The following is a 72,089-nucleotide window of genomic DNA, read 5'->3' as shown; positions in this document are numbered from 1 at the left end:
GAGAAGGCTTACGACAGGGTCAACTGGAACTTTCTGCAGGAGATTCTCCTGAGAAAGGGGTTCTCCGCAATGATGGTCCATCGTTTGATGCAGTTGGTCAGGGGTGGCCAAACTGCGATCAATGTCAACGGGGAAATAGGGCATTTCTTCCGGAACAAGCGCGGGGTGAGATAGGGAGACCCACTCTCGCCGATTCTCTTTGACTTCCTGGTGGATGGCCTGGCGGCAATCATCACCAAGGCCAACTCCGCTGGTCATGTCAGGGGACTGGTGCCACACCTCATCCCAGGGGGGGTGACTCAACTGCAGTACGCGGACGACACCATGATCTTGGTGGAACCCACAGGGGTGGGTATTGCGAATCTGAAGACCCTGCTCCTATGTTTTGAGAACATGTCGGGTCTGAAGATCAATTTCGACAAGAGTGAGGTTGTGGTCATGGGGGTCTCCGGGACTGCCCAACAAAGGGTGGCCAACCTTCTCAATTGTCGCTTGGGCAAGTTCCCGATTAAGTATCTGGGACTACCTATTAGCGATAAACCGCTTAGGGTATCGGACTGGGGCTTCCTCCCGGAGGTCGTGGCTCGTAGGGTCGAACCATGGCAGGGGTTGTACCTTGGGGCGGCGGGGCGCCTGGAGCTTACCAACTCCTGCTTGTCTAGTCTGCCTTTGTTCGCAATGAGCATGTACCTGCTCCATGACGGCACGCATAAGGCTATGGATAGACCGCGCTCACGCTTCTTTTGGGAGGGCGTGGGCGACAAACGCAAGTACCACATGGTGGACTGGGCCACGGTATGTAAACCCAAGGTGCTGGGGGGCCTAGGGGTGATGAACACCAAGTCCATGAATATCGCCCTAATGGTGAAATGGATTTGGAAGCTCTATCAAGGGGCGGAAGGTCTTTGGGTAGACTTGATCAGGGCGAAGTACCTGCGGGGTAGGGATCTCTATGCGGGGGAGGTACCAACTCATGGCTCACAGTTTTGGAATGCGATACAAAACGTCAAATGGCACTTCAAACTGGGGGAAAAACATAGGGTTCGAAACGGGAGAAGAACCTATTTCTGGACAGACTGGTGGACGGGCAACGGACCACTTAGGGCAAGATTTCCCAGACTCTTCAGCTGCTGTGAGTCGCCTTTCATCACCGTCCATGGAGCAAGGGTGCTCGATGGGGTGCCAGGGGAATGGCGCCTCCGCTTCAGGCGACAATTTGGTCTTGCCGAAACAGTGGAGTGGGACAACTTGTGCAGGGAGGTACAGGGACTTCCTACTAGCACGGAAGACGACGAGGTCTCATGGGCCTTGGAGCCTTCCGGATTATACTCCACTTCCTCTGTTTATGCTAGGCTGGCGCAAGGGGCGGCGACCACATCGTTCAAGGATGTGTGGAGAACCAGAGTACCACCAAAGATTAAGGTGTTCCTCTGGCAATTGATCCGTGGGCGGCTGCCCTCGGGAGAGCAGCTGCTTAAGCGACATGGTCCTTCCAATGGAACGTGTGCGCTTTGCGGGGCCTGGGAGGACTGCAACCACATCTTCTTCACCTGCCCATCCGCAAGACCTATGTGGGCTAGGGTGAGGGAGCTCCTTTCGTGTGACTGGAACCCGGCAGGGGCAGGGGACTTCATCGCACTCTCTCAGGGATTGTCTAACCCCCTCCGTAGGCTAGCTTGGTTCACGTTTGCGGCTCAATGCTGGACGCTTTGGAACATACGTAATAAGCTAGCCATTGAGGGAAGGCTGATCGGCAACCCGGCTGACATCTTCTACCAATTATCTTTACATATGCAGTGTTGGAGGGTTCTGGTCAGACCGAGGGACGGGGACTTGCTGGACTTGGCGGTGGGCGGCGTCAGGAGGCTCTACGCTCGGACGCGGTCTGAGTCGACATGAGGACGACATCTCGACCTTGATCATCTACGACGACCTTTGGGGCATGCGAGGGGTCCGGGATGTGGGTGCTTTGTCATGATATGTATCGCTGGGAGCTGAATGTGTGGGCTTGTCTCAGAACATCTTCTATCATTTGTGTGTGCGGTGTGGTGTTGTACCGAACCTTACTTGTGTGTGGTTTTATATATAAAGCTGGGCCGGAGGGCCTTCTATTTAAAAAATCTGGGAAAAAATTACTCCATATATTGAGCCGGAACGGGCGAGTACAAATCAAGAATCCACCTAATTTGAAATCAGATTAGGTGCAGTTTGTGTTCAAGTAGAGGTTGGATCATAGTCTGATTCCCTAGGCCACTGCGTGCTGAGTGCTGACCCACGGGACCAGATAAATCTGGCCCATAAAAGACTATTGGCCCACTTAGCGCCCTATTTGTGTGGGTTCTGTCGTTACAGCAGCCGTCCGGGAGGGAAATCCCTATTCTCCGCTCAACAAAAAAGAATTTGAACATTTCTAGATATGAACATTTTTCGCTTTTCAACAATTTTCAGATTTGATCTTTTTTTGAAATTTGCATACATTTTAATTTGAATTTTTTTCAATTTGGAACTTTTTCATATTTGTACATTTTTTAATTTGAACATTTTTTAATTTTGAACATTTTTAGATTCGAATATTCTTAAATCTGAACATTTTTTAATCCAATCTTTTTTCAAATTTAAACTTTTTTAGGATCAAACATTTTATAAATCTAAACTGAAAGGAGAAAAAGGAGAGAAAAGCAGTACCTTTTGTTGGGCCGAGCGGCCCAGGCGGAGCGAACCGTCGCTCCCGCTTAAGGCGGAGAGTAGGCGCTCCCGTCGGGTGTTGCTTTACACCGACCTGGTCGGTGGCAAAGCGAGGAGCCGCACACCCCCCGGTCGTTGTTGGGCCGGCCCACGATCCCGACTGGCTGTTTTCATTTCCGGTGGTCCGACGTGGCTTGCTGGGCCGGCCCAACAGCATCAGGTAAACGTTTTCTTTTTTTCGTTTCTTTTCTTTCTGTTAATTTTTTATAATTTGAATATTTTAAAAAATGAAAATTTTAAAATCTGAACTTTAAAATTTTAAAATCGTGAATTTCTAATTTGACAATTTTATTAAATATTCTTTTTTTAAAAATTTGAACAATTTTTAAATTTGAACAATTTTAAGTTTGTACAATTTTAGGTTTGAACAAATTTTACAATCTGAACAATTTTTATTTTTTAACAATTTTTAATTCGAACAATTTTCAAATTTGAACAAATTATAAATTTGAACATTTCTAAAAAAGTAAAAAAAATTGTTTTTTCGGAATTTTTAAAAAGAAAGAAAATAAAAAGAAACAGAAAAGAAAAGAAAACAGAAAAACAAACAAAAAAGAAAGAAAACGAATAAACAGAAAACGAAAATAAAATGAAAAAACTCAAATGGGCCGGGCCCTATACCCGACCAGGGTGTGCGGTGCTTGGTAAGCACCGACCTGGTCGGTGTATAGGATTCGCCGCTCCCGTCCGGGAGTACAAATTTGCTGGGCCACTTCACTTGGTACATTCCGCTCCCATAGAATTTTGGCAAAAAAAGTGTCTCCTGCCGTCTTGCACACAAACACACGTGAGGTGTGGAGCAGTCTTACATATCCTGAGTCTTCTAGGCGCATATCTCTCTGCATTTTCGTTGATCTGAAGACACACATATGCAGGCCGGATCATGTCGGAAACAGAATCCGACATAACAAGCGACGGCACGGAGCACCATGGCTTTCAGATCTGGTCCCATTCCTGCTCCTGGAAATCCAAACATGCAGTGCCTAACCGGCAGGAACACGCCCGCCGCTGCTCCACGAGCATGTTGCTTCCTGTTGCTGGGTCGACCTACAGAGAGCAAGTGATTGTCAGCGAGTATATTACATACTTACATGTGTGGTTTCAATTCATGCATCGATCTGCTAAATAACAACCTATTACGTGTTACCTGTGGCAATTTGTTGCCGTACTCCATAGAGGATTGTGCTGGCAGCACCAGTTCGATCGTGCTCTTGCTAGGATGATATGCATGTTAGGATTTAGCTAGAAGGAGGTTAATTAGGCGGAACTACCGAAGTGAAATCACACGGAGTTATCAGAGAACCGCCGTCCGCCATCACGCAAGCTACCCCTTCGCCGATCCTCTGATTGCTAACAAGAACCGGATTGCGTAAGTATGCACACGACTCAGTATGCATGCATGCATGCCTATCCCATCCTCGAACAATCAACCCCGCATGAATGCTAAGCTCGACACATCCGGAACGATCCAAGAATCCGCGACTGCTCTTCGCCTTTTGGCACAGTTGTATCGCTGATCCGTCACCTCATCGGGTCAATCCGCATGCGTTCAACCGATTAATCGTGTTTCTTGCGTCTTGGACTGGATTAACCGGTAGCCACAGCCTCCATCCACCCAGCTCCAGTCCAGGCTTCTCGAATGAGGGAGTCCACATCAGAGTTCAGACTGCAGGGTCAGAGATGATGTCGCAAACGGGCCGGCGAGAGGACCTTTGGGAGCACCTGGCGCATGCGGATTCATCATCGGGAGGGAAGTGACTTCTAGTTTGCATGCCAGATTCCATGCATGTACTGAACCTGGTTTATCCCAACAGTACATGCACAGGCCACGGGCAAAAGTGTTCAGACCAATGATGAGGAGCTAACTAACATCACATGGCGTGTGCGTAACTTGTCTTAACATGACGATTTCGGTAGCTCGTCATGATCAAGCGTTAAGACATAGGGGAGTAATCAAGACCAGGTTCCATTTCGGGGCTCCAGATTAGGGCATCTCTAGATAATCTGTTAGAGGTAAAGATGACAACTTTACCCATGGGTACAGGTACCTGCAGGTAACATATCCATATGAGCAGGGTATGAGCACAATTTTATGATATGGGTAGTAACCATATCATACCCTTTAAATAACGGGTAGAGTATAGGTATAGTCTTGTACCTATGGGTATACTCATACCCTGCCCATTTATATAGATACGGGAACCTATGCAACTAAATGGATAAGTTATTGACTTTGTGAACCTATGCTAAATTGTCATTAATTATCAATCTATTGCCTGACTCATCTAATCTTGTTGACTTATGAGTCATGAGTATGTGATTATGATTTCTGAATTTTTATAATTTTCATATACTTAACTACCTGTTATTGAGCATAGATAATTGATTTTGTCAAATGTGTTATTGCTGAATGTAAAATTATGAATAACGTGTGTACTATTTGATGTACCCGTTGGGTAGCCAATGGGTACGGGGAATCCATCGGGTAGGGCTATGGGTAGAGTTTAACACCCATGGGTATGAGTATGGGTATGGGCAGAACTTTCTACCAATTGACTATACGAGTATGAGTATCTATTGCTCTTACCATGCCCATATATACCCTACCCAATGCCATTCTTAGTTAGAGGAGTGAAAATCCGGTTTGCTTCTCTAAACTTGCACCTAGCTAAACTCCAAAACGGTATAGAGAGTAAATATTTTAACTCCTTGGCCGCCCCGACCCCTACATATATAGCCGACTTCAGCCTCCACAAAGAAACACCTTGGCCCCACTCTGCCGCCCTCCCAACACATCCCAAATTCGCCATCCTCCCGTCAACCCACCTCACTCGCCGGCGATCCGCGGTTCCCTCCGCCTCCGGCGGCCGCTCCGGCGGCGGGAGGTTGGGGAAACCGTGGATCCAGGCTTGTATATAGTGTAGGGCTTGGTAGGTTCCCGGCCGGCGGCGCCATGGAGGAGGAGGTGGCGTCGGTGCGGGTTGTGCTGTCGGCTTGCTTCCCCTTTCGCGGCGGCGCTCCCCGGAGCTCCTTCGTGCGGCGGCTGACTTCCCCGAGCTTGCTGATCTACGGATTTGGCGCGCTCATCGTGCCCCGGCCGGATCCGGCGTGGTGGAGGATCCGGAGGTTGAAGACGACGGTGAAGATGGTGTTGGGCTCCATCGCGACGAAGACGGCGTTCCAGCGAGTAGGATCTACGGATCCGGCGATCGGCGACTTCCCGGCTGCCACGGGGCTGGCTCTAATCCAAGGCTTGAGGCGGAGCAGCGGCAACGGCGCGCCACCGACGGCTCCAGTTCGTCGCCGAAGTTGGGATCTAGAAGGGCTTCCTTGTAATTTACTTTTTGTTCTGGGTCTTTCGGTAAGAACGATGGTCTAATAATATCTTCACCTTCCGCAAAAAAAAAACACATCCCAAATTCGCGTTGGCGCCACACACCGCAACTCTAGCATCACCCATGCGACACAGATGGTCGGATCCTCCCACAGTCAATCCCTTCCACCGATTCAGAGCGTGACTCGAGGCCGCATAAAATCATCTTGCGCGCGGCTAGTCCTCCTCGCGGTACACACCCTACCGATGCCACCGGCACCACAACAGAAGTAGCATAGCAGGCATCCAGCATGCGTGGGTGGCGGAGATCACCGACCTCAACATGCACAAAAGAATATGGATCGCGCCTTACATTCGGCAGCGCAAGAGTCAAAGGCGTACAACATCGAGTTTGTCTGCCTCCACGACATCGATGCGAAGGTGAACTTCTAGATCGGCAACCTGATTGGCCGGACGATGCTCCGATTGAACGCCCCACTGTTGGCTCACATGAGCAGCCCACAAGGAGTACATGGCGATGCTTTGCTCCAAGTAGCCATAGCATGTTCAGGAGGAGCATCGCGCCTTCAAGCGCTACAAGACGGGGAAGACCGACGAAGCCGGGCCGTATGATCATCGACTTCGGCTCCGACACCGATGACTCAGAGAAGAGAATGATAGACGAGTTCTTCAGTAGCATCGATGAAGGATTATAATTTATATTTTGGGTTAATTCTAGTAGTTTAAGCAAGTTCAATGTACTAGTTTGAGCCAAATTCATTTTAGATTGCTATGAATTTGAGTTTAAAGAGTTAAGTATAAGAGATTCGACTAGAAATGGCCATTATTTTTAGAGGAGCAAATATATTGAACATGGAGAACATGATGGCACTACGGGAGTAGTCCTCTAGGGTCATACAGGGAAACTCATATGAGCTCAGCCTTTATGGTATAATCATGCCACAAGCTCCCTTCTGATGGAAGCTGAAGCATTACGTGATGATGTCCGTTTAGGGTTTAGCTATTGAGTTGGGACTTCAACACATACAATTGGAGACGGATTTATTGGAGGTGGTCAATCTATGGAAGATCTTAGCTACTAGAAGAGTGATTATTGCCACTATAGTTAATGAATTGAAAGTGCTTACTGGATTTTCTTAACAGCTTTGAAATTAATCATGTAAATTGATCTGCCAATATAGCAGCTCATGCAGAACATGAATCCTCTGTTTTGTGTGTTTTTACCTTTTAGGGACCTAAACAAAGTCAAACAGATGTGAGAATTTTTTAGGATTGTTTTTACGCTGAGACAATAACCTGAAACACTTGAAACTTGGGAGGGAATCCCGGAGGACCAAAAGAGCACAGGAGGTGTGGGCCCCACCATGGGCCGCGCCACACTACCTCTTCCTCCTCAAGTGTCCGCGATCGTCCGTCTTCATATAAGACTCGAAGTCTTGACCTAAAACTGCCTATAAAAAGGTTCCCAACGCGTCTTCATAGGAGGCGGAACAGATTCACAGAAGCACCAAAATAGAGCCAGAACCAGCGAATATTAGAGGGGAAACGTCGCTGGAGCCACCTCTGGTTAGATCTCCACGTTCTCCAATATCATCTCCATCAACAACATGATGATTAGGAAGTAATCCACCTCTAGACTATGAGTTTGTGGGAGTAGCTTGATCTCTCTCTCATGATATCATTATTTTAATACCATATGAGCTGCCCAACATGATTATGATTATCTATAAAACTTGTGTGTAAAATGTATTGGTAGATGCATATTATGTACCTCGTTTTTAAGTACTTGTTATGATCAAACTTGTATGAAGAAACATGTGTGGGGTTTGAGTAACATGGTGGTGGTGATTGGATATTAACAACAAATTCGAGATCCACTATGATTTTTACCTTTATTTTGTTACCTAACTAGGGATAAAGTGAATGTATGTGCTATAATCACCTGATGACATCCAATGTGGTCTTGTTTGCTCGAGGTACCATATTTGATATTCAAACATCATGTTAAAATAAATAAGGCGATACTCTATTTATTATTCTTAATTCTAGATTGAGTGAAACCCTTTCTAGTGGAGTATAAGTAAGATGTGTTGCGTCATCTTTTATATTAGGGCATGATGCCTATATAATTGCTAATCAAACACATAACTAAGATTCATCAATATTATATCTCCTTTGAATTAAATTTATGTCCATTCCACCTTATGAGATAGTAGACAAGTGAACCCATGAATTCCGGTCCACTTTTTATTATAAGAAACCAATTTCCAACACTTTTGTTCCCTTTTATATTTTCTGCAATAATTAAATCAATAATTCAAAAATATCTTACTATTACCAAACACATAATGAAACCAAAAAATAACTTTACTTTATCGTTTTTACTTTCTTGCCTACTTATAGATTATTATTTATTGTTTTATTTCAGTTTTACTAATACGAAAACTTGTACTTGATAATCACACGGTAGAGTTAGCGACACAAGGAAATCACTTTGTTTTCCATGTTGCTAGAAGAGGACAAAGGAGTAGTGAACGTTAAATTCCCGAGAGTTCCATATAAACTTTCGAGTCATCTTTTTGGGGAAAATATCTTGCTACAACAATCACCACTTGGAGTCCCACTGGTAACAGAGTTGTTGCCATCAGTAGACGACATTGTCGGGGAGATAATAAATACGCTCCATCAAGAGGATCCCTCCGCAAGCACCATCACCCGGCCTGTGTCCTGTAAAATGCCTAGGCATACTCTTCTATTCACCCCTTTTTCATGAATTTCGAGTAAAATATTTGGATAATAAATTTTACGATACGAAATCTCTATTTTAAGAACATGAAAAACTGTTCACAACGCACGCCGATCTGAATCACAACGCACGCCAACGGAGGCGGATGAAGCCGATCATATAGTACCTGGCTGCTGCACACATCAGGCCGTTGCTCCCAAAGCCATCCACGGTTGGAGCACATGCAGGCCAACCTGAGGTTTCAGCTCTGATCACACAGGCATCTGGCCCATTCCATCTTCGGTTGAAGCTGGTCAAGTACATCCAGTCCAATGTGTGGATCTCAGATCGGACCACCCACAGACTACCATGATGTGCGCATTTGGCTGCTGCTTCCATGCCATCTCCTGGTGAAGTATGTGCAGCCATGCATGACAACGTGAGGAGTTCAGATCGCCCGCGGACTACCAGACCAAGTGCAGGGAGACGCTGCTTGTTGGGGCTGCATCTCGCAGCCCCTTTCTTCTTCTTGTACCTCTCACTCTTATCACTCTTGTATTTCTCACACAAGAGAACGCACACACACACTAGCCAAGGAAGAAGAAGAATACAGAGGCTTTGCCTGGGCACTTCCTTGGTTTTCACCGTAGCTACATCTTCTCTCTTTCTCATTGCCTGATCAAATATGCTTACAACTTAAATAGGCTACCACACATTCAGCCGGACGCACACACGCCCACTAACTCCACTAACCAACATGCACTCACGCACTACACTTGACTTGATCTCCTTCTCCTATATTCCCTCTAGGTACCATACGACTTGGCCAAACGTGCACATCTAGATAACAAACTCCATCGCATGCGCTAACTAAGCAAACTAATCAACTAGTCAAAACCACTGAATCTAACGGTAGCTCGTTGCAGACTGCTGGCTTCACTCTTGTATGCTGTCCGCTTCACACGGCTGCGACGCCGGCTTCACGCCGCACGTTGTCTCTCTCCAGGCATACACTTCTAGCTGAAACAATCATCTCACATGCACCACGAGTATACTGACTACATGCAACCTCCTAAGTCCTAACTAGATACAAATGTCAAGATTAAAGCTAACACTGCTCAAGCCGGCAGTCTACACGCCGCAGCCGACGCGTCTGTGGCCATGGCGCGGCGTCATGGCTTATTTGTTCGGTTGTGGGAGACCAATGCGTCTATGGCTATAGTGATGGTGTCATAGTCGATCTGTTCGGCTCCGGCATCCAGCATGGTGCCACCGATTGATGCAGGTCTAGGCGGCGCAAGGTCCCAGTTTTCTTCAGCACCATTGGGCATGTCGAACAAGATTACCATGGTGACTGAGGCCGGTACGTCATGGGAGATGTGCAAGAAGGCTAGAGTATCTCAATTGCTCATATCGACTTTGAGAACACTAAGTGACGGCAGAGGCGAAGATCTTGGATTCGAAGAAGTCGACGCTTCACAATTCACTATGCACACAGGGTTTTGGCGTGGCATTGTCCGCTTCCAAACTGTGTGAATGGTGATCTTGAGCCTGACGATTGGTGCTCTGCAGCAGATTTACCGATGCAGGTCGCTGATCACTTTGTTAGGGATTTGTTTTCTTGTTGTTTTTAGTTTTTTTAGTTGTCTACATCCCTGATGGCTCGACTTGCACTTGATATTTTGTTGTTGCAGAGGCTGAGTGTAATTGGTATCTTACTTATATTAATATATTTCCATTATCGAAAAAATATAACAAAAAATGTTTCTTCCAGTACTAAATAAATGTTCAACACTATTAAAGAAGGTTCATCACACGAACAAAACTGAAAGTGACCCTTGTCGTCTTATGAAAAAAAAAGGGTCCGTACTTTGAGAGAAAATATGTTGACAAATTCTAAAAAAAATGTTTATGGGTTTAAGAACAAAATTTGCGAGGTCATAAAAAATGTATGTTTGTGGTTTTTATAAAAAAATCACGGGTTTAGGAAAAATATTCGCATGTTTGGAAAAATGTTCATAGTTTTGAAAAACTAGAGTGGTGTCGTCGTGGTGAACGAGCAGATGCCATAGGATGGCTTAAGTTGGGGCCGAATGGACGTATGAGGATTCGGGGGAGGGTTTGCGATTAGATGGGAAGAACTTCCGGATGCTTTCCTCAAGAACACAACCAAAGGCCGGTATGCAAGAAGAGAGACAAGAGGAAGAACTCTTTATAGCGCGACTAAAGGCCCCTCTTTAGTCGCGGTTCCTTACGAACCGCGACTAAAGGCCCATACACGTGGGCCGCGAGGGCGAGCGCCGGGCGGAGGACCTTTAGTCGCGGTTCTTCGGCCAACCGCGACTAAAGGCCTCCGCGAGGTTTAGGGTTTAGCCCCCCTCCCCCTAAATCTGGTTTCTTTTTAATTTGTATTATTTTATTTCTTTTGGGTTTTAATTTTGAAGGAGTTTCACATATTCTACGGTGCTTGTATACATACATGCATATGAATGTACAATTTCAAAAAAATTTGAAATTAGAACCAAAAAGAATTCAAGAGGAATATACAATATATATTCAATATCGGATGACCATATACAATATATATTCAATATCGGATGACCATATACAATTTTGAACAAGTTAGTTACAAATTCCGGTGCACATAAAGATCTACGTCATCGTAATAGTGTTCTCCTCTAGGATCGATGACTTCCCTCGCCAACCATCCAGCTAGTTCCTCTTGAAGTGGTCGGAAGCGAAGCTTCGGACTAAGCGTCTTCCGGAGGTTATTCCTCGGGATGTTGTTCTCACACGTACTGGTCCCGCTCATTGCGGTATCTCCGGATCCTCTCACAAACATAGTATCCACATAGATTGGTCCCCGGTGGCTGAGTATCCCCGGTCGTCGGCACCTTGCCATTTTAAAATGTAGCTCTTTTTGAATTCACCGACCTTGGTATCTACGAACCGTCTCCAAACCCTACGAGGCAAAGAAAATTAAATAAACAAGAGAGTTATTAATTAGTTACTTGATATTAGGAAATGATGAACGAAATAGGCCGATCGATATAGAGCGCAAATGAATGAAAATAATTACTTTTGCATCATTTTTCTCATGTCGCCCCAAAGCGCCGGATCCATATTCGGAGAGTCGTGGACGAGAGCGAGGAGGTGCTGAACTTTAATTACCATAAGAATCCGGTGGAACCTGCGGACACGATACATGCACGATCATGCATAACTCATCGATTAGCCACATACCATGCATGGAGTAAACAAAAGAGAATGTGCTCAAGACAGAAACACTCACCCAAAATGGTAAGGAAATAGAATATCACTTTTCTCTTGCTGTTTTCTAATAAACCGCCACGAGGTCTTCCTCCACGTCGGCGGGGTGGTGTTCTAACACATATGAATTAACGATGTGTGGGTCAATGAACCCAACATCATGGATGTTCCTTATTCGCATTTCCCGCTTCTTCATTCTGCATAATATATAGCGTACACAACAAGATAGTTAGGACAATATATATATATATATATATATAGTGCGAGGCAATGAACGAGATGGGGTAGAAATTAATAAATCACTTACGAACGTAGCAGCTGATGATAGATTTGTCGAGCTCGCGCAGATTGAACAGCTGGAACAATTCACTCGAGAGGAATTTGTACCCGATAACGTTTGAAGTGATGCACATATTTAACTTCCGCATATATATAGTCTTTGGCGTTTTCATGTTTTATGTAACCCTTGTACCAATTTAGCAGTCCTTTCATTTGTCGAGGTAGATCCTCTTCCTGCGCGAGCTCGATGAGAGGGCCATTCTTCACATATGTAAATACTACGTCCTTCATTGGCGCCTCATCAAGGCCTAACACTGCACGAAGAGTGATACCTAAGTCGGCCGCTTGTTTTACGGCACTTTCTACGGTCAATCCATGTGCTGCCGCAGCTGCTATGATATCGGGGGCATCCGGACCGGCGGCTTGCACTATGAGCGGGGCGATCGATTGTTTACTTTGTTCCCCGAGCTGGGCAACTTCTTTCCCCCTTTCTAATTTTTTCACGGCCTCGTCCTCCAAGGCTTTCTTCTCCGCCAACTCTTTCCTGTTCTTGAACGCGAGTGCTTGCCTACGAAGTTCACGTAAATAGTCGTCGAGGCAGATTCTTCGCGGCTTGGGACGGTGTGTTCAAAAATGACTTAGCCCTTGCTTTTCCTTGTCGGAATATCTTGGCTTGGGCTCGCCCTCTATTTTCTTCTTGACGCTCGCCTGCCATTTCTCTAAATCAGCAGCCGCGCCGCCTCGACTTCCTCGGCACTACTTTCCCAAGACCTCCTGGGGAGAGGCTTCGGTGATACCTCCGGTACCTTTGTTTTCTTAGGTACGTAAGGGTCCGGGTTAATAACCCGGGACTGCTCTGCTTCTTCGCCGGAGGTGGATTGGGGGCGGTACCGGTGTCGATCACCCGCCGGACGAGGACGGGGGCGGCGTCGGCTGACGTGAATGAGGTGTATTAGGTGAAGCACCACCGCCACCGTCACCGCCACCGCCACCGTCACCGCCACCGCCACCGCCACCGTCACCGCCACCGCCACCACCACCACCGTACGGGGGTGGACTTGTTGGCGCCTCGCCTGGAAACTTGATAAATTTCTTACGCCATAGAATGAGCTGGCGCTTGACATCTCCAAGTCTTTTCACCCCTTCGGGTGTAGCAATGTCAATGTCCGGGTCCTCAAACCCTTGGACTATCTCCTCCACCGTCACACGAGCATAGCCATCTTGAATGGGGTTGTTGTGGTGGAGTGCTCCAGTGGTAAAGCACTGCCGATGGCTACCTTCATGGACATGTTCCCGATAGGATAATACGGATGACATGCTTTCATCTCCTTTATATCGTCCACGGGGTAGCGAGGAGGCTCCGGTGCGGTAACTTCGACCACCGGTGAGGCTCCGGTGCAGTAATTTCGATCGTCGGTGCACCAGCCGGTGAGGCCTCCGTGGAAGCCACGCTTGCTTCTTCTCCGCTGCGGCTTCGAGATCCATTGGATGATCTTCATCGCTGCGCCCGAGCTGCATCTCTTTCGGCGACTAGTACACTCACGGTTTTCTTCATCACATCCATTTCCGTTACCAACTTCGCCACAACATCTGCATCCCGATCCATCTTTCTCTTACGGCTTCGTAACCGTGCGGGTCATCTTTGCGGGGAACCCTAGTTTCCACGGAATGTCCCCGGGCATGCCTCGTACACGTCCTCCGTGTTCGGGATTCCCGAGGGCTTTTGTCGGGCGTCGTTCTCTCTGTTGAACCTGATCCTCCCCTCTTGAGCATCCCTCATTGCCTCAATAAGGTTTTGGGTGGGTGTAATTATTTTGCCCTGGTAAACACACTCCCCTGTCTCGGGTTCGGCGATCCCCCATGCCCGTACCACCAGCTTTTGGCCCTTGGGTCCCATCCCTCCGTACACGGACCGGATTCCTCGCGCCCTCAGCTCGTTCTCCATCTTCTCCCACTTAGGCTGCCAAAAGCGATACCCTCCTGGCCCCATTTTATGATTGTACTCCTTCTTGGCCGCATTTTCCTTATTTTTTTCGATAGTTCAAGGAACTGCTCCGATTTCTTTTGCTTCACAAATTCTGGCCAATCATGTTGCCGTTTCTCATATTGTCCTTTGAAATTCGGAGTCTTGCCCTGGTTGACAAAGTCATGGGCTAGATTTTGCTTGTATTTCCGGAATGCGTTGGCCATCCTAGAAAGAGCGAGCTGTTTGACTAGCTTGCGCCTCTCCTTGTTTTCCGCAATCTTTTTACCCTCCTCATCGTATTTGCGGTATTCGGAGGTAGAACGAAATGTTCCATAAGCTTGTTGAAGCAATCTTTTTTCTCTCTTATCGACAAAAGTGAAACCAACACGTGCCTTCTTTGGCTCATTCCACTCCTGGCGGGTGATCGAGATGTTGTCTCTAACAACGGCTCCGCATTGGCTGACAAACTTGGTGGCGTTCTTGCTGGGCTCCAGCGGCCTGCCGGTTGCTTCGTCGACAACATCGATGGTGCATGTTTCTCCTGCTTTCATCGTCTTGGTTGCGCCACGCTTTGACGACGACGTACTCGATTTTTCGACGATCCGGCCGAGGGCTAAAATAAGAAAGAGAGTCGCGCGCGTTAGTACACACACATTTATTCAAATCAGTTAGTTGTATCACCAGACGCTCAATATGTATATATATATACCTCGGCGCCGGAGGTGGTTGCTACTTCCAATTGAAGATCGTCGTTTATCGACGTTTCTTCGGCATCATCTTGCTGACGGTGCCCTTCATCTTCACCCTCAAGGTTCAGATAAGAAGAGATATCATCTTCTTCTTCTCCGGTCGGCACAAATGGAATATCGCCATTTATGATGCCGAACATATGGTCTTCGAGCGTCCGGATCATAGTTGTCCGGAATCGGGTCAGCTCTATCGTCCGCCATATGTCGAGTCCTGAAAACATGTAGTCAAAACAAATTAATTGTGTATATGCCAGCATTATCATATCTCTTCTACATATAAAGAGAGAGGGCGACGAGGGAGGCGAGAGGGGGACGCAGTGATCGCGTGACCGAGAGAACGGTGGTGGTGGCGAAAGGGCGGTGGCGAAAGGGCGGTGGCGGTGACGAGGACACATAACCCTCGCGGTGGCGGTGGCGCGTTCACGGCGTTGGCGTTGGCGCGTTGAAGTTAAATTTTAGTTCATTTTTATTAAGTCAAAACTTTAGTTCTTTTTAAGTTGGCGACGGTACGGCGGCGTTACATTTTATGAATAGAGGTAGCGTTGACGGCGTTGACGGCGTTGGCGACCGTACGGCGGCGACACCACGGCGACAACGACGAAGGAACGGCGCGCGCGCGCGGCGGGGACGAAGAATCGGGCGGGGCGCGCGACGGGACGTCTCGGGCAGCGGCGGCGGCGGCGTCACGGCGCGTGTCGAGGCTCGCGGAGAAGACGGGCCAAAACTTAACAAAATTTAAGTTTTTGTTAAGTTTTTATATATGAAGTTATAGTTAATTACAAAATTTTAAGTTTTTTTGTTAAGTTGAAGTTATAGTTAATTTCAAAATTTTAAGTTTTTTTGTTAAGTTGAAGTTATAGTTAATTACAAAATTTTAAGTTTTTTTGTTAAGTTGAAGTTAATTATAGTTAATTACAAAATTTTAAGTTTTTTTTGTTAAGTATATAGTTAAAATTAAAAATAACAAACATAACAAAAAAAAGGAAAAAATCCGGACTAATTCTTGCAAATTTTAAAAGCTGTTTTTTTTTTGTTAATTTTTTTTCTAAAACTTTCGTTTTTTGGTCCTTTGGTGCGGCCAGTACCGGTACTGCGGCGGCGGCGGTGCGGGCCGGCGGCGCGGTCACGGCCGGTGGCCCAGAGGAGGGCGCGCGCGGCGCGGCGTCGGTCACACGGGAGCGCCGGCGGCCGCGGCGGCGGTCGGGCGGCCGGGATCGAGAAGAGGGAGAGGGCGGCGCGCGGGCGCAGCGGGCGCGCGCGCGGCGGCGGTACTACGGCCGGGCGCCGGCGACAGATCGAGAAGAGGAGGCGCGGCGGCGGCGGCGGCGGCGGTCACGGGCGGCGCGGCGAGACGTCGAGGGCGCACGCGGGCAGCCGGCGGCGGCGAAGTCGATCGGCGAGAGGGCGCGCGCAGACGAAGTGAACGAGGAAGACGAAGTGAACGCGGCGCGCAGGTATTTATAGGGACCCCCCTTTAGTCGCGGTTGGGGTCGCCAACCGCGACTAAAGGTAGCCCTTTAGTCGCGGTTGGCGACCCCAACCGCGACTAAAGGTTTTTTCGCCCAGTTTTTAATTTCCCGCGCGCAAGGACCTTTAGTCGCGGTTGGCCAGGCCAACCGCGACTAATGCTCTTTTTTGAAAATACTTTTCTTTTTTGAAAATCATATAATACATATAATATATCAAAAAATTCAGAAAAATAAAACTAATTCAATTCAAAATTTTAAAAATACAAATAATATATCAAAAAAATCAGAAAAAAAAACTAATGCAATTCAAAATCATAAAAATACAAATAATATATCAAAAAATTTCAGAAAAATAAAACTAATGCAATTCAAAATCATAAAAATACAAATAATATATCAAAAAATTTCAGAAAAATAAAACTAATGCAATTCAAAATCATAAAAATACAAATAATATATCAAAAAATTTCAGAAAAATAAAACTAATTCAATTCAAAATCTTAAAAATACAAATAATATATCAAAAAATTCATAAAAATATAACTAATTCAAATCAAAATCTTAAAAATACATATAATATATCAAAAAATTCAGAAAAATAAAACTAATTCAATTCAAAATCTTAAAAATACATATAATATATCAAAAAATTCAGAAAAATAAAACTAATTCAATTCAAAATCTTAAAAATACAAATTATCAAAAATTCATAAAAATAAAATTAATTCAATTCAAAAGTTCGTTGGCCCCCTCTTCCCGCCTCTTTCCGCCGACCCCCTCTTCCCTCCTCGTCTTCCCGCCATTTCTTCCCTGTCTTCCCGCCTCTTTCTTCCCGCCAATTGTTTCCCGCCAATTTCTTCCGGCCTCTTTCTTTCCGCCAATTTTTTCCCGCCAATTTCTTCCCGCCACTTTCTCCCCGCCTCTTTCTTCCCGCCTCATGTCTTCCCGCTCCCATTTTTCCCGCCATTTGTCACTACATATAGGTAGCCCGGCTGGCCGACATCACATCTCCACAATCTCTCATCACTCTCTCATGGCTTCCGCCGCACCCACTCTAACCTACCGGCGAGGTGGAGGAGCTTTGCGCCTCGAACTACCCTTGCCCTCCGGGCTACCGCGTCCCCTGCCGGGCTCGGAGCCTAAGCGCCGGCGGCGTGCGGTCCCTCCCGTCCCTCGAGTGCTGCGCGCGCGGGCGGCCATCACGAACCACTACTACCTCGACCTCACGCCGGAGCGGCGGATGAATCCCCGCCGGCATCCCGATAACCGGCATACTTGGGACGCCTTCTTCATCAATCGGCGTGAGAGGGCGCTCGCCGAGGTATGAGGAGGACGGTCGCCTCCACGGAAACTTCCACGAGGCCGGCCGTCGGCTATGGTGGTACGGCCGGACTCGCGGAGCGTCATGGACTACATCACGGCCGGCGATATCCCCCGCTGCGCTACCCTCGGTTCGAGCCACGAGCGCCGCCCGACGGCGGCGACGACGGCGGCGGCGACGACGCCGGCAACTTAGAAGGCGACGACTACCGGTACAACGGCGGCGGCTATGAAGACTACGAGTATGCATATTATACGCCTAGGCGGGAGTATGACTAAATCACTCCAAATTTCATGTATGCGGGAGTATGACTTAGTCACTCCAAATTTCCTATATGCGGGAGTATGACTTAGTCACTCCAAATTTCATGTATGCGGGAGTATGACTTAGTCACTCCAAATTTCATGTATGCGGGAGTATGACTTAGTCACTCCAAATTTCCTATATGCGGGAGTATGACTTAGTCACTCCAAATTTCATGTATGCGGGAGTATGACTTAGTCACTCCAAATTTCATGTATCATCGGTGCTATCTCGAGTCAATTGAATCATTCGAAAATGGACACCAAACACATCACGGGTAATATAATTCACATGATTCATTCAACAAAGTTTGGTACAATTAATAAATTATTACACATCATTTCTTCCCTTGTGTCCCTGCTTGCTTACGATTGTGCCGTATCCATGGAGCATCCTCATCATTTAACTTAATGCTTGGGTCGGTGTTCACTTTGAAGGGCGGAATTTCAGCAAACATATTATAATCTTCGACATGTACTGTCTTGTCCTCCACTCCCACGATGTTTCTTTTCCCTGAAAGAACAATGTGGCGCTTTGGATCATCGCATGATGTATTGATCGTTTTCTTATCTTTCCGTTTCCTCGGTTTGCTACTCATGTCCTTCACATAGAAAACCTGAGCGACATCTTTCGCTAGGACGAATGGTTCGTCAAGATAACCAAGATTGTTGAAATCCACCATTGTCATTCCGTATTGCTTGGTCCACCTTTACCCCACCTCCTGTTAGCTTGAACCATTTGCACCGGAACAAAGGGACCCTAAAGGAGGGTCCATAGTCAAGTTCCCATATCTCCTCTATGTAACCATAATATGTGACCTTTTGCCCATTCTCGGTTGCTGCATCAAAGCGGACACCACTTGTTTTGGTTGGTGCTCTTTTTATCTTGGGCGATCGTGTAAAATGTATTCCCATTTATCTCGTACCCTTGGAAAGTCGTTATAGTCGAAGATGGTGTCTTGGCCAACATGTACAGCTGATCTACAACCTTATTGTCACTCATTAAATGTTTTCTCAACCAAGCTGCCGAAAGTCTCCATGTGGGCCTTCCTAATCCGGGATTCGGGCTTCCCGGGGTTGTCCGAGCGTAAAATATTCTTGTGTTTCTCAAAGTACGGAGCCACCAAGCTGGAATTGGTCGGAAGCTGTGTGGTGTGCTTCGGTCGAGAGAATGGCCGTCCATACATATCATTGATTTCCTTCCGATCGTGCCTTTTCCACTTAGTCTCCCCTCGTGCCGCGATTGAGGAAGACCAATCGGCTTAAGGTCGGGAACAAAGTCAACACAAAACTCAATTACCTCCTCATTTCCATAGCCCTTGGCGATGCTTCCTTACGGCCTAGCACGGTTACGAACATATTTCTTTAATACTCCCATGAACCTCTCGAAGGGGAACATATTGTGTAGAAATACGGGACCGAGAATGGAAATCTCATCGACTAGGTGAACCAGGAGGTGCGTCATAATATTGAAGAAGGATGGCGGGAACACCAACTCGAAGCTGACAAGACATTGGATCACATCGTTCTGTAACCGTGGTAGAACTTCGGATTGATTACCTTACGAGAGATTGCATTGAGGAATGCACATAGCTTCACAATGGCTACTCGAACATTTTCCGGCAGGAGCCCCTCAAAGCAATCGGAAGCAATTGTGTCATAATCACGTGGCGGTCGTGAGACTTCGGGTTTTGGAACTTTTTCTCCGCCATGTTTATTATTCCCTTTATATTGGACGAGAATCTGACGGGACCTTCATACTTGCTCGGGCATTCAAAAAAGATGACCTTCTCTTCTTTGGTCGGAGCGTAGGCTGGCACGACCTTGAAACCGTTCCGGATGCCGGTCATCGGGGTCTTTCAAACTTTGCTTGGTCCTGCCGTGCTTCCTTTGTATCATTTGACTTCCCATACACGCCCAAGAAGCTTAGGATGTTCACGCAAATATTCTTCGTAACGTGCATCACGTCGATTGCGGAGCGGACTTCTAGGACTTTCCAATATTCTAGCTCCCGGAATATAGATTTCTTCTTCCACATGGCTACGTGCCCGTCGGCTCCCTTCGGAACTGATTGTCCGCCGAGGACCCTTTCCAAAGATGACTTTCAAACCCTTGACCATATCAAATACCTCGGCACCGGTGTGTTCCGCGAGGCTTCGGCCGGTGATCTGCCTTGCCGTTGTAATGCTTGCCTTTCTTTCTTCTTGGATGACCTTTCGGAAGAAATCGACGATGCCCAAGGTACACGTTCTTCTTACAATTTGGCAAATGTACACTTTCGGTCTCATGTAAGCGGTGCGTGCATGCATTGTATCCCTTATTTGACGAGTCCCGAAAGGTTACTAAGAGCAGGCCAATCGTTGATGGTTACGAAAAGCAACGCTCGTAGGTCAAATTCCTCTTCTTTGTGCTCATCCCACACACGAACACCAGGTCTGCCCCACAGCTGTAAAAGTTCATCAACTAATGGCCTTAGGTACACATCGATGTCGTTGCCGGGTTGCTTCGGACCTTGGATGAGCACCGGCATCATAATGAACTTCCGCTTCATGCACAACCAAGGAGGAAGGTTGTAGATGCATAGAGTCACGGGCCAGGTACTATGGCTGGAGCTCGCTCGCCAAAAGGATTCATGCCATCCGTACTTAGACCAAATCTTATGTTCCTTGCGTCGGCTGCAAAATCTTTGAACTCTCTGTCGATCTTTCTCCATTGCGTTCCATCTGCGGGGTGTCTCAACTCCCCGTCCGACTTACGGTCCTCTTTGTGCCATCGCAACAACTTGGCATGCTCTTTGTTCCTGAACGGACGTTTCAACCGTGGTATTATAGGAGCATACCACATCACCTTGGCGGGAACCCTCTTCCCGGGTTTACGGCCCTCAACATCGTCACCGGGGTCATCGCCTCCGATCTTATAACGCAATGCGGTGCATACCGGGCATTCATTCAAATTCTCGTATTCACCGCGGTAGAGGATGCGATCGTTGATGCATGCATGTATCTTCAGAACCTCTAAACCTAGAGGGCAGACAACCTTCTTTGCTTCGTACGTAGTGGCGGGCAACTCGTTATTCTTTGGAAACATATTCTTCAACATTTTCAGCAAGTTTTCAAATGCCGAGTCAGCTACACCTGCCTGTGCCTTCCATCTCGGCAAATCCGGTGTGCAGCCCAGCTTTTTCAGACCATCATCGCATCCGGGGTACGGCGCCTTCCTGTGATCCTCTAACATGCGATCCAAATTCTCCCTCTCTTTTTCAGTTTCGCAGCGTCTCCGTGCATCAGCAATGGTCCGACCAAGATCATCAACGGGATCATCACGTGCCTCTTCTTCACCTTCCCCTTCACCTTCCCCTTCACCTTCAGCATCCTCCATGAAAGTATCACCGAAATGAGAAAGATAGCTTTCATCATTGAAATCATCCCCTTCTTCATCTTCTTCCATTATAACCCCTCTTTCTCCATGCTTGGTCCAACAATTATAGCTTGGCATGAAACCGTGCCGAAGCGAGGTGCATGTGAACATCTCTTGAGGAAGAGTAACCCTTCCGATTCTTACACTTAACACATGGACAGATAACAAAACCCCCCGCTTGTTCGCATTAGCCACTACGAGGAAATCTTTCAAACCCGTACTGAACTCGCCGGAGAGTCGGTTACCGTACATCCATTGCCGATTCATCTGCATTATTATAATATAAAATATATAATTAACCATCATGCATTTGTTAAACTAACTAGCTACAAACAATATAAATTAAACAATGAACTACACACACATGCATATTTTATCAATGACACATCAAAGGTTCAACTTGCTAACCGCGATCGAGGAGGAAAAAATAAATGAGAAAGCTCAAGTGTGACTCCAACACTTCATATCATGTTTGTTTCATGCTCTTGGGGCATTTCATCAAACACCTTATGTGCATAAGAGGAACCAAAAGCAAACCTAACACTCACTTGTGAAGTTTGTGAAGAGAATGGCTCCAAATGGCTAAGTGTTGGCTGCTGGATGGGTATATATAGGGGAGGGGCTTTAGTCCCGGTTGGCACTAGCCAACCGCGACTAAAGGCCTTCGGGCACCTTTAGTCGCGGTTGGGCTGGCCAACCGCGACTAAAGCCCCCACGTGCACCAGCTGGCCACCGTGCGCCACTGGGCCCGGAGCCTTTGGTCGCGGTTCGCCACACGAACCGCGACTAAAGACCCCATTAGTCGCGGTTCCTTTACCTTCGCGACTTATGGGGCTTCCCGGAAGCCTGTTTTTCCACCAGTGGAGGAGGCTTAACTAGATGAGTTTTACTGTTACTTGATTTAAGCAGCTAATTAAACCACACATAGGTAAAATGTAAAAAGCAACTTGATCAAAGAGAAATAAAGATTCAGAAGACATGTGTCATTATATTTATGAATATCAAAGTATTGTTTAGAGTAATCAAAAGAAGTATTCCTTCAGCTACACCTCTGTTTGCAGCACCCATATTTTGTGAGACAATAATACATTCAAAGGAGAGTTTGTTGAATTAACCGTTAAGACGGCCCAAAACACATGTGTGAGACTTACCGCGGAAAAGTAACAAGAAGACCTAGAACTTGAAACCACGCAGATGCACAACAATGATGTCTTATTATTGCGGTCGGTATTATCATGTTGTATTACATTATGATACCCTAAATTTTTTTAAAATTTTCCTAGTGCGTTGTGAATTATATATATGTATTAAGAAATAAAATTTGAAGACCCGTGGAAAAGCACGAGCATTTGTACTAGTAGTATTAGAATCATCATAAGCTATATATATTTTAATACTATATACATTTAGAAAAAAACAGAGAGAGTATAAGTCATACAATACATTATATCCTATTATCATCTCTAGCAATTAACGAAAATAATTGGGAACTTTTGTTTCTAAGGAGGTAATAACACAAGCGACACCCACCTCAATTCACCCCTCCAACTCACTCTAGGTCCTAGCCCCTAAAAGTGTGCCATCTTGCAATACTGCCATCACCGTCGTAACCACCCGAGAGGTGCCACCGCAATGCACTTCCATGTGTAAGGGTACATTGCCACTACGTGTGTTTTTGGTAATTGATGATAATTCATATGTATTAATGTTTTCATTGAGTCTTTGTTTGAAGGAATAATCCATAGATTTTGCTTGAAGACCATATGTTGGATTCAAGATAGATGATATCAAGAGAGAAACTTTGGCTCGAAGTCGGTGTCACAATCCACCAAGCCTCATGAGTTGAGCTATCAGTGACCCAGACCTAGGGCACGCAATCAACTGAGGTGTTCCAGCTTGAATGGAGCATGAGCATTGTCAGCAAGCTCAAGCGGGATGCGGTTAATTCTCTCGCCCTCTTATAATGTCGGGTCACGATGTCAAAAGGGAGAGGAATATCGCTACGAGGGATCTCGAAGAAGGAGTTTGGAAGAGCGAGAAAAATGAACTCGAAGATAGAGTTCGGAAGAGCGAGACAAGGTAGTCTCCCCTTTTCGGTTTTTCTTGATTATAGGACCCCGCACCCATAAGAGGGGATCAAAGCTTTTATTTGGTATACTTGCAGCTCAAATCATGTCCTCTCTACTTCCATCAAAGTTTGCCATCTTTTTACATCAACATTTTCCACATTCATCTTGGTGTTTCTATGTGTTAGGTTCTTGAGCTTGTTGCGAGCTTTTCAATAAGCCCAAGTTCATCGAAAATGAAATCCGTATGCATATTCTACTGGACTTTTGAGTTTGGAGTTTTTATTAGTTTATGTTTTTTAGTTAGATCAAATCTTTATTATTGATGTTTTCTAAATTGTTGGACTATGATTTTTCTATGCATAAAGTTGTAGACCTCGTTTTTGCGATTCCAACAAGCCCAAGATCATCGAAAACGGGCTCCATATACGAAAGTTATGGCTTTTTTCGAACCAAGTGTTCCTCTTATTTTGTAAGGCCAGTACACACGCCCCTAACACCAGTTTTGGCCAGTCATATTGGCCTAGAGCCGATATGACTGTCCATGCACATTGTTGCACGATTTTGGCATAAAACGACTAGTTTTCCTATATATGGAAGGGGCTAATTTCGTGGATCTTTACCTTGTCTATTATTTTGAGATTCATATCAAGTTCTTCATCCTCTTACTCTCTCTTGCGCGCTTCTCCACCAATCCTTCGATCATGAGAGATTTAACAAACAACTTTCAGAGTGCGTCCATCCAATTGAAATATCTTTTCATCCTCTCTCTTTCCACTGAAAAGTTCTAGCTTCGATCTTGTTACTCTTGGAGGTTGAGTACTTCTAGGCAGTATTGGTCGTCGGGGGCGATCAAGTTTTGATCAAGCCGGAAAGTTTGTACATGATCGAAGGCCTCCCTAAGGTCTTCACATAGTAGAAAGGGATAATACTTCGCGGAAGGAGCTCACGGAGAAGAAGGCGGGCCTTCATGGCGTTCGGTGTCATTCATGGTAACCACACCTCTCCAACGGTGACTAGCTTTCCCTTAAGGAAGTGAACATTGGGATACATCATCGTCTCCGCGTGCTTCAGATATATCTTTTCACTTATTTAATTTATGATAGCCATCGACCTTGAAGTTCTCATATATGTATTTTTCATATAGGTTGCTCCACTTAGTTTGCATTAGGCCACATTATTTATCCGCATAGCCTAAAATTGCAAACAAGTCAAGAAATTTTGTTACAACCTATTCACCCCCTCCCCTCTAGGTTAATGATATTGAACTTTCACCCTTCCCTCTGTCTTAGAGGGAAAAGACGCCGCCTTCGGCGACTGCCAGAATCATAGGGAAGAGGGATCCCTCCGACGGGATCCTCCGGAGTTGATCGGACATGAACGACTTATGAGGATATTTTTTCTTTGACCGTTCAAAGTCTATGTTAGACTTGTACTAATATATCCACATAGACGTCACTCTGAAAAATTAACACAGTGGCTTTGGATATAAGTAAACTAACATAGTATCCCCTCTATCTAGTGAACCTTGTCTTATATTTTCAAAATTTAGACGTGTCGAAACATTAAATAATACACTAAATAATGTCTAGATACATTCAAATTTAAACAAATTTAAGATAACTTTAATGAGACGGAAGGAATACATCACTCTGAGCGGTTATTGCCCTCCTCGTTAGATGTTGGCGGCACCAGGTCGCCGCAATCATACCACATAATACTGGAGAGCCTTCGGAAGATTAACATGTAAAAGATTCAGCCATGGAACAGCTTGACCATACAACCTCGCAGACCGGCCTTGCACGTCGGTCCTGCCCTGCTGGACGCAGCCTGAAAGGTAGGCATCGGCGAACAGCAAAGCGGCCCGGCCACGCTGCTCCGACAAATAGGCTGCGACCACCTTTGCCGGCGTGGCCGCCCGCGACCCATCTCATGCGAGCGCCACCATGTCCTCTAGCGCAGAGCCCCCCCCCCCCCCCCCCCCGCCCTGCGCCAAGTCCAGCGTCATGGGGTGGAATGCATTGCCGACCACAGTAACCGGCCCTCGAGCAATTAACGAAAATTAATTAGACAATTTTGTTGCTAAGAGAAGAAATATATGGTACAATAATTTTCTCTTATTTTCCAAGGAAGTAATAACACAAGCTACACCTCCTCAAGCTACCCATATTGTTTTTTTTTTCCGTCCTGCCTGCTCCCGCGAGCGGCAGGGCGGAACCCTAGCCTCCACCCGGCGACCACCCCCTCCTCCGCCTCCTCCCTCCCTCGCCGTCGCCGCAGGGCGCCTCCGGGAAAAGCTCTGGGGCGTCGGCGGCGGCGGGGCCTCCTCTCCCCCTCGTCTGGAGGTGGCGGCGCGGGCCGGCGCAGTCAGCAGGGGCAGCGTCTCTGTGCAGGAGGCGACAGCGCCCGAACGGTGCGAGGCCTGCGTGGTTCCGGCTAGGTGGCGGCGCGGCTGGCTCCTTGCTGGCGCGTCCCAACGCTGGCGCGTCCGTGGCCATGGGTGGCGGCGGCGGGCCTGGATCTGGGCCGGTGGGCTTAGATCTGGGCCGGGCGTGGACTGGCTCGGGCTGGGTCGGCCTGAGGGGTCTCGTCCCTGGGCAGCCGGGTGTTGCCCAGTGCCCTCGACGGCAGAGGTTGGTGCGGGTCGAGGCCGTCGCTGGAGTTTGGCCGGGCTGGCAGTTCTCGTGCCTCCTCTGAATTCGTTCTTGGTAGGGACCAAGATGCCATCTCCGGCTTGCTACGGCCGGAGGATGGTGGGGTTTGGTGGTTGGGAGGGGGTGCTCCATTGGTGCGGTGGCGGTCGCCGACATCGCCTTCCTGTTGCCCTCCGGCCACCCTTGACCACCGGGGGACGGTGTGTCTCGGATTTTTGTTCCGCAGGTCTAGTGTGGCACCACTGGACTCCCTGACCTTCAGGGACGCTGGCGGGCTCGTTGGGGTGTTTGCGAAAGCAAAGCAAGGCGTTTGCCATTGCCGGCGACGACGACGTCCTTGGACGCCGTTCACCTTCTTGGAGGCGTGGCCACGACACACAACTTGTCGCCAGTTGCCTGCCCCTGGGCTCTGTCTGCTACCCTAGTTACTAGTGATCCATCCGAGCTCCTCCTCGAAACCCCTTTCGTTGAGGCCATGCGTCAGGCAGTACCCGGCTCCATATAGACGGTGTGTCTCCCCTTTGCGCAACCATTCCCGAGCCTAGGGTGGCTGTCTGTGGTGCGTCGTGGCAGGAGGCACCCCGGTGTTCTTCAACAGCTGGTGGTTTTTCGTGATTGGCATGCGCTGAGACTTAGGCGTTCTCTTGGGGTGGGTGCCGAAGCCTCCGCGAAAGCATTGCACAGCTGGCCTGTGCCGACAACGATGACGCTCGCGAGCGCCATTTTCCTTCCTGGAGGCGCTGTCATGAAGCTTCCCCCTTCGAGCTCGGAGTTTCGCCGGCTTCACTAGCGTAGTTAGCCAGATCTCGGGGTGTTGGTGGTCCTCTGTTTTGACAGGATGCTCAGTGTGCTAGTCCTGCATGGTTCAGATCCGCGGAGTGGCGGCTCGAGGCTTGGGGTCTCAAGCTGAGCCACCGGTGTTTTGCTGAAGTCTTGGGCGCTCTTGGAGATCCTGTAGTTTAGGGCATAGCCCTGGTCTGTTGTTCCTTTGTAGTAGGCTTTAGCTCTTCACCACCTGGGCTTGTATCTAGAGCTGGTATCCCCAGTTTTTTCTTTTCTTTTCTTTTTTCTTTGTTGCATGGCCGGTTGATGGCTTTGTTAATTCAAAGCTGGGCTCGTCGAGCCTTATGTTTAAAAGTCAGCTCTCCGACTCACTCTAGGTCCCGACCTCTAAGAGCGTGCCATCTTGCAACACCGCCATCACCACCATAACCGCCCGAGAGATGCCGCCGTGGTGAACTCCCCTGCCCTCCGTCTTAGAAGGGAAAGACGCCGCCTCCGGCGACTGCCATGAGCATAGGGCAGAGGATCCCTCCGACGGGTGACTTCTGCGTCCTTTTCGTTTCATCCTTTTTATTCCGTCAGTTAACAAACTGAACGAGAACAGCGCCACGATCCAAATTCTGCGCTTGCCATCCCACGTGCTTGGATCGTGCCGATGCGAGGAATAAGCAACGACTATGACTAAGCCTCAACATGAACAAAGCACGCTTCTGGCACCTACCATGAAGTCTTCATGCAGCTAAACAAACACCGCATGAGGCTACTGCTTATGTAGCTACTGAAGCAAAAAGAGAGGATAACTGACAGATACAGCGAGGTTAACACTAACACTCCTGCTTCACCGAATTGATGTAAAACATGGCATATCGGATATCACAGTTGTCACATGGAGCTGCTGTTATTCGGTAGTCCATGCACACGGACAGATACAGGTACAAGATTACATTACCCAGACTCAAAGCTGCTAAGATAGCTACGGCCGTACAGAAATTAAACTTGGTAGATAGCAGCAGATTACTGTAACCGAACTGAATGGAAATTGTAAGGTTGCAAGTTAACTAGAAGCATAAGGTAAATCAAAGTATCAAACTACTGATGAGTGCTCGAGCAGCTTGAATCAACAATGCAAAGGAATCCATCACCCCCGTCATCCCTTGACAGCCAAGACAGGTGAAGTAATGAACAGAGTGGCTACTGGATATATGGTGAGTCACTCGTGACTCGTCCGTCCTGCAGCGAAGGGAGCAAAATGAATTGGATGTTCGTTGGATTGATGGTTCGGATTCGGCCTCGCCGGCCATGCAGAGTACAGGCGGACCTTCACGTACTCAGTCCATCCCATTAACCAGCAACAGAACCAGTGACATCTTCTGGTTCTTTTCATCTCCTCCTTTCCTGTCCGAGCGTCGACTTCGAGCCCTGTGCGCGGGTGGATGACGGTCGGATTGCGCGGCGGCGTGTGGCACTGGTGGAATAATAGGAATGAGCTTCGAGAAGGTGAAATGCCCGCTACAGGCTACAGCTGACGAGATCATCCGATGAGCCATCAGTCAGACGGAGGAGTTCATGGAGGTGTTCAGTCAAAGCAAGAAGAGAAAAGATGCAGACAAGTAGAACCCGCCGGTAGAGGGCCTTCTAGAGCTAAACTGTGACGCTGCATACTCTGGGTCAGACCCATGCAACATACGGAGTGGCCGTTAGAGATCACCATGGGTCCATGGCGAACTAATTTTGGCAAGAGCAGGAAAAGTTGAAGGAATCCATGATGTTTTCGGTGCAGAGTTCCATGCAATGGAACATGCTGTGGATACTGATGTGGACATCGGAGCTATCCGGGTGGTTTTTGAGACTGATTCTGAGTTTCTTGCCTTAGCTCTGAACAGAAGAAGTCACGAATTTTCTCAGCTTGCACTGTCTATTGATGAAATGAAAATTTATTTGAATGCCTGGTTCTCTAGTAATGAAGTGCGTGATTGTAGACGCAATGCAAACAAACTTGCACATGAACTAGCTAATCTGGGCAAGACATGTAATGCCAATCAGATTTTAGTATGGGATGATGATGTACCGGTATAGGTTGCCGAAGTTTTGGTGGCTGATCTGCCCATTTTATCATAATAAAGGCTGATATTTTGAAAATATTTTTTCTAGAAACTGGCTGGCCAACACGGCATGCATCCTTGCATATACAAATTAAAGACATAATAAAATTTGGACAAATGTGTTGTTGACTGCTTGATCAAAGTGTACTAGGAAGAAAGTAGTGTTTTCCTTGAACAATTAGACGGTAAAATTTGTTTAGTTTACGGAACAGCTCCTTTGGGTAAATTATGTAGAGATTTAATCCCGTTTTGGATATTTTATCAAAGGAAATCAACTTAAGCTATATGATCCAAGGCTAATGAACTTTTGGATAAGTAACCAATTTTTTCACTAACATTTCATGTCATCTCAATCGTAGCTTCGCCCCCTCAGAGTTTTTCTTCAAAGTCTGCTACTATCGGAGAGGGTTTAAGAATCAATTGACAAGGTTCTCACTGACGTCTCATGGAACAATGTCTTGAGAAACCAAGGGAATAATGCAAGGTGGGCACTTGATGAAAAATCAAGATGATTACATTGAAAGGGCAAGAGTGGCAATAAAAAAACCATAAAGAGGAAATGATGATCCTTACGGCCAACAAATCGACCATGGATGCAGAGGCGAAGGCGTACTACACAATATATCATCTACACATCTTACAATAAATGGGGATTGCAGTGGTGGAGTCGACGGCCCCAACACAGGCGGCACGCAGTAGATGAACCATCACGGCCGGCCATGGATGAGCCAACGTCTTTCATTTAAGAGAGTGGATTTTGTACACGCAGGGATGGGTACGTGAGCTATCATGTCCGTTTGTTACAGTTTGAGATTCGTGCCACTATTTTCAGGTCTCACATATTTGTGCACTAGAAAAATAGGTCCCATCACACTGTACTTTCCGCCAGTGCCCTGAAATCCAGTTGGAAGTAGCCTTTTCGGCATACCACTGTACCATTCGTAGGCCATGCACCTTCTCCCTCTCGGCAGTCTCGTCAGCCCGCCCTTGGATGCCGCACCAGCGTGGTGACAGTGACACCACCGCGCGTGCACACGGCCTACACGTTATCCGAGTTCGCCGTAAGCTCACCTAGCGCATGTGTCGCGCTCTCCCTGGCTGGAATGGTGGCACCGGCAGCGGCGTTCTCCGGCAGCTGCACAAGCTGGGCAATCACGCCCACCTTGACTAGCTTTCCTCTGTTTTTTTTTTTAGAAATGGGAGCATCGCCCCAGCCTCTGCATCAATTGATGCACACAGCTGTTTTATTGCATAGTTTAATATTCAGAAGTTATACAACTCAAGAGGTAAAACTTAACCAGCGGAAATTTAAAATAAAAGATAATTATGCAAGTTGCAATCTCTTAATAGGCTGCCAGCCACCCTGGTTGTAGATATCCCGAGCAACCGTCTCCCGGACGGCTGCATCCGGAATCCATATGCGCACGCTGAGCCTCCGGTAGTAGGTATGACCATTCGTGGATCCGGTGCGTAACCATACGGATAACCTGTAAAAATTTAGCATTTGAGCTTCTGTTAAAGACAATATCATTGCGACCATTCCATATAGCCCACATCAAAGCACAAATACCCGTTCGAATATGTCCTTTAGATATTTTATCAACACCATTTAGCCAATTTCCAAACATATTTGTAACATTGGTCGGTGGAGGGATATTAAAAGTATACTGGATGGTTCTCCAAATTAGCTTTGCGAAGGGATAATCGAAAAATAAGTGGTTTATGGTTTCATTAGAGTCACAGAAAACACAATTCTTACACCCATTCCAATTTCTTTTTGCGAGATTATCCGTATGAATCTGAGCTCAAATGCTAAATTTTTACAGGTTATCCTCTGTATGAATCTGAGCTCGCGATGACAGCTACGGCGCCGGCGGCCTCCTCTTGGATGCTCGAGCCTCGTGACTCGAGGAAGCCGACGAGCATTGCGACACCATCGTCCATGTCGATAGCGATGAAACGCATGCAGGCCTCGTCTTCGGACACGAGCTCGCAGGTGGTGGCCAGCGCACGGGCTCGGCTCGGAGTAGTCTGGACGGGGCCGCCTATCCTGACCCTGGAGAAGAGGTTGAAGAACCTCTTCGACGACGCCCGCGTCGGCGCCAGGTCTCACTGCGAGGATGGCCTGGAACGGTGCCGGCGCGCCGGAGGAGGAGGCCATCTCGTTGAGCTGCCCCACATGCACCTCCAGCTTGGTGCTGAGGCATCATGCGCACACACATGCCTCCGACGGAACATCGACGTGACCGAGGCCGGCAGCCGCACGATGCTGCTAGCCGAAGCTGATGTACACGGACGCCGGCGGCCGTGAGTCGAGCCACGAGATGACGCGGCCGGCTTCAACGTCAGCATGGTTGCCGCAGCCGGTCCTGGTGTATCACCACCCTCGGGAGCCCGACAAGCTTGAGGGGGAGGCCTGCCGCCTGCCTTGGTAGCGCCCTCGAAGGCAGTCAGCGCACAACTCTTGGTGTTGGCCGTCATCGCCACCATGGTTGTCGCCATGTGTTGGAAAATGTTTTTTGTCAGGCACATGCAATGGAGGCTGTGGAAGGCTGATGCATAGCACGGACTGGCACGGACGGCGGCGACCGTGCGTCGAGCCACGAGCCACGTGAAGTGCAGCACCAGCCTCGGGATGCCGAGGGCATCACACGCCTAGCTAGCCATCCACGGGTTGCGGGAGTCGGCGACGAGGAAGTCCGGTCGGCGCAGCAAGGCTCGGAGGTACACCTCCAACGGCTTGGTCATCTTTCCAAATGGACTCGAATACATGATCATGTCGACCATCTCGTCGGCGATCTCCAGCCCCTAGGCAGTCCGAGCTGCGGGCCATGGAATTGGAGCTCGAAAAGCTCGACGGCGAGGCTCGCCGCTCGCCTAATTGGTGGCGCCCTCGAAGGCGGCCATGTTGCGCGCGGTGTTGATGGGCGTGGTGACGACGGAGACGCGCGGCCTGCCGGCGGCGATGAGGTGTGTCGGGTCTACCATGGGGATGATGAGACCCTGCGCCACCGTCGGAACACCGAGGATGTGGCCATGTGCAACAAGAAGATGAGGAGCGTTGAATTACCGTACATGCACATGCGTGGTACTGCTCACTCGTTCTCTGTCCTGCTGGTTCCTCGCGTTCAGTCTCACTCCATGGCATGGCAGAGAGCCTGGGACCCGTTCAATCAATTACGGAGTAGTAGTTCACTGGTGGAAAAAGGGGCTTTGGTCGCGGTTGGCAACTGCCATTAGTCGCGGTGGCCCAACCGCGACCAAAGTAGCGCGACTAAAGGCCCCCCCCTTTAGTCGCGGTTCCTTACGAACCGCGACTAAAGGCCCATACACGTGGGCCGCGAGGCGGCGCCAGGGCGGAGGACCTTTAGTCGCGGTTCTTCCGGCCAACCGCGACTAAAGGCCTCCGCAGGGTTTAGGGTTTAGCCCCCCTCCCCCTAAATCTGGTTTCTTTTTAATTTGTATTATTTTATTTCTTTTGGGTTTTAATTTTGAAGGAGTTTCACATATTCTACGGTACTGTATACATACATGCATATGAATGTACAATTTCAAACAAATTTGAAATTAGAACCAAAAAGAATTCAAGAGGAATATACAATGTATATTCAATATCGGATGACCATATACAATATATATTCAATATCGGATGACCATATACAATTTTGAACAAGTTAGTTACAAATTCCGGTGCACATAAAGATCTACGTCATCGTAATAGTGTTCTCCTCTAGGATCGATGACTTCCCTCGCCAACCATCCAGCTAGTTCCTCTTGAAGTGGTCGGAAGCGAGCTTCGGACTAAGCGTCTTCCGGAGGTTATTCCTCGAGGATGTTGTTCTCACACGTCCGGTCCCGCTCATTGCGGTATCTCCGGATCCTCTCACAAACATAGTATCCACATAGATTGGTCCCCGGTGGCTGAGTATCCCCAGTCGTCGACACTTGCCATTTTAAAATGTAGCTCTTTTTTGAATTCACCGACCTTGGTATCTACGAACCGTCTCCAAACCCTACGAGGCAAAGAAAATTAAATAAACAAGAGAGTTATTAATTAGTTACTTGATATTAGGAAATGATGAACGAAATAGGCCGATCGATATAGAGCGCAAATGAATGAAAATAATTACTTTTGCATCATTTTTCTCATGTCGCCCCAAAGCGCCGGATCCATATTCGGAGAGTCGTGGACGAGAACTGAGGAGGTCTGAACTTTAATTACCATAAGAATCCAGTGGAACCTGCGGACACGATACATGCACGAGTCATGCATAACTCATCAATTAGCCACATACCATGCATGGAGTAAACAAAAGAGAATGTGCTCAAGACAGAAACACTCACCCAAAATGGTAAGGAAATAGAATATCACTTTTCTCTTGCTGTTTTCTAATAAACCGCCACGGAGTCTTCCTCCACGTCGGCGGGGTGGTGTTCTAACACATATGAATTAACGATGTGTGGGTCAATGAACCCAACATCATGGATGTTCCTTATTCGCATTTCCCGCTTCTTCATTCCGCATAATATATAGCGTACACAACAAGATAGTTAGGACAATATATATATATATATATATAGTGCGGGCAATGAACGAGATGGGGTAGAAATTAATAAATCACTTACGAACGTAGCAACCGATGATAGATTTGTCGAGCTCGCGCAGATTGAACAGCTGGAACAATTCACTCGGAGGAATTTGTACCCGGTAACGTTTGAAGTGATGCACATATTTAACTTCCGCATAGATATAGTCTTTGGCGTTTTCATGTTTTATGTAACCCTTGTACCAATTTAGCAGACCTTTCATTTGTCGAGGTAGATCTTCTTCCTGCGCAGGCTCGATGAGAGGGCCATTCTTCACATATGTAAATACTACGTCCTTCATTGGCGCCTCATCAAGGCCTAACACTGCACGAAGAGTGATACCTAAGTCGGCCGCTTGTTTTCCGGCACTTTCTACGGTCAATCCATGTGCTGCCGCAGCTGCTATGATATCGGGGGCATCCGGACCGGCGGCTTGCACTATGAGCGGGGCGATCGATTGTTTACTTTGTTCCCCGAGCTGGGCAACTTCTTTCCCCCTTTCTAATTTTTTCTCGGCCTCGTCCTCCAAGGCTTTCTTCTCCGCCAACTCTTTCCTGTTCTTGAACGCGAGTGCTTGCCTACGAAGTTCACGTAAATAGTCGTCGAGCAGATTCTTCGCGGCTTGGGACGGTGTGTTCAAAAATGACTTAGCCCACTGCTTTTCCTTGTCGGAATATACCGGCTTGGGCTCGCCCTCTATTTTCTTCTTGACGCTCGCTCTGCCATTTCTCTAAATCAGCAGCCGCGCCCGCCTCGACTTCCTCGGCACTACTTTCCCAAGACCTCCTGGGGAGAGGCTTCGGTGATACCTCCGGTACCTTTGTTTTCTTAGGTACGTAAGGGTCCGGGTTAATAACCCAGGACTGCTTCGCTTCTTCGCCGGAGGTGGATTGGGGGCGGTACCGGTGTCCGATCACCCGCCGGACGAGGAGCGGGGGCGGCGTCGGGCCGACGTGAATGAGGTGTATTAGGTGAAGCACCACCGCCACCGTCACCGCCACCGCCACCGTCACCGCCACCGCCACCGCCACCGTCACCGCCACCGCCACCACCACCACCGTACGGGGGTGGACTTGTTGGCGCCTCGCCCGGAAACTTGATAAATTTCTTCCGCCATAGAATGAGCTGGCGCTTGACATCTCCAAGTCTTTTCACCCCTTCGGGTGTAGCAATGTCAATGTCCAGGTCCTCAAACCCTTGGACTATCTCCTCCACCGTCACACGAGCATAGCCATCTTGAATGGGGTTGTTGTGGTGGAGTGCTCCAGTGGTAAAACACTCGCCGATGGCTACCTTCATGGACATGTTCCCGATAGGATAATACGGATGACATGCTTTCATCTCCTTTATATCGTCCACGGGGTAGCGAGGAGGCTCCGGTGCAGTAACTTCGACCACCGAGCTGAGGCTCCGGTGCAGTAATTTCGATCGTCGGTGCACCAGCCGGTGAGGCCTCCGTGGAAGCCACGCTGCTTCTTCTCCGCTGCTGGCTTCCGAGATCCATTGGATGATCTTCATGCTGCGCCCGAGCTGCATCTCTTTCGGCGACTAGTACACTCATGGTTTTCTTCATCACATCCATTTCCGTTACCAACTTCGCCACAACATCTGCATCCCGATCCATCTTTCTCTTACGGCTTCTGTAACCGTACGGGTCATCTTTCTGGGGGAACCCTAGTTTCCACGAAATGTCCCCGGGCATGCCTCGTACACGTCCTCCGTGTTCGGGATTCCCGAGGGCTTTTGTCGGGCGTCGTTCTCTCTGTTGAACCTGATCCTCCCCTCTTGAGCATCCCTCATTGCCTCAATAAGGTTTTGGGTGGGTGTAATTATTTTGCCCTGGTAAACACACTCCCTGTCTCCGGGTTCGGCGATCCCCCATGCCCGTACCACCAGCTTTTGGCCCTTGGGTCCCATCCCTCCGTACCTGGACGGATTCCTCGCGCCCTCGGCTCGTTCTCCATCTTCTCCCACTTAGGCTGCCAAAAGCGATACCCTCCTGGCCCCATTTTATGATTGTACTCCTTCTTGGCCGCATTTTCCTTATTTTTTCGATAGTTCAAGGAACTGCTCCGATTTCTTTTGCTTCACAAATTCTGGCCAATCATGTTGCAGTTTCTCATATTGTCCTTTGAAATCCGGAGTCTTGCCCTGGTTGACAAAGTCATGGGCTAGATTATGCTTGTATTTCCGGAATGCGTTGGCCATCCTAGAAAGAGCGAACTATTTGACTAGCTTGCGCCTCTTCTTGTTTTCCGCAATCTTGTTACCCTCCTCATCGTATTTGCGGTATTCCGGAGGTAGAACGAAATGTTCCATAAGCTTGTTCAAGCAATCTTTTTTTTCTCTCTGTTCGACAAAAGTGAAACCAACACGTGCCTTCTTTGGCTCATTCCACTCCTGGCGGGTGATCGAGACGTTGTCTCTAACAACGGCTCCGCATTGGCTGACAAACTTGGTGGCGTTCTTGCTGGGCTCCAGCGGCCTGCCGGTTGCTTCGTCGACAACATCGATGGTGCATGTTTCTCCCGCTTTCATCGTCTTGGTTGCGCCACGCTTTGACGACGACGTACTCGATTTTTCGACGATCCGGCCGAGGGCTAAAATAAGAAAGAGAGTCGCGCGCGTTAGTACACACACATTTATTCAAATCAGTTAGTTGTATCACCAGACGCTCAATATGTATATATATATACCTCGGCGCCGGAGGTGGTTGCTACTTCCAAGCGAAGATCGTCGTTTATCGACGTTTCTTCCGCACCATCTTGCCGACAGCGCCCTTCATCTTCACCCTCAAGGTTCGGATAAGAAGAGATATCATCTTCTTCTTCTCCGGTCGGCACATATATAACATCGCCTTTTATGATGCCGAAGATATGGTCTTCGGCGACCGGATCATAGTTGTCCGAGAATCGGGTCAGCTCTATCGTCCGCCATATGTCGATCCTGAAAACATGTAGTCAAAACAAATTAATTGTGTATATGCCAGCATTATCATATCTCTTCTACATATAAAAGAGAGGGCGATGAGGGAGGCGAGAGGGGGACGCGGTGATCGCGTGACCGAGAGAACAGGTGGTGGTGGCGAAAGGGGGACGCAGGTGACCGCGTGACCGAGAGACCGGTGTAGGTGGGTTCGGGATGCGAGGAGAGGCGGAGTGGCGCGCTATGGCTCGACGCACTTGCTGGGTTGGCGGCGGCTCGATTTGGGGATGAGATTGCCGGGCCGAGAAAAAAAAGATGGAGGGAAGACGGTGACGTAGGTGGGACCATACGGGGCGGAGGCACGGGACGAAGTTTTCCTTAGCGTTTTCTTTACACAATCTTTTAGTTTTTTCACAATCTTTTTTAAGTCAAATTTTAGTTTTAGCGTCGCGATTTCTTTTAAGTTACAAATTTAGCGTCGCGATTTCTTTTAAGTTATAAATTTAGCGTCGCGATTTCTTTTAAGTTACAAATTTAGCGTCGCGATTTCTTTTAAGTTACAAATTTAGCGTCGCGATTTCTTTTAAGTTACAAATTTTTAGTTACAATTTAAATTACAAATTTTAGTTACACTTTTAATTACAAAGTTTAGTTACAATTTAAATTACATGTTTAGTTATAATTACATGTTTAAATTACACTTTAATTACAAATTTCCGTTACAATTTTAGTAAAAAAAAACTAAAAAAATTCTCTCCTCGATCTCTCTTCTCTCTCCTCTCCCTCTCTGTATGTGTAGACGACACGGGCGGCGGGCGTGCGCCGGCGCCGCCGCGGCCAGGGACGGGCGCGCGCGCGCGGGCGGCGAACGGTGGCCCGGCCAGGCCGCGGGATCGGGGCGCGGCGGGGAGGCGCGGCGGCGAAGTGGCCGGCCGGATCGAGGGCGAGCGCGCGCGCGCGGGCGGCCGGTACGTGGAGGGGCGCGGCGAGGAGAAGGAAGGGGGCCGGCGAGACGAACGGCGGTGGCTCTCCTCCGGCGGCGGCGTGGCTCCTCCGGCGGTGGCGTTGTCGAGGGCGCGCGATGCGGCGGCGTCGAGGGCGACGGCGGCAGACCTTCGGCGCGCGAGATGAGACGGCGAGTCGAAGAGTGGAGAAGATGAAGTGGGGCGCACGGCGCGTGAGTATTTATACTCGACGACCTTTAGTCGCGGTTCGGGACACAAACCGCGACTAAAGGGTACCTTTTAGTCGCGGTTGGTGTCCCCAACCGCGACTAAAGGCTATTTTCGCCCGTTTTTGCGTTTCCGCGGAAACGACCTTTAGTCGCGGTTGGGGATACCAACCGCGACTAAAGGTGCTTTTTCAGATTCATTTCAATTTAAAATCTTAAAAATACAATTCAAAATGTTTAAAATACATATAATATATCAAAAAATTCATAAAAATAAAACTAATTCAATTCAAAATCTTAAAAATACAAATAATATATCAAAAAATTCAGAAAAATAAAACTAATTCAATTCAAAATTTTAAAAATACAAATTATATATCAAAAAAATCAGAAAAATAAAACTAATTCATTTCAATATGTTAAAAATACAAATAATATATCAAAAAATTAAGAAAAATAAAACTAATTCAATTCAAAATGTTTAAAATACATATAATATATCAAAAAATTCATAAAAATAAAACTAATTCAATTCAAAATCTTAAAAATACAAATAATATATCAAAAAATTCAGAAAAATAAAACTAATTCAATTCAAAAATTTAAAAATACAAATTATAAAAAATTCATAAAAATAAAACTAATTCAATTCAAAAGTTCGTTGGCCCCCTCTTCCCGCCTCTTTCCGCCGACCCCCTCTTCCCTCCTCGTCTTCCCGCCATTTCTTCCCTGTCTTCCCGCCTCTTTCTTCCCGCCAATTGTTTCCCGCCAATTTCTTCCGGCCTCTTTCTTCCCGCCAATTTTTTCCCGCCAATTTCTTCCCGCCACTTTCTCCCCGCCTCTTTCTTCCCGCCTCCTGTCTTCCCGCTCCCATTTCTCCCGCCGTTTCTCACTACATATATGTTGCCCGGCTTGGGCAGCATTATCACATCTCTACAATCTCTCATCACTCTCTCATGGCTTCCAACGCACCCACTCTAACCTACCAGCAGGTGGAGGAGCTTTGCGCCTCGAACTACCCTTGCCCACCGGGCTACCGCGTCCCTGCCGGGCACCGGAGCCTAAGCGCCGGCGGCGTGCCGGTCCCTCCCATCCCTCGAGTGCTGCGCGCCGGGCGGCCATCACGAACCACTACTACCTCGACCTCACGCCGGAGCAGCGGATGAATCCCCGCCGGCATCCCGATAACCAGCATACTTGGGACGCCTTCTTCATCAATCGGCGTGAGAGGGCGCTCGCCGAGGTATGAGGAGGACGGTCCGCCTCCGGAAACTTCCACGAGGCCGGCCGTCGGCTATGGTGGTACGGCCGGACTCGCGGAGCGTCATGGACTACATCACGGCCGGCGATATCCCCCGCCTGCGCTACCCTCGGTTCGAGCCACGAGCGCCGCCCGACGACAGCGACGACGACAGCGGCGACGACGACGCCGGCAACTTAGAAGGCGACGACTACCCAGTACAACGGCGGCGGCTATGAAGACTACGAGTATGCATATTATACGCCTAGGCAGGAGTATGACTAAATCACTCCAAATTTCATGTATGCAGGAGTATGACTTAGTCACTCCAAATTTTCTATATGCAGGAGTATGACTTAGTCACTCCAAATTTCATGTATGCAGGAGTATGACTTAGTCACTCCAAATTTCCTATATGCAGGAGTATGACTTAGTCACTCCAAATTTCATGTATGCAGGAGTATGACTTAGTCACTCCAAATTTCATGTATCATCGGTGCTATCTCGAGTCAATTGAATCATTCGAAAATGGACACCAAACACATCACGGGTAATATAATTCACATGATTCATTCAACAAAGTTTGGTACAATTAATAAATTATTACACATCATTTCTTCCCTTGTGTCCCCGCTTGCTTACGATTGTGCCGTATCCATGGAGCATCCTCATCATTTAACTTAATGCTTGGGTCGGTGTTCACTTTGAAGGGCGGAATTTCAGCAAACATATTATAATCTTCCGACATGTCTGTCTTGTCCTCCACTCCCACGATGTTTCTTTTCCCTGAAAGAACAATGTGGCGCTTTGGATCATCGCATGATGTACTCGATCGTTTTCTTATCTTTTCGTTTCCTCGGTTTGCTACTCATGTCCTTCACATAGAAAACCTGAGCGACATCTTTCGCTAGGACGAATGGTTCGTCAAGGTAACCAAGATTGTTGAAATCCACCATTGTCATTCCGTATTGCTGGTCCACCTTTACCCCACCTCCTGTTAGCTTGAACCACTTGCACCGGAACAAAGGGACCCTAAAGGAGGGTCCATAGTCAAGTTCCCATATCTCCTCTATGTAACCATAATATGTGACCTTTTGCCCATTCTCGGTTGCTACATCAAAGCGGACACCACTGTTTTGGTTGGTGCTCTTTTTATCTTGTGCGATCGTGTAAAATGTATTCCCATTTATCTCGTACCCTTGGAAAGTCGTTATAGTCGAAGATGGTGTCTTGGCCAACATGTACAGCTGATCTACAACCTTATTGTCACTCATTAAATGTTTTCTCAACCAACTGCCGAAAGTCTCCATGTGGGCCTTCCTAATCCAGGATTCGGGCTTCCCGGGGTTGTCCGAGCGTAAAATATTCTTGTGTTTCTCAAAGTACGGAGCCACCAAGCTGGAATTGGTCAGAACTGTGTGGTGTGCTTCGGTCGTGAGAATGGCCGTCCATACATATCATTGATTTCCTTCCGATCGTGCCTTTTCCACTTAGTCTCCCCTCATGCCGCGATTGAGGAAGACCAATCGGCTTAAGGTCAGGAACAAAGTCAACACAAAACTAAATTACCTCCTCATTTCCATAGCCCTTGGCGATGCTTCCTTCTGGCCTAGCACGGTTACGAACATATTTCTTTAATACTCCCATGAACCTCTCGAAGGGGAACATATTGTGTAGAAATACGGGACCGAGAATGGAAATCTCATCGACTAGGTGAACCAGGAGGTGCGTCATAATATTGAAGAAGGATGGCGGGAACACCAACTCGAAACTGACAAGACATTGGATCACATCGTTCTGTAACCGTGGTAGAACTTCTGGATTGATTACCTTCTGAGAGATTGCATTGAGGAATGCACATAGCTTCACAATGGCTACTCGAACATTTTCCGGCAGGAGCCCCCTCAAAGCTATCGGAAGCAATTGCGTCATAATCACGTGGCAGTCGTGAGACTTCAGGTTTTGGAACTTTTTCTCCGCCATGTTTATTATTCCCTTTATATTGGACGAGAATCCTGACGGGACCTTCATACTGCTCGGGCATTCAAAAAAGATGACCTTCTCTTCTTTGGTCAGAGCGTAGCTGGCACGACCTTGAAACCGTTCCGGATGCTGGTCATCAGGGTCTTTCAAACTTTGCTGGTCCTGCCGTGCTTCCTTTGTATCATTTGACTTCCCATACACGCCCAAGAAGCTTAGGATGTTCACGCAAATATTCTTCGTAACGTGCATCACGTCGATTGCGAGAGCGGACTTCTAGGACTTTCCAATATTCTAGCTCCCGGAATATAGATTTCTTCTTCCACATGGCTACGTGCCCGTCAGCTCCCTTCGGAACTGATTGTCCGCCGGGACCCTTTCCAAAGATGACTTTCAAACCCTTGACCATATCAAATACCTCAGCACCGAGTGTGTTCCGCGAGGCTTCGGCCGGTGATCTGCCTTGCCGTTGTAATGCTTGCCTTTCTTTCTTCATTGGATGACCTTTCGGAAGAAATCGACGATGCCCAAGGTACACGTTCTTCTTACAATTTGGCAAATGTACACTTTCGGTCTCATGTAAGCAGTGCGTGCATGCATTGTATCCCTTATTTGACAGTCTCGAAAGGTTACTAAGAGCAGGCCAATCGTTGATGGTTACGAAAAGCAACGCTCGTAGGTCAAATTCCTCTTCTTTGTGCTCATCCCACACACGGACACCAGGTCTGCCCCACAGCTGTAAAAGCTCATCAACTAATGGCCTTAGGTACACATCGATGTCGTTGCCGGGTTGCTTCGGACCTTGGATGAGCACAGGCATCATAATGAACTTCCGCTTCATGCACAACCAAGGAGGAAGGTTGTAGATGCATAGAGTCACGGGCCAGGTACTATGGCTGGAGCTCTGCTCGCCAAAAGGATTCATGCCATCCGTACTTAGACCAAATCTTATGTTCCTTGCGTCGGCTGCAAAATCTTTGAACTCTCTGTCGATCTTTCTCCATTGCGTTCCATCCGCGGGGTGTCTCAACTCCCCGTCCGACTTACGGTCCTCTTTGTGCCATCGCAACAACTTGGCATGCTCTTTGTTCCCGAACGGACGTTTCAACCGTGGTATTATAGGAGCATACCACATCACCTTGGCGGGAACCCTCTTCCGGGTTTCGGCCCTCAACATCGTCACCGGGGTCATCGCCTCGATCTTATAACGCAATGCGGTGCATACCGGGCATTCATTCAAATTCTCGTATTCACCGCGGTAGAGGATGCGATCGTTGATGCATGCATGTATCTTCGGAACCTCTAAACCTAGAGGGCGGACAACCTTCTTTGCTTCGTACGTAGTGGCGGGCAACTCGTTATTCTTTGGAAACATATTCTTCAACATTTTCAGCAAGTTTTCAAATGCCGAGTCAGCTACACCTGCTCGTGCCTTCCATCTCAGCAAATCCAGTGTGCAGCCCAGCTTTTTCAGACCATCATCGCATCCGGGTACAACGCCTTCCTGTGATCCTCTAACATGCGATCCAAATTCTCCCTCTCTTTTCAGTTTCGCAGCGTCTCCGTGCATCAGCAATGGTCCGACCAAGATCATCAACGGGATCATCACGTGCCTCTTCTTCACCTTCCGCTTCACCTTCCCCTTCACCTTCAGCATCCTCCATGAAAGTATCACCGAAATGAGCAAGATAGTTTTCATCGATGAAATCGTCCCCTTCTTCATCATCTTCCATTATAACCCCTCTTTCTCCATGCTTGGTCCAACAATTATAGCTTGGCATGAAACCGTGCCGAAGCAGGTGCATGTGAACATCTCTTGAGGAAGAGTAACCCTTCCGATTCTTACACTTAACACATGGACATATAACAAAACCCCCCGCTTGTTCGCATTGGCCACTACGAGGAAATCTTTCAAACCCGTACTCGAACTCGCCGGAGAGTCGGTTACCGTACATCCATTGCCGATTCATCTGCATTATTATAATATAAAATATATAATTAACCATCATGCATTTGTTAAACTAACTAGCTACAAACAATATAAATTAAACAATGAACTACACACACATGCATATTTTATCAATGACACATCAAAGGTTCAAGTTGCTAACCGCGATCGAGGAGGAAAAAATAAATGAGAAACCTCAAGTGTGGCTCCAACACTTCATATCATGTTTGTTTCATGCTCTTGGGGCATTTCATCAAACACCTTATGTGCATAAGAGGAACCAAAAGCAAACCTAACACTCACTTGTGAAGTTTGTGAAGAGAATGGCTCCAAATGGCTAAGTGTTGGCTGCTGGATGGGTATATATAGGGGAGGGGCGTTAGTCCCGGTTGGCCTGGCCAACCGCGACTAAAGGCCTTCGGGCACATTTAGTCGCGGTTGGGCTGGCCAACCGCGACTAAAGGACCCCACGTGCACCAGCTGGCCACCGTGCGCCCTGGGCCCAGGCCTTTGGTCGCGGTTCGCCACACGAACCGCGACTAAAGACGCCATTAGTCGCGGTTCCTTTACCTTCGCGACTTATGGGACTTGTTTTTCCACCAGTGGTTGCTTTACAGAGATTGATAGCTCGTGCACCCATCCGTGTGTACAAATGCATTTCCCTTCATTTAAACTCTATGATTTCATTTAAACTCTATGATGTCATTTAAACAACTCTATGATATGTAATATGTGTGGCTGGAATATATATGTGTAGCATTTTGACGGGTAGGGGCATTGAATTTAGGCATATGGAGAGCACCGCTGGAGATTGCTCTCTTAGGGCAAGTACAATGTGAGATGCTTAGATGGATGATTAAAAAATAAAGCAAACGTTTTGCTAAGCGTTGGTGCTTATTTGTACATGGAAGATGATTAAAAAAAAAAGATTGTCTAAAAGGCTACCGCATATGAACCCAATCAAACCGATTTGGTATCCGAAATACGGTGACAATGTTGAAGATGGTCTAAAAGCATCTCTAGCCGCGTCCTCCAAAGTGAGCCCCAAACGACGCCGGATTGAACATTTGGGGGACACCTCCGCTTCGTACCGTGCTTGGGACGGGTCTCTCCCCAGCCGCGCCCCGCCCCCAAACGCGTCCCCCAAACTTGTTTATCCATTAGAATAATTTTTTGTTTTTGGTTGTATTTTCATTTAAATAGACAAACTAATACATAATTTGGAACATGGTTAAATCATCGAGAAAACTTAACTAGTGTTGGCCTCACAGATTTCGTGTGTTCGCTGCCAAGAAAGAACACTCTCAAACACTCTTAGTCACCCAAACTGGAAAATGCAGCTGTCTCTTGGAGTGCCCGGTTGTTGTTCTTCGATGCGCATGAAGAACATCCAGAAATATACACTAGTGGCTTCAATTGGCCGGCGGCCATCTTCACTGCAAACACTCGCCATGTTCAATCATCGTCCTCTTCGTCGTCATTGTGGTAGTGCCGGTGCCAGGACATGTCGTCGAACACCTTCACACTCATCTCCTCGCTGCCTTGGTAGCAGTATGTGAGCACGCATCCGTCTTGGAGGTCGTGGGAGCGCGCGAACTTCTCCCAACCGGTGTGGAGGTACATGTTGCCTCGCCCGTCGAAGAGCACGTTCATCGGCCACCGGCAAAATCCGTAGCTAGCCTCCCACATCGACAACGTGTCCGCCTCGTTGCGACAACGAACTCGGCGAACTTGTTCGGCAGCCTCTGGATGCCGAGTGGGTCGCCATGAGGATGACGATGAACTTGAACTCCCACCCCCCCTCGAAAAACGACGGTGGTGTAGGCGACGACGACAGTGTAGGCCTTGCTGCTCCAGCACGGTCGCCGCGGCCACGGCCGCGACCTCGACACAACCCTCGACCTTGAGCTCTACCAGCCATGGAATTGCCCTCGACTCCTGAGATGGTGGCGGCTAGTTTTGGGGATTGCGGCGCTAGGTTTTGTGTGAGGGGCGATGCGTGAGCACCCCTTTTTATACACCGGAGGGAGACGAGGGAGTGGTGGCGCGCGTTAACACCGGCACGGAGTACTAGGCACGGAGAGGTGGGCGGGAGCTAGATTGGAGGATGAGAGAAATGAAACGGTGGGTGAGAGGGGAATGTAATTGTGGAATAGAAGTAGTATTTTCGGGGTAGTGGCTGCCAGGTGGGGCTCGAATGCAAAATCCGACGTGTCATGAGGTGCCAGTGCGCATGATTCACATCTCGCGCGAAGGGACTGACACAGGATTGTTGATGATTTTATTGAGGTCGGAAACATGCTGACTACTTTTAGATGCGTCGGTGTGAACCAAAAATACAACCTATTTTATATATCTACTACTAGAATTGTTATTGGCATCGCTGGTGGAGATACTCTTAATTGGCTAAATCCATTTTTGCTGATCCACCTCGCTCCATCCCTGGCGTGGAGCAGCTGCGTCCGCCAGCCAGTGGCAGCGCTCATTTCTTTTTCACTCTTGACCGCTGACCAATCACGAATCGCTTCTTCCTTTTGTTTTCAGCAGAAAACCCCAACTGATTCCACCTGCCCACTTCCCCACTTCCACCTTGCCCCACTCCTCTTCAGCCTCTCTCTTCACACTACACACGCCACTCCCTCAAACCCCCGATCGAGCTTCTCCTTGCCCATCCAGATCTGTGGAATGGCGACCGAGGGGAGGGACAGGGCCTCGCCGTCGTCGGCCATGGGGCAGGGCGACCAGAACGCCAAGAAGCAGAGGGTGGAGCCGCTGCCCAACGGCTCGGCGGTGAAGCAGGAAGTCGTCGTGCACGATGGAGCCGGAGGCGCCGTCGTCGCGGAGGTGAACGGGGCCAGAGTGGAGGTCACCCTCAAGATGGACATCTCCGTTCTCCACTGCCCCCTTTGCTTCTCCCCTCTCAAGCCCCCCGTCCACAAGGTTCGTTCTTTCTCGCTCTCTTGATTTCTCCAACGTCCAATCGACTCTCGGATTGTGTCTAAGCAGCTTCGATCTGTGACAGTGTAAGGCCGGGCATCTGGCCTGCGGCGGCTGCGTCGCCGACCTGCCGGGGAACCAGTGCCGTCGATGCGAGCACGGCGGCCCGTTCGACCACGAGCCGGCCATGGACGCCGTCGTCTCGGCGGCAAGGGTGGAGTGCCCGCACGAGGGCTGCGGCCGCTTCGTCGCCTACTACGAGGCCAGCGACCACAAGAGCGCCTGCCTGCACGCGCCGTGCCTGTGCACGGAGCCCGGCTGCGGCTTCGCGGCCCCGCCGTCGGCCCTCGTCGCGCACCTCTCCGCCGCCCACTCCGTGCCCGTGCACAGGATCCCCTGCGGCAGGCCCAACAAGATCCAGGTGCCGGTGCCGTGCCCCCCGCGGCGCCTCATCGTCGTCACCGGGGACGACGGGCGCCACGGGCCCGTGTTCCTCCTCACGCTCGGCGCGCTCGGCGCCGTCACCGTCGTGTCCGTGGTCTGCGTCCGGGCGGACACGTGCATGGTGCCGCGGTACACGGTTAAGATGTGGGCCAACGGACCGCCGGGGTCGGCGGCGAACCGCAAGACAGACACCGTGCTGGCGGACGTCGAGGCGGTGAGCAGCTCGTCGCCGGGCCTTGTCGCCTTGGAGGACCTCACGTCGTACCTCATGGTGCCGCCACGCTACCTCGTCGGGCCTGCCGCGTCCAAGGAGCTTCCTCTCCACATCCGTATCGAGAAGAACATCTCCGCCTGATCAGTCCGTGATGTTCCATCCAGAAGAAGAGCTTCTCATCTGTCGTTAGTGTTCCAGGCATCCAGCAACCAGCATAGTAATCCTACGGTAACTTTGAGCTTAATTTAGTCGGGGAAGGTTCCGCTTGTCATTCAGCATAGAAGTGATGGATTCTGGTTGCAGTGTGCACTATTTCGTGGCTGTTATTAGTACTTCAAAATCAGACGAGGTACTGTGAAAATTCCAAACCAAATGGATTTCCATTATGTCACTGTTCCTGTCTTTAAATATTTTCTGTATGGACAAGATAACCTTAGAGCATCTCCATCGGCCGCCCCCAAATAGTCGCCGGCACAGGCGTCGGCACTTTCGTATGGGGGATGTCGGTACTGCATCCTCTGTTTGGGGGATGTTCCTACACCGGTGCCCCCAAACCGGCGGCCCCGATAGATGTTTTGACTTAAAATCACAAATAAAAGCATAGAAAATCGAATAAAGAGGAGAAACATTCCACAAACTAATACATAATTGGAAACATGGTTTACACGAAGATATAATTTGGAACATGATTTTCCACAAACTAATACATAGTTTGACCATGGTTGACACAAATAACATTGCACAATAACTAAACCTAACTAGACTGGTTATCGCAGGTTTCATGTGTTCGCTACCAAAAAAGAACACTCGCAGGCACACCCAGTCGTCCAAACTGGAAAATCCAGATGTTGACGGTACCCCTGTTGGTTCTTTCGAGGAAGAACATCCAAAAACATGTGTGCCTATTTTCGTTGCGAAGAAACAACACTTAGTAGTCGTCCTCCTCGGCACTGTCGCCGTGGTAGTGGCGGCGGCGGCGCGTCTCGTCAAACACCTTGACGATCATGTTCCCCTCACCAAGGTAGGAGAACATGAGCACGAAGCCGGCTTCGAGGTGGTGGTAGCGCGCGAACTTCTCCCAGCCGATGTGGAGGTACATCTTGCCGCGCGCGTCGTAGATCACGTCTACAATCCACCGGCAGCAGCCGCAGGCAGCCTCCCGCAGATGCAGCGAGCCCGGTTGGTCACCGACGACGAAGTCGGCGAACATGTCCGACAGCCTCTGGATGCCCTATGGGTCGCCCTTGAGGACAATGACGAACTCGAACACCACACGGCGCTCCTCCTCATGTAGATCCGATGATGAAGACGACGCCATGGCAGGCGACGGTGAGCGTGCACCTCCGCCGTGGCCACGACCACGGCCGCGACCTCGGCCTCGACCAGACATGGCGTCGTCTGTTTTAGATGGTGGCGGCTAGGGTTGGGAGAGAGGCGCTAGGGTTTGTGTGTCAGAGGGACGATGAGAGGCGGCCCTTTTTATAGGCCGGCGGGAGGCGGGGGAGCGGTGGCGCTCATTAACGCCGGCACGCAAAGGTGCGGCGGGACGGTTTGCAACGCGTCTGCGGAAACTGCACCGCCGCTGCGCCCCAATAACTCCCGTCGCAAGGTAGGCGACAGTTAGGTTAAAATTGAATGTTCCGCTGACGCGTCGGCCCCGCCACTCCCTGTTGGCGTCGACTTTTGGGATGTGTTGCTGACAGGCGGCTCCACACGCCAAAAATTTTCAGCCTCGCGAGGCACCGGCGCGCCCGATTCACACCCTTGGTCAAGGGGCCGGCACGGGGTTGCCAGTGCTTCTATTGGGCTCGAAAAATCGCCGGCGCTGTTTGGAGTGCGCCGGTGTGAGCCCATTTTCTCTCCCGGCCCCCAAAACGCTATCGGGACCGCTATGGGGGGGGGGGGCGCCGGTGGAGATGCTCTTAGATCAATTCCAGTCGCGTCCTCCAAAGTCTTTTGTGGCGCGCCGAACATTTTTTTTTCAGCCCCAATCGTGCGCTCCAATACGCTGTCCGACACCCCAAGCCCGTCCCCGCTCCACATTGGACGCTCCCGATAGAGCGAGAAGCGAGGCGGGGAGTGGCGGACCCAAAGCGTCATTGACACACGAACGAAGCATCGCAACTTTGCCTTAATGTTGACGGAGGGGCAGGCGAGACATCTCATCGGAGTTGCGCCTCCTCCACGCGTCGCCGCCCTTCGCATGCCACCGCGCGTTGCTGCTTTCTTCCCGCGGCTTCTGGCCTCTTCCCACGCTTTCTTCCCGTCTCTTGCTGTGTCACCAGCGCCTATAAAAGGCCTCCTCCACTCAGTGGACGCCACCACAGCCGCCGACATCCCTTTCTTCGCCGCAACACATGCCTCGTCACCTGCGCAGCACCTACGCAATGATGAGCCGCGCCAGCGCCGGCCAGTTGGCTCCACCACCGTCTCCACCTCCACCTCCATCTCCACCACCACCGGAGTTCGACGTCGACCCAGAGGCTGCGGACAAAGAATCATGGGAGGAGGCGGCGCTAGCGGCCACCATACCGGACTTTTACGCCGCCACAGCGAAAGAGACGTGCCTCCGCCTGGCGGAGGAGATGGGCGAGCAGTGGCGTGCAGAGGGGCTGCAGCGGCGCCGCCACCGTGCGGACGAGCTGCACGAGCAGCGGCGCATTGAGTAGATGGGCAAGCGGCTACGGATGCGGGAGCTCCATCAACGACTACGGCGGGTGGAGCTGGAGAAACAGGAGGAGGTTGCGGCAGCAGAAGCGGCGGCCCGGGAGGCGAAGATGTTGGCGGCGGTGGCGCAAGTGGAGGAGGAGGCTAAGGAGGAGGGCAGCGACGACCTCGACAGGTCCAACGACGACGGACCGGACCCGGAGGAGGCAGCGGACGCTCATCGAGTCATTCGAGTTGCACAAGAAGCTGCAGGACAACGCCCGTGCCCGTGAGGAGGACAATGACACGCGGGTTCGCCATGGCGTCGAACTCTCCCTCTAGCAGGAGCGGCAACGGAGGGTAGGCGACGATGCGGCAAACGAGCACCGACGTCTTATCGTCGCGCTCCGTAGGGAGTGGCGGTGCGTGGCGCACGAGCAGCGGCGAAGGGGAGGCGACGATGAGGCGAGGCTGTCGAATGCACCGTCGACCGGCCAGTAGGCCCGGGTTAGATAATCTAGCCGTTTTCATTCAAACTTGTAAAATATAATCAAACGTAAATAAAAACTTTTGTTTCCGTGCGTCTTTATTGATTTGGGACCTCTAAATGGAACACGCGACTGGGCAGCGACGCCCCCTAACGCTTGATCCGACGCGATTTGGGGACCCGACTCGAGATGCTCTTAGGATCGATTAAAACAATCCTGATCTTGCACCGATCCAAAACTAAGTACGGTTTTAGTTTAGGTTGTAAGACTTGTCGTTGAATTTATAAGAGGATGTTGTGTGGAATAATGGTCCTCTGTTTCTGTCACCCTCATTGCAAGGTCTTGGTGATCGATGTCGAAGATAGTGGTATCTATGTTTCTCCCAATATCTCTTCTTCTTCACTTATCTGGTCGTTGGGAAAACTCCATCTTATGGGGTGGTTCCCTAACCATCGAGTGTACAAAAGTATGTCTACCCCTTGCGGTGGATGGATTATGTGGCTATCCAAAATCTACGAGGTTTGATAAGCTTGCGCAGCTGCAGTATTTTGTAGCTTCTCTATCAGGTGCATGGAATATCATTGATATCCCTTTGGTGGAGTTAGAGGTGGAGATTTTGGAGTACTGTGATGTAACTTAGAATTGATAAATTTCTTTGTTGGTCTTTCCGTCTTTGCTTCATTGTTAAATTCAGATAGCCCATCTTAAAAAAAAAAGATACATGTGGTACTATCATCCCAAATCAGCTTATTTTCTTGTAACAAAATATGTCATGCTAAAGCTGCTTTGAAGATTTAAAATAATATTTTTTACACTGGTGTTATTTTGAATTTATTTATTGTAGTTATGTTCCTATGTGCGGTTGTTCCATTAGTGGGTGCAGCTAGCTAGCCAATAAATTCTAGGTTGAAGTTGATCATGATAATTATGAATTTTATCTTGACTTGAAAGTGGGCTTGCGTTCGAGTCTAGACGATCTAGACTAACCTTTATATACTGTAACTTTTTTTTTAAACTGAACCTGTCCGAACCGGAAACGAAAAAAGAGACAATGTGGCCGGCCAACCCCCCAAGGAAGGGGTGGGAGTCCCACCTTGAGTGGGATTTCCCCCTTGAGTAGGTTTCCCACCTATGGGAGGTTTTGTTGTTGGGGTCTTATTCGAAGACTTGGACTACAACTTTTGGGGCTTCCACCTATATAATGAGGGGCATAGGAGAGGGGGCTGACCACCACAAGCCCATAGCTTGGCCGCACCCCTAGGTGGCCGGCCACCCCCTCTCCCAAACCCTAGCCGCCCCCTCTCTCCTCCTCTTCTCCCGCACGCTTAGCGAAGCTCCGCCGGAGATCTCCACCGCCACCGCCACCACGCCGTCGTGCTGCCGGATTCAAGGAGGAGCTACTACTTCCGCTGCCCGCTGGAACGGGGAGAAGGACGTCGTCTTCATCAACACCGAACGTGTGACCGAGTACGGAGGTGCTGCCCTATCGTGGCACCGTGATCAAGATCTTCTACGCGCTTTTGCAAGCGGCAAGTGATCGTCTACCGCAGCAATAAGAGCCTACTCTTATAGGCTTTGGAAATCTTCAAGGGTTAGTCTTGATCATCCCCTCGTTGCTCCCGTCTTCTAGATTGCATCTTGGCTTGGATTGCGTTCTCGCGGTAGGAAATTTTTTGTTTTCTATGCAACGAATCCCTACAGTGGTATCAGAGCCGTGTCTATGCATAGATGGTTGCACGAGTAGAACACAATGGTTTTGTGGGCGTTGATGCTCTTGTTATCTTTAGTTTGAGTACTTTGCATCTTTGTGGCATAGTGGGATGAAGCGGCCCGGACTAACTTTACATGACCGCGTTCATGAGACTTGTTCCTCGTTCGACATGCAACTTGTATTGCATAAGAGGCTTTGCGGGTGTCTGTCTCTCCTACTATAGTGAAGATTCAATTTACTCTTCTATTGACAACATTAGTATCACCGTTGTGGTTCATGTTCGTAGGTAGATTAGATCTCTCTCGAAAACCCTAAACCACGTAAAATATGCAAACCAAATTAGAGACGTCTAACTTGTTTTTGCAGGGTTTGGTGATGTGATATGGCCATGATGTGATGATGAATATGTATGAGATGATCATTATTGTATTGTGGCAACCGGCAGGAGCCTTATGGTTGTCTTTAAATTTCGTGTTGAGTAGTATTTCAAAGTAGTTGTAATAGTTGCTACATGAGGTGAACAACCATGAAGACGGCGCCATGGACCTTGACGCTACGCCGACGATGATGGAGATCATGCCCGTTGATGATGGAGATCATGTCCGTGCTTTGGAGATGAAGATCAAAGGCGCAAAGACTAAAGGGCCATATCATATCACATATGAATTTCATGTGATGTTAATCCTTTATGCATCTTATTTTGCTTAGATCGCGACGGTAGCATTATAAGATGATCCCTCACATTAATATCAAGATAATAAAGTGTTCTCCCCTCGTATGCACCGTTGCACAGTTCGTCGTTGATACGTCCCCGACGTATCCATAATTTCTGTCGTTCCATGCTTGTTTTATGACAATACTTACATGTTTTGCTTGCACTTTGTGATGATTTCATGCATTTTCCGGAACTAACCTATTAACAAGATGCCACAGTGCCAGTTCCTGTTTTCTGCTATTTTTGGTTCCAGAAAGGCTGTTCGGGCAATATTCTCGGAATTCGACGAAACGAAGACCAAACCTCCTATTTTTCCCGGAAGCGTCCAGAACACCGAAGAAGAGTCGGAGAGGGGCCAGAGGGCCACCACACCATAGGGCGGCGTGGCCTGGCCTGGGCCCGCGCCGGCTTGTGGTGTGGCGCCCCCAGGTGCCCCCCTGCGCCGCCTCTTCGCCTATAAAATCCCTTTCGACCTAAAAACACCGTAACTCTTGACGAAACTCCAGAAAGACTCCAGGGCGCCGCCACCATCGCGAAACTCCAATTCGGGGGACAGAAGTCTCTGTCCCGGCACCCTGCGGGACGGGGAAGTGCCCCGGAAGCCATCTCCATCAACGCCATCGCCACCACCATGCTCCGTGAGTAGTTCCCCCATGGACTACGGGTTCTAGCTGTAGCTAGTTGGTATTCTCTCCCCTATGTACTTCAATACAATGATCTCATGAGCTGCCTTACATGATTGAGATTCATCTGATGTAATTGGTGTTGTGTTTGTCGGGATCCGATGGATTGTTACGTTATGATTGTCTATCTACAAAGTTTATGAAGTTATTGTTGCTGCAATCTTGTTATGCTTAATGCTTGTCACTAGGGCCCGAGTGCCATGATCTTAGATTTGAGCTCTATACTTATTGCTTAGATTGTATCTACAAGTTGTATGCACATGTCACTGTCCGGAACCAAAGGCCCCGAAGTGACAGAAATCGGGACAACCGGAGGGGATGGCGGTGATGTGAGGGACACATGTTTTCACGGAGTGTTAATGCTTTGCTCCGGTACTCTATTAAAAGGAGTACCTTAATATCCGAGTAGTTTCCCTTGAGGCCCGGCTGCCACCGGCTGGTAGGACAAAAGATGTTGTGCAAGTTTCTCATTGCGAGCACGTACGACTATTATTGGAAAACATGCCTACATGATTAATGATCTTGATATTCTGTCTTAATGCTATTTCAATCCTATCAATTGCCCGACTGTAATTTGTTCACCCAACACTTGTTATTGGAGAGTTACCACTAGTGTAGATAGCTGGGAACCCCGGTCCATCTTTCATCATCATATACTTGTTCTACATGTCAATCTGTTTTCTGGTGCCATTGCTCTCATATTACTATTACTGCTGCTGTGTTACTGTTACTATTGCTCTCATATCACTGCTACTTTCACATCACCCTCGTTACTAGTGCTTTTCCAGGTGCAGCTGAATTGACAACTCAGTTGTTAAGGCTTATAAGTATTCTTTACCTCCCCTTGTGTCGAATCAATAAATTGGGTTTTACTTCCCGCGAAGACTGTTGCGATCCCCTATACTTGTGGGTCATCAAGACTATTTTCTGGCGCCGTTGCGGGGAGGCATAGCTCTACTCATAAGTTCACTCGGGGAGTACACTCTACCTCTCTCTCTACTTTTATTTTATTTTGTTTTGCTAGTTTACTTTTGTCTAGTTTATTTGTGCTTAGTTTATTTCTGTCTAGTATTAGTTTGCTTAGTTTACTTTTGTCTAGTTTATTTCAGTTTTGTTTTACTTTCCTCATATACCCAAAAATCCATAAAAATTTGAAAAATCGAAAAATTAAAAACTGCTGTTATGGGAGAACCAACAACCTACTTGGAGCTTATAGAATGCTATAATAATTATAGAGAATCAAGAACTGGTAAAATAATGAGTGCTATGATAGAAAAATTGAATACAATTGCTAAAATCTTGCTTGAACGCCATGATATAAACTGTTGCTCTCAACGGGATACTAAACATCTTAAATTTCAATGTGGCTTTAGTGAGGAATTTTTAATTAAGAGCTATAATCGGAATTGCTATATTCATTATGGGTTCGAAGAGGTAGAACAATTTGTCTTATTTATGGGAGCCTCCGAGATAGAATCCTTCATGGTTGAGAATTATGAAACTTGTGTTGTTTGTAAGGGCCTTAAAGATTATGTCTCTACTATCCTTAATTCTTGCATAGAATGCTACCAGTAGGAATCCCTATATCCTTGATTATAAAGAGAGGCACATTAATGCACAAGAATGCACTCACAATTTGCAGGAACCTGTGGAAGAAGGAATTGATGAACCTGAAAGCTCATTGGATGAAAAAGAGGAGGAAATTGATGAACCTGAAAGCTCATTGGATGAAAAAGAAGAGGAGAGCGACGAACAAAAGGAGGAAGAATGGATTAGCTACCCATGCCAACCTTCTAATGAGAGTAACTCTTTATCTCTTACACTATTTGATTGTCCTCCATGCTTACCGAAAGAGGTTGAATGTTATGTTCCTATGGATTCTCTTGAAATATTCCCTATGAGTAAAACTTGTGAGAATAATTATGCTACTGTTATTTATGATAATCCATGCTACTTTGATAAATCTTATGATAATGCTTTGTTTGTGCCTGATGTCGAAATGCATGGTACTAAAGAATTTTGCTTGGCAAATGTTTATGATAAAGCTCTAGATGATGGTCCTATGTTATTTGATAATATTAATTGTACTACTAATGAAAATGGGATTGGAGAGTTCTTGACTTATTCTATGAGTCCCATATCTATTGAGATTGATCAACTACCTTGTTATATTATTAATAAAAGTAAGTTTGAAAGTTTTAATTCCACTATTCTTGAACTTGATAAAAATTATGTGTTTGGAAATCATGAAAAGTATGCTGCATGTGATAGTTATATTGTTGAGTTTGTTCATGAAGCTACTGAAAATCATGAAAAGTATTACAGGTGCCTCCTCGATCACTTCCTCCAAAATGCGAAATCTGCGGGGACCTTCAGTGCTTGATGGAGTCGAGGCATCAGTTGGGGGAGACACAAATTGAGGACATGCATGAGCACTCTTCCTTTCTGGTGTAACAAAATCTTTAGGCCCGAGTTCGGCTTTCGGGTTAGGTGCATATGTTGGCTTGCCAGGGTCTCCAACAGGGGCCCCTTCCTCTTCCATGTTAGCAGTTTTAGTTGCCATGACACCATTACTTTGTTGCAACCTTGACAAAGGTAGCTCATTGAGATGGGCCTTTACTCGACAGTGAAATCTTCAGAGCATGCATCTGCAGTCCATGTCCACTGCCTATCATCCTCGAACACCACATCACGAGTCACACATAGTCTCTTCGTGTGGGGATCATACATTCGGTAGGCCTTGCTATTTGGTTCATATCGGATGAAAATCATGACATAGCTGCGGTCAGCAAGTTTTGTCAGGTGAACACCTAGTCTCTTGACATGTCCAAGACAACCGAAAGTATGCAAATGCTCCACGTTTGGCTTTACCTTGTACAAGGCTTCATAAGGTGTCATTCCATGCACACTTTTCGTCGGTGCACGGCTGAGCAAGTAGACTGCAGCTGCCTCTCCCCAAAAAATACTAGGAAAAAACTTGCTCTTCAAAAGGCTTCTTGCCATTCCTACGATAGTCTGGTTTGTTCTCTTGACAACACCATTTTGTTCTAGGGAGTACGGAGCTGTAAGATGATGAGTGATGACCCACAAGTATAGGGGATCGCGGCAGTCTTCGAGGGAAGTAAAACCCAAATTTATTGATTCGACACAAGGGGAGGTAAAGAATACTTATAAGCCTTAACAACTGAGTTGTCAATTCAGCTGCACCTGGAAAAACACTAATAACAGGGGTGATGTGAAAGTAGCAGTGATATGAGAGCAGTAGTAACAGTAACACAGCAACAGTAATAGTAATATGAGAGCAATGGCACCAGAAAATAGTTGATACTACTTCCAATGACATGTAGAACGAGTATATGATGATGAAAGATGGACCGGGGTTCCCAGCTATCTACACTAGTGGCAACTCTCCAATAACAAGTGTTGGGTGAACAAATTACGGTCGGGCAATTGATAGGATTGAAATAGCATTAAGACAGAACATCAAGATCATTAATCATGTAGGCATGTTTTCCATATATAGTCATACGTGCTCGCAATGAGAAACTTGTACAACATCTTTTGTCCTACCAGCCGGGCCTCTAGGGAATCTACTGGAAATTAAGGTACTCCTTTTAATAGAGCACCGGAGTAAAGCATTAACACTCCGTGAAAACATGTGATCCTCACATCTAAGTCTTTCCCTCCAGTTGTCCCAATTTCTGTCACTTTGGGGCCTTTGGTTCCGGACATAGACATGTGCATACAACTTGTAGATACAATCTAAGCAATAAGTATAGAGCTCAAATCTATGTATTAGTTTGTGTAAATCATGTTCCAAACTATTTATTAGCTTGTGTAAAATTATGTTTCAATATATAATATTTGAAACTATGTTTAAATGGAGAAGAGAAAAAGTAAGAAAAAAAAATGCATCGCCCCGCTTTGAGTCACCCCAGACGCAAACGGACGCGCGGACAAAAACGGTCATTTTAGCGTCCGCGAAGCGACGCAAACGGACGCTAGTGGATAATAAAATGCGTCGCACCGCCCCTTAGAGATCACCATGGCGAACTAAGAGCATCTCCAGTCGCGTCCCCCAAACCGTCCCCCAAAGGGATTTGGGGCGCGCCGGACCAAAAATGCGTTCCAGCCGCGTTCGAGTCTAGACTATCTAGACTCACTTTTTTTTTAGAACTGAACCTTTATATAACTTGTCCGAACCGGAAACCAAAAAAGAGACAATGTAGGTCGTGCTCACCTTGTTCTGTCCAAACCGGCTTGTTTCACTTTGGATGCCAATTGCATCGTTTCACTTTGTAGGCGAATATCAACCAGCCTACGCACCGTAGACTAGACGGACTAGCAAACAGGCATCGTGGCTTCGATTTCTCATTTAACGATCAAGCCATATAAACCTACGCACTAATTAAAGCACCCATTACATGAGGAGTCGATCAATGCACGCTACGGATGGATCAACTCATGAGAAAAACAAATACGTACTCCATAAAGATCCATCGGAAGAAAACCTGGCTCGCTTATTGGGGCCTAAGATTGATCAATCGATCCATCGATTCCACGAAAACCACAACTGCTCGCCTGACTACCCCGCCGGTTAATACATAATTCATGGTCGAAAACCTCTCACGGAACGAAACCAGCCCAAAAGAAACAAATCAAATGAAAACAACTACGGATACCTGGTGGATCGATGCGCCGCTACCCCGCCGATGGATTTGACGATGAGGGTGGCGGCACGCAGATTTGGAGCAGAGTGCCCTCGCCTCACCGATCTGATGTACTTGACGATGAGGATGGTGGCTCGGCACGCCGATCCGTCCGTACGGTGGCTCGCCTCGCCGATCCCTCCGTACGGAAACCATGTCGACAAAGAAAAAGAACGGGGTGGGTGCTCTCCTCTCCTCTCCTCGACTCGACGAGTAAAGAGTCAAAGTCTAAGTCACACGCGACGCACGCGTACGATACACCTCACCTCATATTTATAAGCACTAGGCCAAGTTTCAAATTCTGCTCAAATCTCAAAAATCGGCGCCACTTTTTCGTCTCCACCGGGTTGCCGCCTCTAATTTTTGGGTTTTCACCACCATAGGAAGCACCCCGCGCGTAAATATAGAGGTTTCCGCTTATATCGTGTACTCAATAGGCAGGAAATTAGCCGGTACTTGGTGATTGATCCCATACTAATTGCACCCATCCCACTGATTACGGGAGGGGATTTGACTGATTTGTTACGGATTGCAAGGGGCTGGACCGCCAAACCTGCCGATACATACTCTCCCTCTTATGTTTGTTTCTAGTGGTAGGTGACTCGCTACACTGGTGCGGCTACTCCTCTTTTTTTGGAAGCTGTGCGGCTGATTACTCCTCAAATGGTAACGTAAAAATGCTGGGCCATGAATGCTAAGACGTTTCTCATGCTTTCTTTTCTTCAGCTATGCCACGGTAGGATTATTTTCTTTTGCTTCAATCCATCTAAATATTGTTCCAATAAGATAGAGAATGGTTTAACAAAAGTTACACCGTGTTTTAACTATCAACTCTTTTTTTTAACGGTGGAGGGTAGTGGTCCCCTGGAATGTTTTCTTGTAATAATTTTGAGGTAGCTACAAAACTGAGTATCACGTTGATTCCAACGTATTATGATTTTCTCTAACTGCTAGTGTTCCAGCTGGATTTGTTTCACCATGAATGGTAAAAAGCAATCACCAAGAATAGACAGCAAGGGTCAGTTTCTTTTATTAATCAATAGGCCGGAAATTAGCCGGTAGTTGGTGATTGATTCCCATACTAATTTCACTGATCCCACTAATTACGCGAAGAGGATTTGACTGGTTTGTTACGGAAGGGGCCGGACTGGCAAACAAACCGAGACATACTCTCCCTTCGATGTTTGAGTACTCTCGATGTTTCTTTGTTTCCACTAGCTAGGTAACTAGTGCATATCCATGAGCTATAATACTGCTCTGCCACGGTAGGATTTTTTTTTCCTTTTGCCTCAATCCTTCTAAATGTTGTTCCAATAAGATAGAGAATGGTCTTGCAAAAGTTACAGCGTGTTTTAGCTATCATCTCTTTGTTAACATGGAGGACAGTGCTCTCCTGAAAGGTTTTCTCCTAATAACTTTGAGGTTGCAACAGAACTGAGTATCACCATGATTTCAAGATATTACAATTTTATCTAACTGCTAGTGATGGGGCCATGAATGGTAAAAAGTAATTACCAGGAATAGACAGCAAGGGTCAGTTTTGATGGCCCATCTTGGACATAGTTTGGCCCAAATACCTTCTTTTGGTAACCATATATGCACAAACATGGATAGGAATAGATAAACACCGAGTCAACTAAATAAACAAGATTTACCAAGTATGATAAGAACAATACCTCAAAAAAAATATGACAAGAACAAAGGATAATTACATATATTGGTATAAAGAATAGCTATATATATGACGGACAAATTCATTATAGCTCAATATAGAAGAATGTTTCTTGCACAAATGCTCTAGCAACTCAATCTTGCTACAAACTGGGCAACTATCTAATATATCAAGTCACTCTAGCTAAATGAGGAACAAATTTTAAGGTTGACCAGAAACGTGTCTTGCTTTTTGCACCTTCCTCTTGTCTTTGCTACATTGATTAATCAATAAATTGGGTATGTACATGGTTAATTGTTTGCTGATCAGTGCCCATAGTTGACAAATATTAAATGAAGCCAAATTATGCTTCAAATGCAAGGTCCCAGGACATGTCGAAAACCTCAATTTACGAATGGATTTCTACTACGTGCATAAGTGCATTCGCACTCCTGGTAGTAGCCGGAAATTAACCATGATCTCAATGGTTCAATCAACTCAAATGGAAATGAAAGGTGTACTGGTCAACACACTAAATTCTCTAACAAAATGGAACAACTAAGATCATTCTTGAATAATACTATACGATATAACATATGACAACACTGCGGCTTATAATTCCGCCTTCTTTACACCTATTTGCAAAAGAAAATGCTAAAATCTATGTGAACACATACAAATGGCCACCGTGGTATTGCACTACATGTATGCGTCGACATCACCAGGATCCACCATGATCAATATCTTATCATCCATGGTCAGAATTCCCTCATCATGTTCTAGCATTAACATATATCAATTTTGATCAGCAGGTTCTGGGCATGGTCCTGCAATGCAAATATCATGGTTTTGCAGTAGCAGAAAAGCTCCACATCTAACAAGTAATCAACATGCTGTAAGATAGTTCCACCAGGGCTTAAGAACAAGGAAAATACACTGTCGATGCTAGCTTCGGCCTTGCTCCAAGTCTCTCGCATGACCTGAAAAACAAACTAAGCACAGTTTAACGAAACCAATGGTTACTCAATCCTCAGAACACACTTTTTGTGTGTGTACGATGACCCAACAAAGAACAAGGCCTAATGTAGACATTTCTGCAATGTATACTGGTAGATACGCCCTGGTGAATAGAGAATAAAATGAAGACCAAATGCTCCCAGGTCCAAGACCTCAATTTATGTATAACTCATGCTATTCAAGACCCATAGTATAGCAACATTGCACAAACACCAAAATGCCCCACTGCTCAGATAAAAAACACTTTCAAAACCAAATACAAAGCTAGTTGTCCATGACCTCAATATATACATTACTATACAAACACTGCACATCAGAACATAGAGAAGAAGAAACTGAAACTGGTCGCACCTATCCGAGGGAGTCCTAATGTCCATGGCCGAACAGCAGGGGGCACAACAGTGGCGGCGAAGGCAACGTCCCCTCCAATAGCGGGTATGATAACACTAGGTGCTGCTCAAACCCCATGGTAACATAGTGGGACCTATAGTCGTACCAAAACCCCAGATGTTCAATTCAATGATTTTCCTTGTAAGTGAAATGATTGACCTGCAAAACACACACAAGCAGATGAGGTTCAGTGTTCATCACTAAATACCAATAGGATGAGTAGAAAGCTATACACATATAGATAATAGTATAACTAATACTACTAATTAGTACTATTATACAAAATGGACTAATGTTTGAAATGGGGAAACAAGTCTTTATTGTATGGTGCATTCAACTAATTTACAATCTAGAAGGCACTAGTTTAGTAAGGAAGTAGTGGAAGCCAACCATAGAGTGATCTAGATCAATCAAAAATGCATATATGATTGTACTACAAGATTGGCTGAGTACTTATGATTGTAGAAAAACATGGAAAATATAGTTTTGTATTCAAGATAAATAGTGCCTTCTAGTTTAAATATTACCTACTTGGACATCTTTCAGAGCTCAACGTCTCTAATGCTTTGGCTTTTTTCTCAATACCACGAGTGATCTATACTTGATTAGCACCAGCAGCGACAATATGGGAAAGTATAAAAACCAATCAATTATTTCTAGAACTAAATAGAACGTTCATGATGTAAGTAACAAAGATCACGCAAGGATTTATATTGTGTACCTTAACACCCTGGCTAAATTCCCTTGAGAAAAGGTTGACAAATTTTTTCGTCCCATTAACAACCAAATCATAGTTCTAGCATCAACCTGGCTAGCCATTTTAGCTCCGATATTTTTGACAAGGTCTTCGAGCTCAACCTGATCAAGATAGCTAAGCATGAGAAATATTCATAGCCGCAATCGGACTTGCATAATCAGTATTGCATTGTCAGCATACGGTGATGAATCCAAATCTAACATACCTACCTTGCCACTAGTAAGAAAACCCAGTCCACAAAAAGCAATATAAGTCATTATCGCCCTTATCCACATAGTCTGGCTTGAGCATATTAGGCACTATCTCATATGGTGGGTTGAGGAGGATGCCTTCATTGGTGAGGTACCAGCAGAAGGGCTGCAACGAGAAGGTCCCATTGACGTATTCCTTTGACATGAAGCTCTGTATGAGCTTGATCACCTAGAGGTTCAACATGTAAATCGGTGGGTGCGTCACTAGGTTGTAGTCCTTCTTGGCATAGAGCACTCCTCTGCAATAGCACATACGCACATCAAGGAAAATTGTTTTACATAAAATGTGCTCACATGAATTCAAGTCAAAATTTCCATTTGGTTACGATGCACATAATTTGATGACATATGAAAAACCCAACATCCTTATATGAGCTTACGGAAGCACATAATCTCACATGCATATGATAGCTAGTACCATGGGATGGATTCGGTTGTACCGTGGGAAATTTCCTGCCTTAAGAGTTGAGGCAGCAGCTCATAAATTGTCAGCTGATAAATTATTAGAGGCCACAAAGTGCATAAGAAGCCACTTCATCATCATCATCCAACATGAGGTTTTCCATGCCAAAAAATGATCAGAACAACATACATGACCAGGAGGAATATGCTTCCCAATTCCTACTAACAAATGTGCAAAGCTATATATGACACTTGTAGGTAAAACTGTAAAGGCAAGGCAAGAAGGATTTTCTTTATACTCGGCCAGCACCATGCACTATTGGGAAGGAATGAAAGGTGTCTAATTAGCTTTGTGGTGTTCCTGGCGAGCACGTCCGAGGAGACGTCAACGAAGGAGCCAAAGTGTAGCAATGGCTTACAAAAACCTCATAAACGACACACGATTGGAAGGGGGCTCACCAACGTCTTGTAGTAACACCATGTTGCCTTTGCAGTGTAGTTCACGCTGCCTTCACACACTCCAACCAGTAATTGTGCCATAACGCAACCGCCATGGACGCCAAAGCTCGAGCCTTTTCTAGAAAAGCAATGGAACTGCTTAACTTACGTAAATTATGTGGCCAATATGCCATCAAATATTGGTTAGAAAAAAAAAGGAAAACATGGATATTTATAAGAAAGGATGTATATGAAAAGCAATGGAACAACTTAAACATGGTCACAACATCCTCTAATTATCTTCCATGTGCATTACAATCTAACAAAATTAAAAATCTTATGTTTCAGAATCTGAGGCACAAAAGCAACCACCTTAAAGAACTATAATGCCATGCATGAACACATACTTTAAAAGAGTACCATATAAATATCAGTGTGCATATCTCTTAACCACTACCTCTACTCACCTTTATTGTCCTATGCTGCACTAGGTGCCCAACTATGCCCATGAGATGGTTGCTCAATTCATCATCTGTTATTTTACCTTGATTCGCCTGCATTTATCAAGATTTTGCTATTGTGAGCTGCAAAAGTAAAACTGACAACATAATTGAGCACTTCTACTTCAAAAAAAAAAACATGATGTACTTGTTCAAGCTTCTGCATTCACATAATGAATAACGATATCACATGAAAGGAGTGCCTACTTGCATCTTTCTAATAACTCAAAAGAATAAATTCCGCGAAGATGTAGTTTTCCTGTTAAAGTATCAGCAAGAAGCACAATCCACTAGGGATGAAAACGGAAAGAACTAACTGGTGCCACATTTGTGCCACATTTGTATTCACTTTTTTTGCGGTAGCAAAAACGGATAAAGATACCCCAGAAATGAAGGCAGAACCAGATACAGACCGAATACGGTGCGGACACAAAGTGATGCAGATATTGTCCGGAACAAAGAAAACCCTTGAATCATGCAAAACAATCTAAAGCATTCAAACAAGGCAGCAAAGTTGTTCCCTAATTCTAGCGTGGTCCTTCATTTACTATGGAATAAGGGAAGCTCAAACCTTGGAAGCCTCCTCGAATGCATGAAGGGATTACATATGGTCGCCAATTTTGGGAAGAGCCGCTTTGGAAGTTCGGATTAGCAAGGTCATGTGGGATTGGTCAATGCATATCAAGCCTAAAACGGAAATTCCATATTAGCCGAAAACGGAAATTCTGTTTCCGCGTCTGATCTGCTGGAAAACACTATTCGTTTTTGTTTCCGTTTCCACAAACAAAAAAAATCCATTTTCATTTCCGTTTTGCAAAATTCCGTTTTCGTTTCCATATTTTCATTCCATTTCAATTTTTCCATGGAAAACTCAGAAACTTTCCGCTCCACTTTCATCCCTACAATACAGAAGTGGGTAACAAGGTAAAAAAGGGTGCATCAGACCATTGACAAGTGGGCATCAGCAGGCAATTGGCAATATACATGAAAAATAGCGCAGCACTGACAGTTGGGGATCACATTATAAAACAAAGCATGCATATAGATAAATATCTCACATATATGATCAATCTATAATTATCTATCTCCATATTGTCCATATTACATATAAAAAAATACAATGACATATGGGTAAACATAATCGGGTTAATCCAATGTTTATGCACGCAACAACCATGTAGACTTTAACATGTATGCCCTAAATAGACTATTGAACAATATACCGAGATACAAGAGAAATCTCATATTACAAAGTAACACTACCAAAACTGTGATAACCTGGCCACAATGGTACCAAATTAAACGAGTAAAAGAATTGGAAAGAACCAAATCACATTTTCATATGGCATGACAAAGCCATAGTATGGGAACTCATTTTCCTTCCCTCTTTTCTGTACAAAACATCAACACTTCATTCGTTTCATGGTTGCACTGCTTGGTTGCAGTAAGAATTGATTAAAGTTTATGTACATTTTTGCAATGAGAAGCAAGTGTGGTAGATCACATGCCAAAGGGATGTATAATTTTGCCATCAAATAGATTAAAAAAGTTCAATGACAGATGGGTAAACATAATCGGGTTAATACAATGTGTATGCATGCAACAACCATGTAGACTTTAGCAACATGTATGCCCTACATAGACAATTGAACAATATACCAAGATACAAGAGATATCTCATATTACAAAGTAACACTACCAAAATTGTGATAAGCGGACCACAATGGTACCAAGCTGAAACGAGTAAAACAAGTGCAAAGAAGAAAATCACATTTTCATCTGGCATGACAAAGCCATAGCATGGGAACTCATTCTCCTCCATTCTTTTATGTTCAAAACATCAACAACACTTCATTCGTTTCATGGTTGCAGAGTTTCTGTGCATTTTTGCAATGAGATACAAGTGTGGTAGATCACATGCCAAAGGGATGTATAATTTTGCATATATTTAGCTTTTTGTAGAAGTTATTAGTATCAAATTTGATTTACATGGGTGCAACAAAGACATGCATATACTATGTTTATTTGCAATTTCCCATAGCACTAACTAAATGTTGTCAGTTATAGTTACATAAAATTTAGGAAGAACATGGAGTAACCTATCAACATCAGAAGCTACAAACAAACATATGCAAAATTTCTTCATACATAGCTTGATCTGGAATTTTTTTTGGGCTCAAACAGTCAATCATATAGTTACACATCAAAATATCCATTCAGAGAGTAAATACACACGGCGCACACAAACCAAAATTAAAATGTAGCTGATATGGAAATCAGCTTCTGGGTGGCAAGACGAGAGTACCATGGTCATTGCCAAGCAGAGTCGCCTTCCTCATTGGTCTACCACATCCTCGCGTGCCACCCCTTCAAGAATGATGATTACAAAAGAATACATCAATAAGATCATAAATCAACATAAAAAAATAGCATTGTTCGAGGGGTGACATAGAACGTAACCGAAGAGTAAATGGATAACACTGAAGGTATTCCTAGTTATCTCTGCATACCGTTGAATTTTTTCAGGCTTTCCCACCTCTCTATTGTGGATATGGAAGCATCCCTGTCAACATAAACCTGCATCCAAACCAAAGCATGTGTAAAGCATCATGATCATGTAGCAAGAAAAATAAACCTCCAGAGATGAGACCCAACTTATAAATTTCAGGATCAACAACAACATGGAATGCATAAATGTTCAGTATATAAAATTTAGGAGTACCTTATAGCGGTGTATGGAAGGGAGGAGCTGCAGGCCATCTACCGGATATGGCTGAGAATCATTGAAGCCACGGAGCTGTAGGACAGCCTCATTGCACAAAAGTGCCCTCATAGGCCCTGTTATACGGTGGGCCTGAAAAAATCATTAATACATATCTACACATATCGACTTCAATGCCCCACAAATTGCAAGAAACATGTCAAAAAGATCCACGAGTAGTTAAACAAGTTGATGGTTAATAAGATGCAAGACTTCAATTGAAGCACGAGCCATCATTTGGTTACCAAGATCATAGTACACCTACAGTTAATAGGCACCGGTTTTCACGAAGAAGACATAGATCCAAGTTTCAGAGATACCAACCACTCGTTTTAAAATAAAAAGTAGTTTCTGATCACATCACAATCTGCTACTAGTGGTAGTAGGATCCATTCTATATTTCTTGAAGCATAATTAACAAGGCAGGATTTTTCTCAAAACCATTGGGTAAATCAATCATCTGCTATGCTACTAAGGAATTTGCAAAGGGATGGACAGACAAGCAAGATTATGCATCATCCCAGGGAGACAAAAAAATTTACCAAGAAACAAAGAGAACGGGTTAGGGTTCGCTACCATCAATGAACCTCAGTTGGGGTTGCGGGTGGGTCTCGGTGACTCCACACCCAGGACAGTCCAGTTTCAGCATGGGTTTTCTGGCTGGCCACATCGGTTTGCGCAGTCTAGCCGGTGATCATGCCATGATGCAACCTCCATGGACGCCAAAGCTCAAGTCTTTTCTAGAAAAATGATGGAACGACTTAACTTACATAATTTGATGCGTACCATAAAAGATTGGTTAGATACGAAAAGGAAAAAAAGGGCTATTTATAAGAAATGAGGTATATGAAAAGCAATGGAATAACTTAAGTTATATAATAACATAAATAAACTTTCTAGAGGAAGAATTGTTAGAACTCAAATACTCTAGAAAACATGGTTTAGACCGAACAACCAAATCTAGCAAGAATGCAATCATCTGACATAATGAATTCAGAAGTTAATAGTAAGTGTGTCATGCCAGCCATTAAATGGTGCATGCCAAAGAAAAGTGCTTGAAATGTACAAGAACATGGAGGTGTAGAAAAAGACTAATACTTCAGATCGATCCCAGGTAATTGAAAGGAGAACAATACTAATATAGTATGAAATACATAAATTAAACACGTTGCTGCTCTTAGCCTGCAATTTCTTTTGGCTTTTTCGCAATGTTGTACCTCTAAGAATATAGATGCTAACGTTTTTCCTAGTATAGAAGAGCGCCCAGATTTTTATGGAACTCATGGAGTAAACTTAGAAAAAGAGACAAACTTATGCAAAATGATAGTTTGAAAATCTAAGACTTTTATGAAACTCATGGAGTAAACTTAGAAGAGGAGACAAACTTATGCAAAATGATATTTTGGAAAGCTAAGAAACGAAGTACAACAGAATAGTTTTACAAACATATGTTATAATATTATAAGATGCAAGAGAAATACTACAGAAATGAAGAAGCAAGAGACACACTAAGAACACTAAGGTCTAGCATATTAATTATAGAAAATTTACAAGGAGCACATCAGGTGCATGTACATATTCTGCTCTCGATTGCAGGACACAATTGTACACCCATATTACAGAAAGCACACGGGATATGTACACTAGGCCAGTGCACATATAGATATAAATTATTTAAACATAAAACTGAGGAGGCATGCATATATACTAACCGCTCAACTATGCAAGATTAACATGTTCAACATGTTGCACGACACATAAAGGAGCAATCTTCCTATCAAGACAAATACCCGATCAGTACTGCCGCATCAGAGAACACATAACCAAGGATACACGCGCCAATAAACCTCATTATTTCAAGCAATTAATGGAAGAAAACCAAGAACTCCGATACATGCATGGTACCTTTCATAGCAGCGGACATGAAAAACATTGGCACCCTCTTCACTTTCCTAACGGAGATGAGCACCGTGGTCAAGAAGAAACCTAATGGCAGGCAGGTCGTCGCAGGGCATGACATGCACCCAGGGCGTCTTCTTGCTTAGAAGTAGGAACGCATCGGTATAAATGTAATAAAAAGTCGAGTACGAAATCGGTCGCTTCGATATCAATTCAGTAAATACATAGACAAGAGGAAATAGGTAACAAGCCAACAATGATAATGTAAGCCAACAATAATATAAGGAGGTGCTTCAGGTGCTACAGTAAAGTAAAACAAATGTAGGACAGTGACAAAAATATGTCATGTACATGGTACAAGCAGTTTAGGTGTGAGGAGAAAAACTATTGAGAATCTAGAAATTCTTTATTATAATACTTGGTTTAAATTCACTTACCAGCTTATTTGTACATGAATAATATGCCCAAAATAGCAAGGGCAAACATGTTAACTAAATGGGAATGCATAAACATCCCCATTGAACTAGACTTTGGAAGAATGCCTTCATTACTTATTGAATATATAGTGATGAGTTATCATTCGTATTGTGCATTTTATTCCATAAGGTGTTACAAAATAAGATTAAACTTTGATGGTTAACTTTTATTGGTGCATCGCTAGTAGCTACTCATCGTCACACAACAGAACTTTCAAATACAGTATAGTACCATGATACCGCCTTACTGTCCGTAAACAGCAAGAGTTTCACACACAATATGGTAGTATAAGTATGGGATAGAATCAAAATGAGAAACCTTGCTTATATGCATGTTGTGCAGACAGAAGAAAACTATGCAAAAAAAAGATCACAGTAATATCATTAACACTGAACGTTAAGTGTTTCACTCTCATTTTGTTTGTGTTGAATATAGCTAAGAAGGACCAAACGCAGTGCTCGGCTAAGAAGGACCAAACGCAGTGCTTTTACAAAGTTGTAGTTATTCAGTCTCTTTCATGGTATGTTTGCTTGAACTGATGGTCTCTTATTGATAATCCCAAACCATAGAAATTACTTATTCCCAAACATAATATCTCATATTTTGTGTAACGCCATGCCACAATGGCAACATCAGATGGCAGATTTACATGGTGGGCGCATCCATGTTTTATCCGCTGCTTACACATACGACATGGCAAAGAACCCATGCCAAAATGGACAACATCAGATTTGCATCGATGGATGCATGGTGTCTCCACTGCTTACACATTCTACATGGAAAAGAACCAGTGGATGAGGAGAGGGGGCTCACCGGGCTGCAGCATGGAAGGTGGTCGTCGGCGGCAGCTAGCACCACCGGTGCAGACGACCGGCACCTCGTGCAACCCCAGCGCCACTCACGCGCCACGGCGAGCTCCTCCCGCCGGCCATGACACCGTCGGCCTCCTTGTCCTTGTCCTTGTCCCGGACGAGCGCCGGAGCCGGAACTACGGGGCCGCGATGTGTATGAGTAGGAGGTCAAGGAGAGATGCGGAGAAGCCATGCGTGGCCGCGATGCGTCGCCCTCAACAGCCGGAGGCGCTACGGTTTGCAGGAAGGCGACGTGGATGGTTGAATATATCGAAGGGGAAGAGGGCGGTGGCGGCCGGGTTGCGTCGGCGATGGTGATGGCGGTCATCTCGGGAGAGAGATGGGGATCGAGAAAGGATAGCTAGGTTGTGTGTTGTGGTCTCCGGAGAGGCGGCGTTCGTGGTTAGGTCTTGAAAGATTATTGTTTTCAACGGAGTGATTCGCGGCATGCGAGACGACGGGGAAAATCCCGTTAATTAAGGGTTGCTTTGCTTCGGACTTCCTGCGGTTAATTAAATCTGCGATTACCATAATCCCATTAATTAAGGTTGCAATATGGTTGCTCCGCTGGAATCCCGTTAATTAATAATACTGTACTAAAAATCAATTTTCGCTGCTATGTTTGGGTGCTTTTTGCTGAGAAATGATCGAGACGGATTAGTTGCCATTGGATATTAAAGGTTGCATCTCAATTTTCTCTTCTCGATTTATTGCTGTTTTCTGGTACGTAACAAGTTGCAGGTGCACTCGTTGAACCATCCATTCGCTCAGCTCCACAAGTACGAATTTCTCACTTTCTTCAGCCTCTCTCTTCTTTCTGTTTGAGAGAGAAAATACCGTAGTTTGCTATTGATTAAAGGAAATCATTGCGCAAATAGAATCCAGAGCCACATTATAGAAAATAAGAACATCTCTAGTCACATCCCCAAAGCGACCTCCATAGATTTTTAGGACGCGTCGGACATTTTATCACCCCACCCACGCGCCTTAAAGGTAAGGCGCCCTAAGCCCATCCCCGGTCCACACGGGATGCGCCGAACAGAGCACGAAACTGCCTCGCAAGTGGCGAGCCTGACGCGTCATTGACACGAAAGTCCAAAACCCGTCTACAACCTCTAGTCAACGGCGTTAATGGCCTGACGGGTTTCCCAGGCGGCGCAGTGAAGCGGTTTGTCGCGCATGGCCGTCCACGCCGGCGTTTATTGCGACCAACGCCCCCATTGGCTCTTCGCCTGCCGCCACCGTCTAGGCACCGCAAGTACTACTAGATCGGTTTTAGGTTTAAATTTTATTGAATTTGGTTTCATAACCACGTAATATATAGCGAGTTTCAATGAATTTGCCTGTTTTCCATTAAATTTTTTAAAAAATCTTAACTTCTGTTTGGAGGACGCGGCTAGGTGGCGACGCCCTCCAAATGCGGCACAAAGAAACAACATCCCCAAAAGCTAAATTCGGTGCGCTTTGGGGGGAGGGTGTACAACAATTGATTAACTTTGTGAAATATGAAATACAAAGCAAATGGAAAACATATGCATGAGCGAAAAGCGGGTCTAGATTATTATATTTGTGGCTGCTAAAGCAAAAAAAAGTCTTATTTAGCAAGAAATTAGCAATTAGAAATAGGAACTTCAGTTCATAAGTAGAGAAGGTAGCATATTTATTTCACATGACACAATTATGAGCATACACGATACATAAGTAAAGAAGGTAGCTTGTATTTTCATTCGTAGGCTATAAATCATGTATGTATGCATACAACATGCATAACATAAGTAGAGAAGGTAGCTTATATTATCATTCAGAAGCTATAAATCATGCATGCGTGCTAGGATGAATTAAGTTGAGAAAATGGATCAGAAAATTACCCGCACTTACAAGAGGGTTAAGCAGGTTTTAAAGCACGAAAATTCAATGCACAACCTAGTTCTTTTTGTCTATGTATGCAATGATCTAGTATCATGGTGTCAAACATTTTCAATAACAATATTACTAGAAGTATAGGAACCACATCGGTCTTACACGAAGCCCTCTTCCTGGTCATCGCCCCATGCCTGATAGCGGTGCCGAGAAGAAGCCGTCCGTTAATCTGGCAGCCATGCCTCCCCTTAACCCTAACCCTAACCTTAAACCATAACCCTAACACTAACACTAACACTAACCCTCATAATTTATAGGTCTTGCCTTCTGATTCTTTACCTGAAATTCACAAACACAAATGGCCGGACCTTAGATGAAAATTGCAAATAATCATGTCTTCCCTTCTGTTCATCTACTCGAAACAAGCAGGTACCAAGAGCTACCAGCAATAGCAACTAACATTAGATGGATTTACTTCATGCAAAAGGATTACTGTAAAATAAAGTCGCCAGGCTATCCGCATATGGATTTTACATCATTTTAGAACAATGGTCATTCACTTGCAGTATCATCAAAACGTGGTTTACTTTTCTGGTAATATTAATGACGATATAAAAATAAAACAAGTACTCCTTCGGACCATACTAAGTGTCGTGCTTTAAGTAAAACCATGACACTTATTATGGCTCAGAGAGAGTAGAATTATTATGTAGATATAGGGTGAATCAACTATTCTACTGCTTGTAAAATCAACAAAGCAGACCAAGTCATGTATAATAAGAACGTGCATCAGAGGTGAATTTATTCAGTGTGTTGTAGAACCGCCAACAGAAGAAAAAGAACAAAGATTGTTTAGGCAAACGAGACCTCGAATTATTGCACGAGATGAGCCACTGTTATTATTCTTCCACAATTTCAACCGACGAAAACTGTAGATACATATGCAGATATTGCACAACTCCAGACCGATGAAGAAAGACAGATCCAGCAAAACTTGAACCCTTGCTATGTCTAAGCACCAGCATCCTTTTTTTTTCCTTTTGGAGCCTATATCCGGCTGACCCCGATGAAATGGTGTACCCAGAATTGAGCACCTGCACTAATTTATTTTGGAGCTTAAGTTAAGGGAACCAGGAGTTATTCCGGTACCATAATTAATATCAAAAATAATTAGTAAAGCTAAAAACAGTTGCCAACTCGAGATACAGATAACAAATCAGTGACCAACTTTTGTTCTTGAAAACAAAGTACTGAA

General features: G+C 46.4%; 1 protein-coding gene and 1 pseudogene across 1 annotated transcript; one reads left to right on the top strand and one right to left on the bottom strand.

Moving 5' to 3' along the window:
- Window positions 1-31,527: 31,527 nt before the first annotated feature.
- On the bottom strand, window positions 31,528-32,230 carry LOC124664499 (annotated as a pseudogene).
- A 13,488-nt stretch (window positions 32,231-45,718) lies between these two features.
- On the top strand, window positions 45,719-46,769 carry LOC124664498 (E3 ubiquitin-protein ligase SINA-like 3). The gene is made up of 2 exons (XM_047202007.1): window positions 45,719-45,973; window positions 46,056-46,769. Exons 1-2 carry the CDS (start codon window positions 45,719-45,721, stop codon window positions 46,767-46,769), a joined length of 969 nt encoding a protein of 322 aa, XP_047057963.1.
- The last annotated feature ends 25,320 nt before the right edge of the window (window positions 46,770-72,089 follow it).

The sequence above is a fragment of the Lolium rigidum genome, chromosome 6 (assembly GCF_022539505.1).
Source record: "Lolium rigidum isolate FL_2022 chromosome 6, APGP_CSIRO_Lrig_0.1, whole genome shotgun sequence".
NCBI classification, from domain to species: domain Eukaryota; kingdom Viridiplantae; phylum Streptophyta; class Magnoliopsida; order Poales; family Poaceae; genus Lolium; species Lolium rigidum.
Note: the sequence above shows the minus strand (reverse complement) of the source record. Positions and strands in the feature narration are given on the sequence as shown.

Excerpts from the sequence above, each read along its gene's own strand:
- LOC124664498 (XM_047202007.1), top strand. The coding sequence starts at position 45,719 with ATGGCGACCGAGGGGAGGGACAGGGCCTCGCCGTCGTCGGCCATGGGG. Across the intron at positions 45,974-46,055 it reads TCAAGCCCCCCGTCCACAAG|TGTAAGGCCGGGCATCTGGC; the intron begins GTTCGTTCTTTC and ends GATCTGTGACAG.